General features: G+C 52.3%; 4 protein-coding genes across 4 annotated transcripts; 2 read left to right on the forward strand and 2 right to left on the reverse strand.

Moving 5' to 3' along the window:
• The first annotated feature begins 3,040 nt into the window (after positions 1–3,040).
• LOC147412424 (olfactory receptor 14C36-like) lies at positions 3,041–4,006 on the forward strand. The gene has a single exon (XM_086481413.1). The coding sequence runs from the start codon at positions 3,041–3,043 to the stop codon at positions 4,004–4,006; it is 966 nt and encodes a 321-aa protein (XP_086337539.1).
• A 17,791-nt stretch (positions 4,007–21,797) lies between these two features.
• On the reverse strand, positions 21,798–22,733 carry LOC147412425 (olfactory receptor 14A16-like). The gene has a single exon (XM_086481414.1). The coding sequence runs from the start codon at positions 22,731–22,733 to the stop codon at positions 21,798–21,800; it is 936 nt and encodes a 311-aa protein (XP_086337540.1).
• A 15,745-nt stretch (positions 22,734–38,478) lies between these two features.
• LOC147412426 (olfactory receptor 14C36-like) lies at positions 38,479–39,414 on the forward strand. Its single transcript, XM_086481415.1, has one exon. It carries the CDS (start codon positions 38,479–38,481, stop codon positions 39,412–39,414), a length of 936 nt encoding a protein of 311 aa, XP_086337541.1.
• Positions 39,415–44,475: 5,061 nt separating this feature from the next.
• LOC147412427 (olfactory receptor 14A16-like) lies at positions 44,476–45,411 on the reverse strand. Its single transcript, XM_086481416.1, has one exon. It carries the CDS (start codon positions 45,409–45,411, stop codon positions 44,476–44,478), a length of 936 nt encoding a protein of 311 aa, XP_086337542.1.
• Positions 45,412–69,875: the final 24,464 nt, after the last annotated feature.

Consider the following 69,875-nt stretch of genomic DNA (forward strand, 5'->3'; position numbering starts at 1 on the left):
GACCGGAGTAGTGAGGATGCAAGAGTTTGGGGGGAGACACAACCAGGCCAATGCCCCCAAATGACCATCTCAAACCCCAATTCTTCTTGCTTTTTACTCTTCCTTTACCCCCATCCCACTCAGGTTGGACGAGGGAGGTGATCAAGCTGCAGGGTGGTGCCTAATTTCTTCCTGGGGTTAACTCACAACATCTATAAACAAGGAAGAGGTGATGAGGAATGGAAAAGTCCACCGTGAGAAGATAGAGTTGAGGATCCTGAGAAAAGGGAAGAAGGCAAAAAGAGAAAAGACTCTGGCCTGCTGAGGGATCTCCTTGGAAGAATCTCATTGGCTACAGCCCTGCAGAGAAGACGGGTACAGAGCCTTGTTTGATGCTCAAGGATCTTCTTACCATGATCTACAATGGTCCACCTATGACATGCTGGAGGTCACATAAAGGTGGCAGGAGACTGGCATGTCTGAGAAAGGAGCTGCTGGCTAAAACCAAGCATGAAGGGGAAGCCCAGAAAAGGTGGAGGCTGGCTGCCTTCCAGCCTCCTTGGTTCTGTGATTCTGGGAGGAGTGGGACACTGCAGAGCTCTTGGCAGCACTGCCCTCTTGCCAGGAGCTCCCTTCGTCCCAGGCGGGGAAAGGCAAGGTCAAGGTTGCTCTGATGTTGAGGAAACCTGGGGGTGTTCCATGAAGGATACAGGTCCTGACCTCCAGCCTCTGGGAAGGGACAACATGTCCCTCAGGCGTTGCTCAGGCCTCTCCTGGGGACAGTCTGATCTGCACGGTGCAATGACAGGCACAGGTGTGGGACACTGTAGGACATCCTGTGGTGGAGACGCTCAAGGGCTCTGGCAAAATGAAAAGCCCCCAAGAGAGCTGAGGTCTTTCTGCCCTTGGCTAGGGCTGTTGTCTCAATCCCCAAGGCCTACCAGAAGACACCTCAGCCTTATGGCACCAGCACCTCAGAGCCTCCTCAGCCCACCCAGGACAAACCCAGAAGCAGAGGACCTTGGCCCTGCCCTTGGCACTGCACATCCCCACATCACCCTGCCCCAGGAAGAACCCTGAGGAATGGGTGAGGGACAGGGTCTGCCTTGCAGGGGCTGGGGAGTCAGGGCTTGGTCTTTTAGCTGGACAAAGCACACCAAGGGTTACTCAGCATCAGAGCCACCTTCACCTTGCCTTTGCATGCCTGTCATCACTGAATCCTGTTTTGTCCCTTAACCAGCCCCCAGGGAGGCTTTGTAGATAACGTCCCTCAGTGGAACCCATTAGTGCTTCAAGAAACTTCAGAGTTTGCTTCTGACTTTGAATCCTCAAGAGGTTTCCTCAACTTCCCCTCAGTGTCTGGGTTTCACGGACGTGGCATCAAAACCACCAGAGAGATCATAAAAAAAGTTCTTGGGCTGTTGATGTGCGGCTGATCTGGGCTGGGCTCCTGGGACAGAGAGAGCTCCTAGCAAGCAGGCAGAGCTGCAGGGAGACAGCTCTGCCCAGCAGCAGCTGCTCTGCCAAGCGCAGCAGGGCTGAGGGGGCTGCCTGTGGGCACCAAGGAGAAAGGAGCGGGGCAGAGAGAGGTTCAAGGCAGAGGAGAGTGGGAGGATGGCTGAGAGCTCACTGGAGGAGAACTCTTCCCAGCCTCTGACACAGTAAGTCTCTGAGTGCAGGGCAATGTGATGGTGGCTCCTTGCAGGATCTCCTGAATGTGTCCAACCTCTGGGATCTGTCTGTGATGGAGAAGAGGAAGACGGGCTGCAGAGCAGGGCTTCCCTAGTGCAGTGTGAGAGGGAGAGGGCATGACGGCTGCCTTCTGGTGGGGATGGCTGTGGGGTGTGAAACCCGGTGGGGATGGCTTGAACGTGTGAAGGTGGGTGTGAAGCCAGGGTTGCCCAGGGCTGTCCTTCCAAGCAGTGTCTCTTCACCCAGGGGGCTGTGACCGGGGGCAGGGACTCTGTCATCAGCCAGGTTCAGCAGTCAGCCTGCACAGGGATCTCCTCATAGAGCTGTGGGGAGAAGCTGTGGGTGGAAGGACAGATCCCCAGCAAAGATGCATCTCTACTGACACAGAAAACTCTTCCTTCTGCAGAGAAAAGGGACTGAGAGCAACCAGCATGGGATGTCACCAACGTGGAGGTGCTGTGCTCTGCTGTGTGTGAGAAGGCTTTCCCGAGTGCCAGCTGTCTTCCTCTCCTGTTGCCCATTTGCAGAAGGATCAGGGTATTGCTCTGCATTTTTTTTCTCCAATTCCTGCTGCTCCTTTTCTTCATTGTGGAAGCTCTGGGTTGTGCAGAGTTTTCTGGGAGTGTAACGTATCCCAGATGCATTGGAAATACTGATCCTTGGGGCCTCTGGGCAATTCATTGTGTGGGGCTTGGAAACAAGTGACTTTCCCTTCAGGAGATGCTGGGCACTGTCTTTTGGGAATGTGAGCATCTCCCTGGGGTGAAGAGTTTGAAGTGCCCTTCTCCCCTACTGGTAACTTCAGCAGGGGAGGGTGGGAACCTAGTGACAGCCCCATTCTCCCCCACAGGCACGCTGCTGTTATCATGTGTGGAGAGAGCCTAGAGATGGAAAATGGCTGTGAGAAAGGTTCTGTGTCGGCCGTGAGTGATTCCGACCCAGACTTTGCTGTTCAGGAGAGCAGAGTTGGAAGGGCTGGGTCCCTCCCTGGGCTCTTCCCTCTCAGACACAGCTGGTCTGGGTGCTGACTCCAGCGCACTGCAATAAATAGGGACAATTGTCACACGGTCAGTGAGACAAATACCTCTCACTGGACTGAAGGCACCCATTGCCAGGAACACCTACCGAATGCACGGGCTGTTTGACACCACTGCAATAGCACAGGTCTGACTTCTCTGGAGCCCATGGGCAGAGCCACTGCTCGTCAATCCTGCACCTACAAAAAGGAACCGACCGATGTTCCTCCAAAAAAAGAAGTCATTTTGTGTGTTTTCTCTGAGAAATGCCATAAAACAGGCTCAGAGAAAACTCTCCTCACTTGTCAATATCTTCTCCTCTTTCAACAGTCCCCCATTCCTGCAGTGAAATAATGTCCAATGGCAGCTCCATCACAGAGTTCCTCCTCTTGAGATTTGGAGACACATGGGAGCTGCAGCTCTTGCACTTCTGCCTCTTCCTGGGCATCTACCTGGCTGCCCTCCTGGGCAATGGACTCATCATCACTGCTGTAGCCTGTGACCCCCACCTCCACTCGCCCATGTACTTCTTCCTCCTCAACCTCTCCCTCATCGACCTGGGCTCCCTCTCCACCACTCTCCCCAAAGCCATGGCCAATTCCCTCTGGAACACCAGGGCCATCTCCTACTCGGGATGTGTTGCCCAAGTCTTTCTATTTCTCTTTCTCATTTCAACAGAGCTTTATCTTCTCACCGTCATGGCCTACGACCGCTACGTTGCCATCTGCAAACCCCTGCACTACGGGACCCTCCTGGGCAGCAGAGCTTGTGTCCACATGGCAGCAGCTGCCTGGGGCACTGCTTTTCCCTATGCTGTGCTGCACACGGCCAATACATTTTCACTGCCCCTCTGCCAGGGCAATGCTGTGGACCAGTTCTTCTGTGAAATCCCCCAGATCCTCAAGCTCTCCTGCTCAGACACCTACCTCAGGGAGGTTGGGGTACTTGTGGTCGGTGTCTGTTTAGCTTTTGGGTGTTTTGTGTTCATTGTGGTGTCCTACGTGCAGATCTTCAGGGCCGTGCTGAGGATCCCCTCGGAGCAGGGACGCCACAAAGCCTTTTCCACCTGCCTCCCTCACCTGGCCGTGGTCTCCCTGTTTGTCAGCACTGGCATGTTTGCCTACCTGAAGCTCCCCTCCATCTCCTCCCCATCCCTGAACCTTCTGCTGGCAGTTCTGTACTCGGTGGTTCCTCCAGCAGTGAACCCCCTCATCTACAGCATGAGGAACCAGGAGCTCAAGGATGCCCTCAGGAAACTGATGACCGGTTGCTTTGCAGAAGCACCAATGAACTGCCCATCTTCCCCTGCATATCACTAGTAATGGAACTCATTACAGGCCCAGCCTCTCTTTGGTGGGTTGTTTGATTTGGTTTCTTTGGGGTTTAGCTTGCTCAGGGAGTATTCTGTCCTCAAAAATGTTGCCATCCTTCATCCTATTTCTATGTCAGTCTCTGCCTGCCTTGTGTGCCTCAGAGACATTGTGTAAATCAGGAGCTGTGCTGTCTGCGTGTTTAAACCAAATAAAGGACCCTGCACCGACTTGTTTGTCTGAGTTCCTTTCTCCAAGTTCTTTTCTGGAGCTGCAGGGACAGCATCTGTGTGCAGAGGTGGAGGGGGCAGTAGCCACTGGTATTCCTAATACTGCAAAGGCAGCAGTCCCGTGTCTAAGAACGTCCCTTGCTTTTTTCCCTGGATTCAGCTGTTGCCCATATCACCCCTGAATAGGTATCAACTGAAACACATACCCACTTCTGGCTTCCCAATTCTGAGACGTGTCACATCTGATGGCCATAATTTAAGCGCTTGGAGACCTCGAGGGTTAACTCCAGTTGGGCCTGCGGCCGCAAATTGTTGACAATCAGGACACATACGCACAATTGCACGAGCATCATTGCAGGAAAAACAAAATAGTTTTTGAAGAGCTCGAGCAGATTGGTAGAAAAATTCATGTGATAATTGGGCTTGTTTGAAGATTTGTGGTGTAGGCGCCGCCCAGGCCAGGGCAGTCAATCTGTCTGCTTCCCAATTCCCTTCTGCTATAGCTCCAGGTCAAGTAGTACGGCCTCGTATATGTAGTACGTAAAAATCACTTACCCGGTTGTTGACCAAACTCCATAATTGTTTAAACAGGGAAAATAACTGCTCATTATTGACATGTTTTAGTGAAGCTTTTTCTATTCTTTGAACAAGCCTGCAAACATACTCTGAGTCAGTGACTATGTTCAAAGGTTCACTCCACCTTTGGAACACCTTAATAACAGCAACCAGTTCTACAATTTGGGACGTTCCTGAGACTGTACGAATCTCCCTCTCCCATTTTAATCCTTCTTTCCAAACTATCACTGCTCATCCTGATTTTCCTGAGCCATGGGTAAATACTGTGCGCCCAGGTACGGGAACTGGGCTGCGTCGGGGTCGGGCGATGATGTGCTTGTCTTTAAAAGACACGAATAATTTGTGTGACAGTAAATGAATACTGATATTTCCAGTAAAATTCAGCAGCGCAGTTTGAAGGGGTAGACTATTTGCCATTCTCCATCCCAGACAGTCTTTTGTAAATGGTACATAGAGAATTAATACTTCTTGTCCTTGTAATTGTACTGCCCGTTTCCGCCCTTTACAAATTAACATTGCAAACCTCTCTGCCCTGGTTATAATGGTCTTTGTTGGCTGATGTAGCATGAAGATCCGCTCTATGAGGATGAGGGGGTCTGCTTCAGTCTCCACCCATTGTCCTAATAATGCCAAGGGTTGTGACAATGTATTTATAATAAAAAGTTGAAGGCCAGGACCCTCCCTTAGTCGGCCCGCTTGCCTTGACTGAATTGCAAGTTCAACATGGGCTAGAGCTTGTTGCGCTTCCAGTGTTAGACTACGTCGTGAATCCAAGGCAGGGTCACCCTTCAACAACATGAACAAAGGCTGTAAAGTATCATTATTGATTCCCAGTAATGATTAACCCAATTGACAGCACCTAAGATTTTTGGCAGATCATTTAGCGTTGTGATTTCCCATTTCAAAGCCACCCTCTGGAATTCTATGTTACGTTCCATTATTTTCCACCCCAGGTAGCGCCAAGGGGGTTCCTCTTGTACTTTTTCAGGTGCTACCTGGAGTCCCTAAAACTGTAGGGCCTTCAACGCTTCATTGACCACTTCCTTCTAAATTGTCAACTCAGCCCCCGCAATCAAGATATCGTCCATAGAATGATACACCAGTATCTGCGGGGGCTGTTCACGAACCCCAGAGAGTGCCCCTGCAACACACATTTGACAGATAGTAGGGCTATTCTTCATTCCCTGAGGCAAGACAGTCCAGTGACAGCATTGCGTGGGTGCACTATTGTTAATAGCTGGAACGGAGAAAGCAAAGCGAAAACAATCCTGCTTTGCGAGGGGAATTGTAAAGAAACAATTAGATCCATTACTATTATCGGCCAATTTGATGGAAATATTGTGGGAGAGGGGACTCCGGGTTGTAAGGCTCCCATACTTTCTATCACAGCGTTGATCTGCCTCAGGTCATGTAACAAGTGTCATTTCCCAGTCTTTATCTTAATGACAAAGATTGGCGTGTGGGGGAGGACATTTATGCAATAAGGGACATGTGAACAATCCAGCCTTTCCAGAGAATCCGAGCTGGGACGTACCGGAACTGCTGAAATCATAAACAACTTGCGGTGCAGGGGGCATGAACATCTTACAGGGGCAGGAGAAGAGACAGCCGCCATTAATGACGCAGTTTTAATTCCTGAAGAAGATGGGTGTGAACATCTGTGAACGTGACTTGAACATGACTCGCAATGTGGCCAGTTGGGTTGGACTACGGGCCGTTATTTGCGATGAAGCCAATCAGTATTTATTGGGTGTGGTGGAGGGTTATAAATTGCACTGGAAACACGGAAATAAAGGTTCACTTGTTAGATCACATTGATCGTGTCAGTGTCCTCACGCAGCTCCCGCAGGTGCAGGGAAGGTGTTTTAAGATTTCGTTTTATTTCTCATTACTCCTCTCTGAGTTAATTGGTAATAAATTACATTTCCCTTCAGTCGAGTCTGTTTTGCCCGTGACGGTAAATGCTGAATGATCTCCCTGTCCTTATCTCAACCTTACAAGCCTGTTGTTATTTTTTTTCTCTCCCCTGTCCAGTTAAGGAGGGGAGTGATAGAGTGGCCTTGGTGGGCACCTGGCATTTTGGCCAGGGTCAACCCACCACAGGGGGACACAAAAGCCACAGCTGAGTGCACCAAAGTTATGTTTGCTTTCTTCTGTGGTCATGGGGCACCTGAGAGCTGTCTCTATTGTCATCAAGGGAACACACGTGGTGGGTCATTCATTCATCCTGGAAGGGACCTTGGCAGGTCTCTAGGCCAAGCTAAACCGTACACAGCTGGAGAAAGAAGAAACAAGCGTGGGCTGTAGGCATGCTGGGCTGTGTTACTTTAAGATAGAGACTCAGATAGACAAACAGAGAGCATGGATCCATCCAGGAACTGGTCTTTCCAGAACAGAATCACAGAACCACTGAGGCTGGAAGGCAGCTAGCTTCCACCTTCTCTGTGCTTAGTTCTCATGCCTGATTTTAGTTTGAGAGCTCCTTTCACATCCATTGCTGCCTCTTTCCACCTTGGTGGGAATTCCTATATGTTGGGTTGGACCATTCCGGGTCATGAAGAGGTGATCCTTGAGCATCAAAACAGCTCACTGAGGAATGCACCTGCCCACAGGCATCCACCAGTCCTAGGTTGACAAAATTGTCATCCCTAACTCTTATACTAACAAGTCTTTACAGTATGAAGTTTTATTACTGTCCTGGTTTGGGCTAAACCAGAACTAATTTTGTTTTAGTGCTTTAACTTTTCAGTTAAGTCTCCTCTAACTAGCGGCATTTTCTGAAACAGGAGTATGTTTTTCCAGACAGTGACTACTCCCAGCAGTGATAAGGCTGAGGGGAGTCAGTACCGAGGAATGGGATGCAGAGAGGCCCTTGCTTATACTTGTTCTTGTAGCGACCAAGGTCACTGCTAGATCTTGTACTGCGTGTTGGGGTGTCGGGTGTGAAAAGGGTCACAAGCACGGAAAAGTTCGCACCTGCTGGGAGGAGCAAACTGGACAGGTGACCCAAACCTGACCAACAAAGTGTCCCACCCCGTATACGTCATATTCAGTATAAAGCTGAGAGATCACGAGAGTCAATCTCTCTTCTTCGATGGCCAGTGTCTGAGGAGGACTCCGTCTGTTCTTCTGTCGTCGATCCCTGATCCCTGAATCCAGGGCCTGAGTCCAGCTCCTGCATCCTGTCCCTGTCTGCTGCCCAGTCCAGCCTGGGACTGCCCCAGTGCCAGCCCTGCAGTGTGGTGGTGATGTATCGTCATCAGGGCGGGAGAAGTTGGATTTGGTATTGGTTTTGTACATATTGTATATATTTAATTATTTCCTTATTCTTATTAATATATTTTCTTTTATTGTTATTATTTGATTAAAGCTGTTTTAGTTTTCTTTTCCAAGCCATAAAGTCACTCTCTCTTGTTCTCTCTCCTTTTCACTTTTGGGAGGGGAGAGGGGTTAATAGAAAGCGTCTGTTATTTGTTAGTGGCCGGCCCAGCCTCAAACCTTGACAAGTACCTTTCTTAAGATAGCTGTATGTCGCTCCCGTTGTATACTGATTTACCGTGCCTGAGGAAGCAAACTGAAGGCCACCAGCTCGTCACAAGTACCAGAAGAACAGCCCTGCCATGGACAGAAGGACTTTGTTTCTTGGAATTTGTGAGCCGCCCTTCTCTACAGCAGAAGGACCCTGCCTTGTTGGTGGTCACTCCTACTACCCACAGCATCTCCCCACAGCGCCATGGGAACGTCCCAGGGCAGGCTGAGTGCTGACCCTGGCAGGCAGCAGAGTCCCTGACCTGGCACACAGCCCCTGGGGGGCAGGGACCCTGCTCTGCCCTGGGCACCCCTGCCTGCACACACGGATTCACATCCTGCAGACGTCCCCAGGAGAAAGAAGTCATCATGCCCTGTCCCTCTGAAGGTGCAGCAGGCAAGCCCTGTTCTGGAGCACGTCCTTCTCTGCACCGACCATCGAAGGTGCCAGCTTTAGATCTCTCCAGGAACAGCAGCTGCGTTGTCCTACAGCCAGAAACTTACTGTGTCCAGGGCTGTGAGGATGCCTCCCCCAGTGAACACTCCGCTCTCCCTCCCTGCCCACAGGCAGTGCCCTCAGCCCTGCTGCGCTTCGCAGAGGAGCTGCTCCTGGGCAGAGCTGTCTCTCTGCAGCGCTGCCCACTTGCCAGCAGCTCCCTCCACCCCAGGAGCCCAGCCCAGCTCAGCAGCAGGGGAGCAGCCCAAGGCAGCCCTTTCTCTGCCCCCTCTGGGCTCCCTCCAGCTGTCCCTGGGGCTCCAGGGGAACCTGCTCTCAAACAGGCTGAAGTCAGCACTGAGGTTCCCTCCCTCAGCTGGGCACAGAGACTGACTGCCAGCTGTGTCATTTCTGCTATCGGAAAAAGAATTGGCCTTGACAGCACCTCTTCTTCTCCCATCAACAGCACACACAGGGTCTTGAACACTCAGTACGAGGATTCCTTATGGCAAGTCAAAACTTGCCTGCTTCCACAGCTGGGGTGCTTCAGCCTAAATGTGCAGCAATGTCTCAGCCAGGGCCACAGGCAGGATGAACTGGAGCCGTTCCTGTGGGAGACAGAGCTGTGACACGGTGGCAGCCAGCTGGTCCTCAAGGACAGCATCCTCCAAGCTCAGCAATAGTCCAGATATCAATTCAATATAAACTTGAAAGGCAAATCAGGGGCACCACAGTGAGTGTTTGCTACTTCAGGAACATTTAAAGGAGAATCAAAGTTACTGTGTGGGCACTGCTGAATTTACTAAGAGCAAGGGAAGACAGATCTGAGATACTCCATGTCCTCTTTGCCTCAGTCTTCCCCAGCAACCTCTGCCTGGCCTCTGACATGAGGCAGGACTCTGGAGGAGAACAGCCAGGACTGGGTGGGGATCAAGTCAGGGGTCCCTGAGCAAACACAATCCTTAGCAGGCTATGGGACAGGAGGGACAAGAGCCAAGGGAGCTGAGAGGGCAAACCAATGTCACAGTGAGGTCACTCTCTGTTGTCTTTGAAAGGTCATGGAGATGGGAGGGATTCTCTGATGACTGGCAGCACCCAAAAGCTGCAGGCACCTTTCAAAGATTCCCACAGGAGGAGCAGGGGGAACTAAAGGCTGCGCCCCAGGGCATGTCCACTCAGATCCTATTTCTGGGTATCTGAAAGAGCAGGTGCCTGGATGTACCCAGGGGAGATTGCACCTGGCCATCCTCTTTGCTTTCCATAACGGAAGGACAGGATTGCTGGGTAGAGGGAGAGCGTGGTATCTTTTACCTGGAAGTCAGGAAAGCGTTCAGCATCATCCCCATCTTGTGTCTAAATTGGGATATTATAGTCTGCGCAGGTGGATAAGTAGGTGGGTAAAAAACCAACTGGACTTTTGGGCTCGGAGAGACATGGGCCGTGCGTAGTACTCTACCTGGAGGCATCTAGCTAGTAGGGACCTGCAGGTGTCTGTACCATATCCCGCCCTGTTTAACATGTTATAATGTCCCAGGGGAGAAGAGAGAGTGCTTTTTATAACATTTGTGGGTGATAGAACATTGACGAACACAGACACTACACTGAAGTTGGGGCTGCAATCCCAAAGTTTCCTTAGACAGGCCAGCAGGATGGGCCAGTAGGAACAGAAGCTAAAGACCTATCCTTGAAGTGGACTAAGGCCCTGCAATGACAGAGGCCAGGGACTGCCTGCGTGGGCAGCGGCTCTGCGGAAGGCTCTGGTGGTCCTTGGGTTTCAACAGGCAAAACATGAGCCATCAGCAAAGGTGGCCAACTGCATCCTGGGCTGTGAGCAGGAGCACAGCCAGTGGAAGGGACTATCTCCCTTTGATCAGCACTTTTGAAACCCCATCCAGATTCCTTCTCTACTTTGTTACCCCCGACGATGACAGAGAGAGATTGGTAAACTGGAGGAAGTTCAGTGGAGGGCCACTGAGGCGGTCATGGCTGGAGCACAAGTGCTGTGAGAAGAGCCTGAGAGCTTGGGTTGTTCAGCCTTGAGAAAGGAAGATCTCGGGTGGACACGCAGCGGCGTGGCTGATTGGGGCTCATGTCTGTGATCCAAGGCACAAGGACAAGAGGCAACGGGCTGAAACCACAAAGGGTCAGACTAGACACAGAGAGAAACTTTTCCACCACGAGGACAGTGCAGTGCTGGAAGCTGTTTCCCAGGGAGTCTGCACCAGCTCTGTGCCAGAAAGGGAGCAAGACTTGCTTAGATAAAGCCCTGACTGATCTGGGCTGGCCCTGCTTTGGGCAGGAGGTAGGTCAAGACACCTGCTGAGGTCCCTTCCAGCCTGAATGAGGCTGTCCTTCCTTCCCCTTTATGTTTTCAGATTCGGGAAAGCTCTCAGGTTCTCCCTGACCACAGGAGTAGTTCATATGAGGTGTTGGGCTGCTTCACAGGTGCCCCCAAACATCCCTGACCACATCTTCTCCCCAACTCAAATTCCTCTATTTTGTTATTCTAGTATCCTCCAAAAAGAACCACCTACCCTTTTAATCTAGAAGCCTGTGACACCTCCCTGCACAGATGGTGGTTGAGGCAAATGCTTCTGCTGTGCCAAATGTTACAGCAGTGGCAACAGCTACCAAAATTTTCCCAGAACAGCCTCCTGGAGAAACTGGCTGCTCATGGCTTGGACGACGATATTCTTTACTGTGGAGCCAACTGGCTGGCTGGCCCAACCTCAAGAGTGATGGTGAATGGAGTTCAATCCAGTTTGCGGCCAGTCACAAGCGGTGTTCCCCAGGGCTCAGTATTGGGACCAGTCTTGTTTAACATCTTTATTGATGATCTGGAGGAGGGGATCAAGTGTTCCTTCAGTAAATTTGCAGAGGACATCAAGTTGATCTGCTGGAGGGTAGGAAGGCTCTGCAGAGGGATCTGGACAGGCTGGATCAATGGGGTGAGGCCAATTGTATGAGGTTCAACAAGGCCAAGTGCCCGAGTCCTGCACTTGGGTCACAAGAGCCTCATGCAGCACTACAGCCTTGGGGATGAGTGGCTGGAAAGCTGCCTGGGGAAAATGACCTGAAAGATGTCTGTTCACAGTCGGCTGAATGTGGGCCAGCAGTGTGCCCAGGTGAAGGCCAACAGCATCCTGATTGGTATCAGAAGTGGTGTAGCCAGCCGGAGTAGGGGAGTGATCGTGCCCCTCTACTCGGCACCATTGAGGCTGCATCTTGAATACTGTGTGCAGTTTTGGGCCCCTCACTGCAAGACACTGAGGTGCTGGAGCGTGTCCAAAGAAGGGCAACGAAGCTGGTGAAGAGCCTAGAGCACAAGTCCTGTGAGGAGCAGCTGAGGGAAGTGGCGTTGTTTAGCCTGGAGAAAAAGAAGCTGAGGGGAGACCTTATCCCGCTCTACAACTACCTGAGAGGAGGTTCAAGTGAGACGGGGTTCAGTCTCTTCTGCCAAGTGACAAGTCATAGGAGAAGAGGAAGCAGCCTCAAGTTGTGCCAGGGGAGATTTAGATGAGACATTAGGAGAAATTTCTTCACCGCACACATTGTCATGCACACAGCCCCAAGATGAGCTGATGCTGTGGACGTTGCAGTTAAAGAAGAAAAAAAGACGCTGTGGGGCCACTGTGGAATTTAGCAAGAGAAGGTGTGTCCTGGGTTTGGCTAGGATAGGGTGAATTTTCACATGAAGCTGGGAGGGGGCACAGCCAGGCCAGCCAAACTGAAGTAGCAAAGGGCTATTCGATAGCATGCTGATTGTAGAATCATAGAATCATAGAATCATAGAATTATAGAATCATAGAATCATAGAATCATTTTGGTTGGAAAAGACCTCTAATATCATCAGATCCAGCCATTATCCTAACACTACCAAGCTCAACTCTAAACCATGTACCTAAGCACCACATCTATATGTCTTTTGGACACCTCCAGGGATGGTGACTCCAACACCTCCCTGGGCAGCCTGTTCCAGTGTCCAACCACTCTTTCAGGAAAGAAATTTTTCCGTATATCCAATCTAAATCTCCCCTGGCGCAGCTTGAGGCCATGACCTCTTGTCCTGTCATTAGTTACTTGGGAGAAGAGACCAACACCAGCCTCACTGCAACTTCCTTTTAGGTAGTTGTAGAGAGCAATAAGGTCTCCTCTCAGCCTCCTCTTCACTAGGCTAAACAATCCCATTCCCTCAGGCACTCCTCATAGGACACGTTTTCCAGACCCCTCCCCAGCTCCCTTGCCCTTCTCTGGACCCGCTCCAGGGCCTCAACGACTTTCCTACACTGTGGGGCCCGAAACTGGACACAGTACTCAAGGTGTGACCTCACGGTACTGAGTACAGGGGCACAATTGTTCCCTGCCACCTTCCATGTGTCCTGTCTAGTGATAGGATGGGAAAAGGTTATTGTCATGGTCATTTCTTTTTCTGACAGCAGAAGTGACACAGCTGGCAGTCAGTGTCGGTGCCCAGCTGAGGGAGGGAACATCAGTGAGTCCTTCAGCCTGTTTGACAGCAGGTTCCCCAGGGAAACCACATGGGAGCCCAGAGGGGGCAGAGAAAGGGCTGCCTTGGGCTGCTCCCCTGCTGCTGAGCTGGGCTGGGCTCCTGGGGTGGGGGGAGCTGCTGGCAAGCGGGCAGCGCTGCAGAGAGACAGCTCTGCCCAGGAGCAGCTCCTGTGCAAAGCGCAGCAGGGCTGAGGGCACTGCCTGTGGGCACCAAGAGGAGAGACGTGAGGCTGAGAGAGCTTAATGCCAGTCTGGAGGGGAGGAAGCTGAGAGTTTCCTGGAAAAGAAATCTTTACACTCATCTACACGGTAAGTCTCTGGGATCAGGGCAATGCAGCTGGTGCTTCTGGAGGGCTATCCAAAACCTGGAACACCCCACAGCACAGAGAATCTTTCACGAGGATTCCAACAGTTTCTCTAGTGTAGAGGAGGAGGACGTGCTCCAGGTGAGGGACTCCCTGCTGCCCCACCAGATGCACCGGGCACGATGGCTGCCTTCTCTCAGGGACACCTGCGGGATGTGAAGGTAGGTGTGCAGGCAGGGGTGCCCAGGGCTGCCCTTCAGAGCAGGGTCCCTGCCCCCCAGGGGCTGTGTGCCGGGGCAGGGACTCTGCTGCCTGCCAGGGTCAGCTCTCAGCCTGCCCAGGGAGCTCCCCACGGCGCTGTGGGGCGACGCTGTGGGTGGAAGGAGTGACCCCCAACCAGGGAGGCTCCTTCTGCTGGTGGGAGGGAACTGCGTGGGTCAGGGCTGCTCCCAGCTCCAGATCACCCCCAGAACATTTGCAGAGGCTCCTTCTGGAAACAGCACGTCAAGGAACTGTTCACCTGAAGGGAAGAAACCTGAGCTTTGAGTTTTGTCCTCTTGGTGTGCTGGGTGGGCAGGGAGAAATGGGAATTTATTTCTGCATTGTGCACCAGGCCTTGAGACCCCATTTGTTGTTGGGACTTGTCTGAGCTGCTCATTAGCCCCTGCCCACACAGAGATGCCCCTGGGCAGGGCCCTGCTGCCAGGAGGTGTCTGCAGGGCAGAGCTGTGGACGTGGCAGGTGGGATGGGGTCTGTGAGTGTGAGGAGGGAGGAGATGTGGGGAGAGAAAAACAGGTCCTGGCCCAGACAAGCTCCAGGAAGCAGAGACATGGGCAGGGAGGGGGAGAGAACTGCTCCCAGACATGCTGTGGGAGGGGGATTCAGGCATCTCCCTGCCATGCCCTGCAGTGCAGACGCCTTCCCTGGAGCAACCCCCTGGTCTCCTCACTCACCCAGCAGAGCCTCTGCCCTTAATGTCACGGGGATTTGGTCAGGAGTTGCCTTCCCAGCAACCTGAGCACCACAGAGGAGACACGCTCGAGTGTCCGACTGTGTCTGCCTCTCCTGGCTCCGCTGGCAGGGGGACTTTGGCATCTCCTCTTCTCCCTGCTGCCCTCCTTCTTGCTGTTACACTCACTGGTGTGAGGGGATAAGGACTGAAGTGCAGCTGAGACACCAACGCTGCATGTACTGTCGTTGTCCTGGTTTCGGCTGGGATAGAGCTATTTCTTCTTCATACCACGAAGAACAGTGCTGTGGTTTAGATTCAGTACGGGATTTGGTTCGAGCAGAATGCTGATAGTACACTGATGTTTTAAGCTGTTGCTAAGAAATCGAGGACTTTTCAACTTCCCATGTCTTACTAGCGTGCAGGTGCCCCAGAAGCTGGGAGGGAACATAGCCAGAACAATGGACCCAAACTGGCCAGTGGGGTATTCCACATCGTACAACGTCATGCTCAGGACATGGATGAGGGTTAGCTGGGGGTCTGGCTCTCTCCCTTACCGTGACTGTGGTTTCAGGATTTTCTCCTCTGGGATCACTAACCAGGAATGGGCTGGGCCTCTGTCAGTGGGTGGTGGGCAACTGCATTGTACGTTACTCATATATATGCACTATTATTACCATTATGATTTAAATTTTGTTTTATTTCTGTTATTCCATTGTTTTAATCTCAACCTATGAGTCTCCTTACCTTTACCCCTCAATTCTCTCCTGTTCCCTGAGGCAGGGGAGGGTGTGCGAGCAGCTGTCACTTGCCTTTCAGGACCAAGACAGTGTCAGAAGAAGTGCAGCAGAAATGCCAAGGATTTCTGCCTTAAAAGCACTCCTCAGCTGTGATGGCACAACCAGAACAGAGCACACAAACCACAGTTCCCACTACCCGGCTCTGCTGTTGGGGGAATCGTGTTGGGAGCCCCAATGCTGAAAAGGTCTTTGATACCAGAAGTGGATTTAATCTCAGACCACTCTGTGTTCCTCTTGACCTCTCACTGGTGGTAAGACTCTGACTCCAGCAGAGCTCACAGCAGAATCTCCTGCTCTCTGGGACACCCTCAGCAAGCACCAACCAGAGCTCACAAAGTTCTTCCTGAAGAGGGAAGGGCAGTTTGGGGGATGTTCTATGAGAAATTGAATAGATCACACCCCGAGACGTCTGCCCGAACTTCTCACTGTCTTTACTTTTTGAACAGGTTCCTGTGCACAGAGGGACAAAATGTCCAATGCCAGCTCCATCAACCTGTTCCTCCTCATGGCGTTCACAAAGACACGGGAGCTGCAGCTCTTGACCTTTGGGCTCTTCCTGGGCATCTACCTGGCTGCCCTCCTGGGCAACGGACTCATCATCACCACTGTAGCCTGTGACCACCACCTCCACACCCCCATGTACTTCTTCCTCCTCAACCTCTCCCTTCTTGACCTGGGCTCCCTCTCCACCACTCTCCCCAAAGCCATGGCCAATTCCCTCTGGAACACCAGGGCCATCTCCTACTCAGGATGTGTTGCCCAGGTCTTTCTCTTTGTCTTCTTCATTTCAGCAGAGTTTTATCTTCTCACTGTCATGGCCTACGACCGCTACGTTGCCATCTGCAAACCCCTGCACTACGGGACCCTCCTGGGCAGCAGAGCTTGTGTCCACATGGCAGCAGCTGCCTGGGGCACTGGGTTTCTCAAGGCTGTGCTGCACACGGCCAGTACATTTTCACTGCCCCTCTGCCAAGGCAATTTTCTAAACCAATTCTTCTGTGAAATCCCCCAGATCCTCAAGCTCTCCTGCTCAGATGCCTACCTCAGGGAAGTTGATGTCATTGTTGCAAGTGTTTTTTTGCTTTTTGTTTGTTTTGTGTTCATTGTGGTGTCCTACGTGCAGATCTTCAGGGCCGTGCTGAGGATCCCCTCAGAGCAGGGACGCCACAAAGCCTTTTCCACCTGCCTCCCTCACCTGGCCGTGGTTTCCCTGTTTCTCAGCACAATTTTTTTTGCCTACCTGAAGCCCCCCTCCACCTCTTCCCCATCTCTGGACCTGGTGATGGCAGTTCTGTACTCGGTGGTGCCTCCAGCAGTGAACCCCCTCATCTACAGCATGAGGAACCAGGAGCTCAAAGATGCCATCAGGAAACTGATCCAATGGCCCTTATTTCATCAACAATAATCTGCCTCCTTCTCTGCAGAGTGACCAGGGTTTAGCTCAGAGTTTGGGCCAGGCTCTGGAGTTTTTTTCCCTGGGAGAATCAGACTCCCAGGTAATTGCTTGGTTTCATGCCACTTCTCCCAAGGTGTCTGATCCTTGCTGAAGGCAAGACACTGTGTCACCTCTGACCCTTGTAATAACATCTCTGCAATAAAGGGGTATCTCCCCAGTTCAGTGCCTGAAGCCTGGGCTCTCCTTCTGCAGCTGCCACCAAGAACAATCCAAAGGAATGGGATGGTAAAACCATATTTTCTCCTTTTCTTCTCCCTGTGTTCAGGGGCAGAACCTCCCAGTAACACAGGGATCTTTTAAACACAATAACTTGACTGAAAAGATCTCTTCATGGAGTCCAGGAGCAGTGGAGATGGTAGATGAGCTCCTAGTCACCTTCTTGAGGGTACCACAGCTATGAAAGGGCCGATGGCAGATGTCAGTCCCTCTGGAAAGGAATCCGGAGGGATCAGGGGAGGATGGGGGCTTGCCACATGCCCTCGGGGGAGCAGTGAGTGAAGACTCGGACAGTGAAACACCCTCTAAGTCCCACCAGAGTAAACCACTAAATGCAGGTATCCAGAAACAAGGACTCTGCAGTGTTGTGGAAGCCAGCAGAGATGCAGCAGGCTCAGGGACAGAAGACTGGAGAGATGCATGAGCTGCTGAGGAGCTCAGGGCTCAGGTTTTGGTGCTGCCCTCGGGAGCGGGGCTGGCAAGGAGGCAAAATGGGGCAAAGGCAGTCGGGGCGGGAGATCACCTGCAGGATGAGTGCAGGAGAGCCAGAGACCGGCGCCTGCTTCCTCATGCCAATGGCGCCATCTTCAGCCCTGGTGCTGCTGGGGTTCTTGAGTCCCTTCAGAGAGGCTGTGGCTGTGGGGCAAGTGCCCAAAACTCTGCAGCACCCTGTGGTGGGCACTGCTGTGGGGCCAATGCAATGGGAACAAAGCAGCCCCGTGCATCAGCCATTTCAATCTCTGGCCATAAAGGCAGCCCTGGGGAGGGACCTGTGCTGCACGGCCATCTCCTTCCTCCTGGTGGTCTCCGTGCCTGTATTAGGGCATGGCCAGCCCTGTGCAGTATCTCTTCTGGCCCACACCTTCCAGACCCCACAGCACAGCTCTCTGCCAACACATACATGGGATACAACTGAGGTTGTGCAGGGCCAGGCCGTGATGGTAGGATGCCAAATGGAGGGGTGTGGTGGGTTGACCCTGGCCAAAATGCCAGGTGCCCACCAAAGCCACTCTATCACTCCCCCCTCCTTAATTGGACAGGGGAGAGGAGAGGAAAAAAAATAACAACAGGCTTGTGGGGTTGAGATAAGGACAGGGAGATCACTCAACATTTACCGTCACGGGCAAAACAGACTCGACTAAAGGAAAAATGTAATTTATTATCAATTAACTCAGAGAGGAGTAATGAGAAACAAAAGCAAATCTTAAAACACCTTCTCCCCCACTGCTCCCTCTTTCCTGGGCTTAAATTTGATCCCGATTTTTCTCCCTTCATCCCCCCCAGCGGCACAAGGGGGGAAACAGGGAATGGGGGTTGGGGTCAGTTCATCACTTTTGTTGTTTTCTGCCGCTCCTTCCTCCTCAGGGGGAGGACTCCTCACACGTTTCCCCTGCTCCAATGTGGGGTGCCCCTCACAGGACAAAGTCCTCCATGACTTCTCCAATGTGAGTCTTTCACATGGGTTCAGTTCTTCATGAACTGCTCCAGCGTGGGTCTCCTTCATGGGGTGCAGAACTTCAGGAACCAACTGCTCCAGCGTGAGCCCCCCCCCTACAGGGTCACTAGCAGCAAACCTGCTCCAGCGTGGGCTTCTCTCTCTCCACGGGCCACAGGTCCTGCCAGGAGCCTCCTCCGGTGCAGGCTTCCCACGGATTCACAGCTTCCTTCAGGCATCCACCTACTCCGGCGTGGGGGCCCTCCACGGGGTGTAGGCAGTCATCTGCTCCACCGCCCACGGGCTGCAGGGGGACAGCCTGCCTCACCGTGGTCTTCATCACAGGCCGCAGGGGAATCACTGCTCCGGCGCCTGCAGCATCTCCTCCCCCTCCTTCTTCACTGACCTTGGTGTCTGCAGGATGATTCTCTCCCATATTCTCACTCCTCTCACTCGCTGCAATTCCTGCTGCGCAACAACTATTTCACTCTCTTAAATGAGTTATCACAGAGGTGAAAAATGCTGTTGCTGGTTGGCTCGGCCTTGGCCAGCGGCGGGTCCGTCTTAAAGCCAGGTGGCATTGGCTATATCTGACATAGGGAAACTTCTAACAACTTCATACAGAAGCCACCCCTGTAACCCCCCCGCTACCAAAACCTTGCCATGCAGAACTGTTACATCCAGCTGCAGAAGGGAAGGCCTTGGAAACCTCATAGTGGCCTGCCAGTCCCTGTGGGGAGAGTTTCAGGAAGATGCAGCCACACTTGTAAATTTGGTGCTGTGCAGGAGAGTAATAGGCTAAGGTCAGAGGTTGAAATATTGACATTCTTGGCCAGAGATAAGGAAATAAGGTATCTCCAGAGCATGGGGTGCTTGAGGCTGTAAACAGAACGTAAAGGTCCATGGGCAGGCAAGGCTGTGTCTATGGCTGTGTCTGGAGAGCACGACACTTACAGCAGAGATGAAGCTGGGGCTGAAACTCAGGCCTGGCTTCAATGGCCTCCTGGGCTGATGGAGAGAGGTGTGGGTTGGAGGCCCCAAGGGAGGCTGGTCAGGGACAGGAAGGGCTGTGGATGCTCTCAGGGCTGTGCCCCTGCCCCATGGGATCCTACCTGCCAGTGCCCTCAACAGCCCAGGTTCTCATTCCCTGATACGCAGGGACTATGCTCTGCTCCTCTCCTTCCCCACATCCCTCCAGATCTGAGAGAACACCATTTCCAGTCACTCCAAACAAGGCTGGCACTGGTCTTCCCATCCGTGACCAGCTCTTCCTCTTTTGGGAGTAGCAGGTCCAGGCCAGCATCAGACTGGGTGGCCCATCTGGCATCAAGAACTTCTCCACAAGCCCCCTGAGTCTTTGTGCCCTTGAGAACTGGTCCCGTGAATACCAAGGAGGTTGAGTCCCCCAGTAAGTCACGTTCTGCGATCCACAGACTTCCTCAGGTCATTTGTATGAGCCTTTCTCCATTCCTTACCCTGACGCCATGACCTCTAACTCTGTCCTGGGTCTGTCTGGGATGGAGTTAATTTTCTTCACAGTCACACTTACGGTGCTGTGCTTTGGCTCTGTTACTGACACAGCGCTGATAACACACCAGTGTTCTGGTTACTGCTGAGCAGTCCCAGCAGAGCATTAAGCTTTCTTGTTCTCACCCTCTTCCCCCACAGTAAGTGGGCTCGGGTAGGCAAAAAGCTGGGACAGCTGACCCAAAATGACCAGAAGGATATTGCATACCATAGGACGTCATGCTCACCAATCAATCTCAGGGAAAGGGGGATGAAAAGAGGACATTTGTGGTCCTGGTGTTTGTCTCCCCATGGCACTAATACCTGTGATGAAGCCCCTGCTTTCCTGGAAATGGTTAAACCGCTGCTTGCCCATGGGAAGTAGGGAATAAATTCTTCATCTTGCTTTGCTTGCACACACAGATTTTGCTTCACCTCTTAAGCTGTCTTTGTCTTCACCCAAGAGTTTTACTGATTTGTCACTTCTGATTCTCCCCCATCCTGCTGGGGGTGTAAGGAGGGAGTGAGCAATTGATTCTGGGTGTTTAGCTGAGCATGAACCAGCAGTGCACTTTGATGGCAAAGGCCAACAGTGTCCAGAGGCAGGGCAGAGATTAGGCCCCTCTCTTCTGCACCATTGGTGTCTGCTTCCTTCAGCACAATGCCTGGCTCTGCCCTGGGAGCACCCTTTGGCTGCCCCCACCCTGTCCACACACCACTTAGCTCTACTTGCATTTTCCTCTCCTGGGCTCTTTCCAGCCCACCTCAGCCCCTCCTCACCTCTCCCCACCTGCCCTCACCTTTTCCCTGCCCTGTCCAGCACAGCAGCCCAGTCTGGACTGGCCCCATAAAATTGTCCACCACAGGGTGCTGCAGAGCTCTGGGCACTCCCCCCAACAGCCCCAGCCCCACTGACGGGGACAGGAACTCTTTGGGGACAGACAGGGTGGTTCAGGATTCCCTTCAGCTCCAGGGCTCAGGTGAGACATGAGGAGATGGAGGCCATCATCCCCCTTTGTCTGCTGCTCTTGTCTCCAACAGATCCTTATAGCCCACTGACAGCAGCCCCAGTGGGCCAGCCCTTCTCCTCAGCACAAGACTCCGAGCCCGGCGGCTCCCCAGACTGCTCCTGCAGCCCCAGTGACAGAGCAGCCTGCCCCAACCTGCTGAGTGGAGAAATCAGTCTCTTTTTAACATTTATTGCCCTCATAATTACAGAATTCCTCCTTTTCTCTTGTCCAGGGTTGTCCCTGCCCTCAGAGAGCCTTTCCACAGAGAAGTGTGTCCCTGCTGGCCTGGATGGCTGATCCTGCGCCCTCCACATGCTCCCCACATGGCCTCAATTTGTGGTGCTGCTCTGCAGGGTGAGGGGTTTCAGGGGTCCGAAAGCCATGGGAAGACAGTCCCAGGTCAATCCCTGTCAATCATGGACAATCTCCAGGGTCACTGGGCACCCACAGGTCAAGTTTCAGCACCGGCACTTTCCTAACACATCACCCCGTACACTCCTCCCCTGAGCCCATGAAGAACCCAAGCACAGCAGCGCAGCCTCATGGTGGGTATTTCTTCAGCCTGTTCCTAATTGCAGCTTTGGAAGAAGACCTCCAACCTCTCGACATGAGCACTGAGGAAATGCCCTTTTATTACAGAGATACAGCACAGCAGACCAGCTCTACCGTTGTGCCAATCACAGGTCCAAAGGCCTCTGGGTCAGACAGGCTGGGTTCCTGCTTTTGGAGAAGTGGAGTGGCTTCAGACGTTCCTGAGCAAAGAGAGTTCTCCTGGGTGAAATGCCCAAAGCACAGGAGGTTGCTGAGATAAAGGGAAATCACTTGTGAAAAGCCATGGGCAGCTCATTGCTGCTGACAGACAAGTGATTGAAAATGTTTCCTCAGGGCACCCTTGAGCTCCTGGTTCCTCATGCTGTAGATGAGGGGGTTGACTGCTGGAGGAACCACTGAGTATAGAAATGACACCACAATATCCAGGGATGGGGAGGAGATGGAGGGGGGCTTTAGGTAGGCAAACATGGCGGTGCTGACAAGCAAGGAGACCACGGCCAGGTGAGGGAGGCAGGTGGAAAAGGCTTTGTGGCGTCCCTGCTCTGAGGGGATCCTCAGCACGGCCCTGAAGATCTGCACGTAGGACAGCACAATGAACACAAAACACCCAAAGGCTAAACAGACACTAACCACAAGAAGTCCATCTTCACTCTTGTAGGAGTGCGAGCAGGAGAGCTTGAGGATCTGTGGAACTTCACAGAAGAACTGGTCCACAGCATTGCCCTGGCAGAGGGGCAGTGAAAATGTATTGGCCGTGTGCAGCAGAGCATAGGGAAAAGCAGTGCCCCAGGCAGCTGCTGCCATGTGGACACAAGCTCTGCTGCCCAGGAGGGTCCCGTAGTGCAGGGGTTTGCAGATGGCAACGTAGCGGTCGTAGGCCATGACTGTGAGAAGATAAAGCTCTGTTGAAATGAGAAAGAGAAATAGAAAGACTTGGGCAACGCATCCCGAGTAGGAGATGGCCCTGGTGTTCCAGAGGGAATTGGCCATGGCTTTGGGGAGAGTGGTGGAGAGGGAGCCCAGGTCAAGAAGGGAGAGGTTGAGGAGGAAGAAGTACATGGGGGTGTGGAGGTGGTGGTCACAAACTACAGTGGTGATGATGAGTCCGTTGCCCAGGAGGGCAGCCAGGTAGATGCCCAGGAAGAGCCCGACGGTCAAGACCTGCAGCTCCCGCGTGTCTGCAAATGCCGTGAGGAGGAAGTGGGTGATGCAGCTGCTGTTGGACATTATTTCACTGCAGGAATGAGAGACTGTTGAAAGAGAAGGCATTGACAAACGATGACAGATTTTTCTGAGCCAGTCTCATGACATTTCTCACTGATACCCGCCACAATGACTTCTATTACTTTTGGGGGAACTTCTTTCATTTCCTTTTTGTGAGGTCAGGATTGATGAGCAGAGGCTCTGCCCATGGGCTCCAGAGAAGTCAGACCTGTGCTATTGCAGTGGTGTCAAACAGCCCGTGCATTCGGTAGGTGTTCCTGGCAATGGCTGCCTTCAGTCCAGTGAGAGGTATTTGTCTCAGTGACCGTGTGACAATTGTCCCTATTTATTGCAGTGCGCTGGAGTCAGCACCCAGACCAGCTGTGTCTGAGAGGGAAGAGCCCAGGGAGGGACCCAGCCCTTCCAACTCTGCTGTCCTGAATGACAAATCTGGGTCGGAATCACTCACGGCAGACACAGAAACTTTCTGACAGCCATTTTCCATCTCCAGGCTCTCTCCAGACATGCTAACAGCAGCATGCCTGTGGGGGAGAATGGGGCTGTCACCTGCTCCCATCCTCCCCTGCTAAAGTGCCTCCAGCATGGGGGAAGGGGATTTCAAGCTCCTCACCCTAGGGAGATGCTCAGTTGCTTGAAAGACAGTGCCCAGCATCTCCTGAAGGGAGACTCAACCTGTTTCCAAGTCACACACTGCATTGCCCAGAGGCCCCCAGGAACAGTGTCTCAAATGAATCTGAGATACTTCAACAATCGCCCCAAACCCCGGGGCTTTGAAAAGCAAGAAAAAGAACAGCTGGAATAGGAGAAAAAAATGCAGAGCAGTACCCTGGTCATTCTGCAAATAATGAACAGGAGAGGAAGACAGCTGGCACTCGGGAAAGCCTTCTCCTTACACAGCAAAGCACAGCACCTCCATGTTGGTGACACCTCAGGCCGGTTGCTCTCAGTCCCTTTTCTCAGCTGAAGGAAAAGATTTATGTGTCAGGAGAGACACACCTTTGCTGGCGTTCTGTCCTTCCACCCAGAGCTTCTCCCCACATCTCCAAGAGGAGTTCCTGAAGCAGGATGAGTTCTGACTCTGGCTGATGACAGAGTTCCTGCCCCTGGTCAGAGCCCCCCTGGGTGAAGAGGCACTGCTTGGAAGGACAGCCCTGGGCAACCTATACTGCACAACACATTCACACCCTCAAGCCATCACCACCGGGTTTCACAACCCACAGCCATCCCCACCAGAAGGCAACCGTCACGCCCTGTCCCTCTCACACTGCACTAGGCAAGCCCTGCTCTGCAGCCCGTCTTCCTCTTCTACATCACAGACAGATCCCAGAGGTTGGACACATTCAGGAGATCCTGCAAGGAGCCACCACCACATTGCCCTGCACCCAGAGACTTACTGTGTCAGAGGCTGGGAAGAGTTCTCCTCCAGTGAGCTCTCAGCCATCCTCCCACTTTCTCCTGCCTTTTACCTCCCTCTGCCCCGCTCCTTTCTCCTTGGTGCCCACAGGCAGCCCCCTCAGCCCTGCTGCGCTTGGCAGAGCAGCTGCTGCTGGGCAGAGCTGTCTCCCTGCAGCTCTGCCTGCTTGCTAGGAGCTCTCTCTGTCCCAGGAGCCCAGCCCAGATCAGCAGGAGAGCAACAGCACAAGAACTTTTTAATGATATCTCTGGCTATTTTGGTGCCGAGGCTGTGAAACTCAGACACTGAGGGGAAGCTGAGGAAACCTCTGGAGGAGTCCAAGTCAGATGCAAACTCCAAAGTTTCTTGGAGCACTAATGGGTTCCACTGAGGGACATTACTGACAAAGCCTCCCTGGGGGCTGTTAAAGGAGAAACCTGGAGGCAGTGAGGACAGGTAGGCAAAGGCAAGGTGAAGGTGGCTCTGATGCTGAGTAACCCTTGGTGTGCTTCATCAAGCCAAAAGAATGCTCTGACTCCCCAGCCCCTGCAAGGCAGACCCTGTCCCTCACCCATTCCTCAGGGTTCTTCCTGGGGCAGGGTGATGTGGGGATGTGCAGTGCCAAGGGCAGGGCCAAGGTCCTCTGCTTCTGGGTTTGTCCTGGGTGGGCTGAGGAGGCACTGAGGTGCTGGTGCCATAAGGTGAAGGGGTCTTCTGGTAGGCCTTGGGGGCTGAGACAACAGCCCTAGCCAAGGGGAGAAAGACCTCAGCTCTCTTGGGGGCTTTTTATTTTGCCAGAGCCCTTGAGCGTCTCCACCACAGGATGTCCTACAGTGTCCCACACCTGCGCTTGCCATTGCACCGTGCAGATCAGACTGTCCCCAGGAGATGCCTGAGCAACACCTGAGGGACATGTTCTCCCTTCCCAGAGTCTGGAAGTCACGACCTATAGCCTTCATGGAACACCCCCAGGTTTCCTCAGCATCAGAGCCACCTTTCCCTTGCCTTTGCCTGCCTGGGACGAAGGGAGCTCCTGGCAAGAGGGCAGTGCTGCCAAGAGCTCTGCAGTGTCCCTCTCCTCCCAGAATCACAGAACCAAGGAGGCTGGAAGGCAGTCAGCTGACACATTTTCTGGGCTTCCCCTTCATGCTTGGTTTTAGTCAAGACCTCCTTTCTCACCCATGCCAGCCTCCTGCCATCTTTATGAGATTTCCAGCATATCAAGGTGGACTATTCTGTATTGTGAAGAGGAGATCCTTGAGCATCAAACAGCTCTCTGCTCCCGTCTTTTCTGCAGGGCTGTAGCCCATGGGTTCTTCTAAGAGGGTCTCTCAGCAGGCGAAAGTCTGATATTTTGTAGCCCTGCTCTTTGCCTTCTTCCCCGTTCTCTGGATTGTCCATTCTACCTTCTCACCCTGGATTTTTCCATTCCTCACCAGTTTTTCCTTGTTTGTAAATGTTTTGGATTAACCCCAGCAAGGAATCAGGCACCACCCTGCAGCTTGCACACCTCCCTCCTCCAACCTCAGTGGGACAAGGGAAGAGGAAAAAAGAGAGTAAATGCAAGAATACTTGGGAGATAAAATGGTCATATGAGTTCATTGGCCTGTTTTCTTTTTTCCCCTACCCCTTGAACCCTCACCCCTCTATTTACTGCAGGGGCACAATCAGAAACAGAGAAGGCCTTGACGCTGTGTAAACTCTAGTTGTTCAGAAACAGCTAGAACATTCGTGTTCTCAGCATTGTTTTGGTCACAAATGTGAAACACAGCACCATGGGAGTATTCCTGAAGAGAATTAAGTGCAGCCGAGTGAGACTCAATCCACTCTCCTCGCGTTATTCCATACCGTTTCTGTGACAGTCCGGTCCTACACTATCCAAAAGACCCTCATATACAACCATCCCCCTCCAATCATGCTGTGTACAGACAGCTGTCATTGCTTTAACCATGGGCCACCTGTCACAAATGTTTATGAACTTGTCCATAAAGTGCCCGCTCCTTTGATGTCATCCATGACTTGGGTTCCATTTGGTATGGTGGATACTCAGGACAAGAAAGGTTTATTTTGTGGAGTTACTGGTCATGACAACGAGCTCAGGTTGGGTCAGGGTAACTGGCTGGAGGACTGAGCACAGAGTGGTGGTGAATGGAGTTCAATCCAGATGGTGACTGGTCACAAGCAGTGTCCCCCAGGGCTCAGTATTGGGGCTGGTCTTGTTTAACATCTTTGATGGTCATCTGGATGAGGGGATTGAGTGCTCCCTCAGTGAGTTTGGAGGTGGCACTATATTGGGTGGGAGTGCTGATCTGCTCGAAGGTAGAGAGGTTCTGCAGAGGGATCTGGACAGGCTGGATCAATGGGATGAGGCGAATGCTATGAGGATCAACAAGGCCAAGTGCCCGAGTCCTGCACCTGGGTCACAACAACCCCACACAGCGCTACAGGCTGGGGATGAGTGGCTGGAAAGCTGCCCGGCAGAAAAGGCCCTGGGGGTGCTGGTCGACAGGTGGCTGAACATGAGCCAGCAGTGTGCCCAGGTGGGCAAGAAGGCCAACAGCATCCTGGCCTGTATCAGCAATGGTGTGGCCAGCAGGCGTAGGGAGATCATGGCGCCCCTGTGCTCTGCACTGGTGAGGCCACACCTCAAATCCTGTGTGCAGTTTTGGGCCCCTCACTGCAAGAAAGACGTTTTGGTGCTGGAGCGTGTCCAGAGAAGGGCAACAAATCTGGTGAAGGGTCTGGAGAACAGGTCTTGTTAGGAGCGGCTGAGGGAACTGGGGTTGTTTAGTCTGGAGAAGAGGAGGCTGAGGGGAGACCTTATTGCTCTCTACAACTACCTGAGAGGAGGTTGTAGTGAGGTGGGGGTCAGTCTCTTCTCCCATGTAAGAAGTGATAGGTCAGGGGGAAATGGCCTCAAATTGCACAAGGGCAGGTTTAGATTGGATATGAAGAAATATTTCTTTACTGAAAAAGTGGTCAAACACTGGAACAGGCTGCCCAGGGAAGTGGTGGAGTCACCATCCCTGGAGGTGTTCAAAAACCACGATTCTATGATTCTACGATTGTTGCACCTGCCCAGATATTTGCAACGCTCATTTAGGTGATATCTGCTGCAGTACTTGCTAAAATAGACAACCAAAACTATGCTGTTGATATTAAACTGGGAGGAGGGGCTGACACTCCAGAAGGCTGTGCTGCCATTCAGGGAGACCTGGACGGGCTGGAGAGGTGGACAGAGAGGAACCTCACGAGGTTCAACAAGGGCAAGTGTAGGGACCTGCACCTGGGGTGGAATAACCGCCTGCACCAGTACAGGCTGGGGGTCGGCCTGCTGGAGAGCAGCTCTGCTGAGAAGGACCTGGGAGCTGTGGTGGACAGTGAGTTAACCATGAGCCAGCCATGTGCCCTTGTGGCCAAGAAGGCCAGTGGTATCCTGCGGTGCGTCAAGAAGCGTGTGGCTATCAGGTGGATGGAGGTTCTCCTCCCCCTCTGCTCTGCCCTGGTGAGGCCAAGTATAAAGTACTATGTTCAGTTCTGGGACCTCCAGGTCAAGAGGGACAGGGAACTGCTGGTGAGACTCCAGCAGAGGGCTACAAAGGTGATGAGGGGACTGGAGCATCTCTCTTTTGAGGAAAGGCTAGGAGCCTGGGTCTCTTTAGCCTAGAGAAGAGAAGACTGAGAGGGGACCTTATCAACACTTATAAATATCTAAAGGGTGACTGTCAGGAGGGTGGGGCCAGGCTGTTTTTGCTGGTGCCCAACAATAGGACAAGAGGCAACGGGCACGAACTGTAGCACACAAAGATCCGCCTCCACATGTGGAAAAACTTGCTTATATTGAGGGTGAGAGAGCACTGGAACAGGCTGCCCGGGGACATTGAGGAGTCTCCTTCTCTGGAGATATTCAAAACACACCTGGACGCAGTCCAGTGTAACCCGCTCTAGGTGAACCTGCTTTAGCAGGGGGGTTGGACTAGATGATCTCCAGAGGGCCCTTCCGACCCCCACCCTTCTGTGATTCTGTGATTCTGTGACCTTGAGGAGAGGAGCCCGGGCATGATGAGGGAAGCCGCATTAGCCAGTGGCACATGCTGACCATGAATAAGGCCTGCTGCACACAGGGCTGTATTAGGGGGAATGTGGCCAGCCAGAAAGGAGTTATCATGGCCCTTGACTGAGCACTGATGTGGCCACAACTGGACTAGTGTGTCTGCATGTTGGGTGCTCTGTACTGAACTAAAGAATGGAACTGGAGAGGCTCCAGATGGGATCTGTAAGGACAGAGTTTGGGGCCTGTGTGGAGGGCTGAGAGACCGGGGCTTCTTTAGGCTGATGAAGTGCACGCTCAGGGCTCTATAATAACTGCTTGAAGGGTGGTTCCAGCTTTGATGGAACTTTTCTCGGTAGTGGGAAGAGAAGAAAACCTCCACAAAGTGCCGTTCAGAAGGTTCAGACTGCATGTGAGGAAAAAGAAATCTCCCTCCAAGGGTAGCCTTGTGGTGCAAGAGGCCCCCCGAGGGAGTCTGGATCAGCCCACGGCTTTGTGTTTCAAGGAACAGGCAGTGAGGGAGGAGAGACATCAGTAAAGGTCTAGAAATGCTGAGGGCAGAGCTGTGTGGGAAAGCAAGATGGGTGTGTGCAGCCGGCAAGGGAAGAGGGGCAGGCGTGGCAGAGTGCAGGACAGCCTGCAGCAGAGATGGCCGAGGGCTCTGGCAAGGCTCAAAGGCCCAACAGGAGCAAGGCCTTGGGCCCCTTGGCTATGGCAGTGGCCTCTGCCACCAAGGCCTCCCAGGCAGAACTTTCCGTTTCTCCTTGCCCGTTGCTTGGGGAAGGCGGGAGGGCTTGTCCAGTTTCCCTGCCTTTGGCACTGCTCCCCCTCACACCCCACTGCCCCCGGGAAGAGCCCTGAGCCCCCCGTGAGGGGCAGGATCTGCCTGCCCAGGGCCTGAGGCTCAGGCTTTGGACTTTCTGCTGGGTGAAGCAAAGCCAGGGTTTTCTCAGCACTCCAGCCCCCTGCACAGGGCCTTTGCCTGCCTGCAAGCACAGCCTCCAGTTCTCTGCTCTAAGGAGTCCCTGGGGAGGCTGTGTCAGCAGTGGCCCTCAGTGGGGCCAGTCAGTCCTTCAAGGGACTTTGGGGTTTGCTTCTCACTTGGGTGAATTGAGCAGTTTGCTCAGTCTCTTCTCGGCAGATAAGATTCCTTTACTTAAGGCCAAATACCCCATGGGGCTCATTAAAAGACAGAAAGCCCTAAGGAGCTATTTCTCTTACTTTCATTTTCTTCAAGTCTTTGTGATTTCTACAGCTAATTGGAATCCTTTCAGAGTGCAGTTAAAGAAAATTATTTCAAAAGGCACCTAATTAAAATTAATTCTATATTAAAGGGTATTTTTATTTACTTTTTATTTTAGAGAAGAGTTATAGAAGTTTTCTGCAATTGATATTGATGCACAGTGTCTCCTTAGCAACTCTGGACAGCTAGGAACAGCAGTCCCTTGAGGTCTGACACTGTATGGACAATTTGCTCCTCACCTCCTCTACCTCGCCATTGCTGTCTTTGGCCAACGGGGATTTACATCCTGTCTTACCTCAGACTTCTCCACTCAAGTCTGCAGACAAATGTCACATCTCCATTGCACCAGCTCCCCCCTGCTTTCCTTAGAGAACTGCCTGCACACAGGCACAGAAGGACTTCTCCCATGGGCAAGCAAAGAAAAGGAAAGCAGGACCAAGTCTCATCAACAATAAAACACACTCCTCAACTGTGTGCTAAGTACAAGGTGTTTCTAACGAGGTGCCTTAGACAAGGGATATTCCTATGAGAAATGTGTTAGATCGATAGATACACAAAGGTAGATACAAACATAATGAAAGAGTTGGCGAGAGAAAACTAGACTACTGAAATTCTGTTAGTCCCAGAAGCTCAAAGCAGCTCCGTTGGTGAGAGGTGTTTGAAAGTACAAAGAGTAAAGGAAAGAAAAGCCTGAAGAATGATGAAAAAGGCCTTTGCCTGGGCAGTTGGCTTCTGAAAAGATGACTTTACAAATGGTCGTTTTATCAGGACAGGTGAAAACACATGAAAAGTTAGAGAAATCAAATACAGCTTGTGACAGGCAGAGTAGTGGTAGTGGAGTTCCAGGGGAAGATCAGCATTGCTTTGGCAAAGACCCAGCTGGCCCCTGGCCTCACGCCTCCTCACCCACCATGGCCAGCACCAGCACCAGCACAAGCCAGCTGCCTGCTCCTGCTGGGACTGACACAAAGCTACCAGTCGGCACATGCACAAAGTTTCACTGTAATAAAAAGCATTACAAAAGAAAGCTGACAAATCCTTCATGAAATTGGGATTGGAGAAGGAATATGACACTGACCAAAGCAGAGCTTTCCTCCACTATTTCTCATTCCAAAGATCCATTTCTTCCCAAAAAATGCATGAAGAAAGTGTAAAGAAGTAGCCAGCTCAGTTCAATACAAAGATTAGAGTAGTCATAAAACCAAAAAAAAATCCAACAAAAAAATCCCCCCACACTCAAGGATTTCAGGAAATAGATACTGTCAGCAAGAAATCCATCCCTACAAACAGGAAGGCAGATACAGAAAATGACACTCTGGTTACACAGAACATGACATGACATTTTCTAAAGAAGAAACTTAAACATATTAAACATCAGTCGCTGAGATCAGCTGCTTGGGGTTGGGCGCGGCCAGCAGCGGATCTCGGTGTTCAGGAGCTTTCCTGAGGTTTTCCTGCTGTAGGGAAACACCAGGGGAGCGACGAGACCCGCCCAGAGCCAGCAGCTCTTGCGGGGAGAGGCAGAGGGGCCGTCGGCATGGCCAGAGCAACGGCTGTCCCCGGCTGTCACTGCCTGCCCACAACAGGAGCCTGTGGGGAGCAAAGGAGCGGAGCGAGCAGCTCCCGCGGCATTGTGCGGGGAGGGCGCTGAAGCTCCGCCAGTTGGAGAGGCTGAGGGCGCTCATCCTCCCTGACCCTCGAGGCAGAAGGGTGGGCACTCGTGGCAGAGCCAAGGCTGCAGCTCTGGCTGGACACTCTGCACCACCGGCCCCGGCGGTGACCAGTGCCTCCAGCCAGACGGAGCTGCTGAAGGGAGAGGCTGCGGTTCAGCCCTCAGCCTGGGGGAAGGGCCTAAACCTTCCTCCTGGGGAAGGGGTGGGGAACAAACGCAGCTGCAAAAGCTGTGCTCAGGTGGAGGACCTCCTGCGGCAGGTGGCTGAGCTGCAGGAGAAGGTCACGAGGCTGCGGAGCACCAGGGAGGCAGACAAGGAGAGAGCTAGCTGGATGCAGGGGAACGCAGCAGCGGAACCACAGCCTCTGGCCAAAGAGCCTGAGGTTCTTCCACCAGCACACCCAAAACCGCTCCCTCCGGCCAAAGAGCCAAAACTCTGCCACTGGCACACCCAAAACAAAGGGGGAAGCCAACAATAGTGCGGATTGGGAACTGGTGCAGGGAAGATCCAGAAGGAGGAAGAAGCCTTCCTCAAAGCCTGAGGTGCTCCTGCAGAACCACTTCATGGCTCTGCAGAATGAGGAGGGACAGAGACAATGCCTCAGAGTTGGGGAAGGCGGAGAGATTGGTTCCCTGAATTATAACCAGGGCAACCAAGAAAAAGTGTTGGGTAATAGTAGTGGGGGACTCTTTTTTGAGGGGTACTGAAGTGCTTGTTTGCCGACCCGCTGTCTAGAGAGGTTTGGTGTTTACCGGGGGCTGGGATTAGGGATGTCACAGAGAGACTACCAACCTGGTACCTCCCACAGAGCACTCTCCGTTGCTGCTGTTTCCTGTGGGTACCAGTGACACAACCAGAAGCAATCACAAGAGCATCAAGAGGGATTCCAGAGCCCTGGGAGAGGCAGTGAAGGACTCAGAGGCCCAGGTCTTCTTTTCCTCAGTCCTCCCAGTCACAGGAAAGGCACTTGAAAGAGCCACCAGATTCAGGAAAATCCATGAACGGCTGAAGGAATGCTGCCATAACCAGGGCTTTGGCTACTTGGACCACGGGAGTCCCTGTGAGAAGCCTGGTCTCCTGGCGGCTGATGGGGTATATGTCTCAGAGAAGGCGAGAACATCTTTGGACAAAGGCTAGCCCATCTAGGAAGGAGGATTTATGTTAGATTGGCTGGGGGAGGGGATCCTCAATCCATTCCGCTTCGATGCCAGTGCCAGAAATAGATGCCCTGGCCCTGGAGACGGATCGCACACCAGTGAGAGAGCACATCAAGTGTAAGAGAAGGAATTCCAGCCAGCAAGCACTCCAGCTGGGAAGTCGGCTTCACTGCGGGGAGAGGCCACACATAAATGCCTCTGTGCAACTCATGGAGCGTGGGGAACAAACAAGAGGAGTGAGAGGTGTGTGCACATCCACAAGGCTGTGATGTTACAGGCATCACTGAGACGTGGTGGGACAGCTCCTATGACTGGAGTGTAGGAACAGATGGGTGTAGGCTCCTGAGGAAAGACAGGCAGGGGTCCTGATGGGCAGCAGGATGACCATGAGCCAGCCATGTGCCCTTGTGCGGTACAGAGGGTATGATCTGGTGGCGGTTGCAGAGACATGGTGGGACAGCTCACATGACTGGAATGTGGTCATGGATGGCTGTGTCCTTTTCAGGAAAGACAGGCCAACAAGGCGAGGTGGGGGAGTTGCTCTTTACGTGAGAGAGCAACTAGAATGTGTTGAGTTCTGGCCAGGGGTGGATGAGGAGCGAGCTGAGTTTGTGGGTGAGAATGAAGGGGCAGGCTAGCATGGGAGATATTGTTGTGGGGGTCTGTTACAGGCCACCTGACCAGGATGAGGAAGTGCATGAGGCCTTGTACAGGCAGCTGGCAGCAGCCTCACAATCACAGGCCCTGGTTCTCATGGGAGTTTTTAACTCCCCAGATATCTACTGGAAGGCCTACACAGCCAGCCATTCACAGTCCAGAAGGTTCCTCCAGTGCATCGATGATAACTTCTTGATACAATTGGTGGATGAGCCAACAAGGAGGGGAGCACTGCTGGATCTCCTGCTCACTAACAAGCCAGGTCTAGTTGAAGCAGTGAAGGTCAAGGGCAGCCTTGGCTGCAGCGACCATGAGATGATGGAGTTCAGGATCTGGTGTGATAGGAACAGAATAGCAAGCAAGATCACAGCCTTGGACTTCAGCAGGTCCAACTTTGCCTTTTCAAGCAATTGCTTGTTGAAATCCCATAGAACACGGTACTAGAAGTAAACAGGCCCAAAATAGTCGGTTTATGTTCAAGGACCAGTTCTTCTAAGCTCAAGAGGTGAGCATCCCAGTGGGTAGGAAATCAAGAAAAGGAACAGGAGACCCGCGTGGTTAAACAGGGAACTAATGGTCCAACTCAAGTGGAAGAAGAGAGTCTATAGATCTTGAAAAGGGGAATGGCCACTTGGGAGGACTGTAAGGCTCTTGGAAAGCTAAGGCCTCCTTGGAGTTTAGCCTTGCAAAGAAGGTCAAGGACAGCAGAAAGGGCTTCTTCAAATACACTGCAGATGAAACTAACACCAGAGGCAATGCAGACCCACCTTTGAATGAGGAGGGTGTCCTGGTGACAGAGGTTATAAGGAAGGCGGAGCTACTGAATGCTTCTTTGCCTCTGTCTATACTGCTGGAGACTGTCCTCAGGAGTCCCAGACCCCTGAGGCCCCAGAGGAAGTCAGGAGAATTTGCCTTGGTTGATGAGGACTGGATTAGGGATCAGTTAAGCAAGCTGGACATACATAAATCCATGGGCCCTGAGGGGATGCACCCGCGAGTGCTGAGGGAGCTGGCGGAAGTCATTGCTAGATCACTCTCCATCATCTTTGGTAAGTTGTGGGGAACAGGTGAGGTGCCTCAGGTCTGGAGGAAAGCAAATGTCACTCCAGGCTTCAAAAGGGAAAGAAGGAGGATTTGAGTAAGTACAACTCTGTCAGCCTCACCTCCATCCCTGGAAGTGTTCAAGATGAGGTTGGAACGAGCCTTGAGCAACCTGGTCCCGTGGAAGTAATCCCGGCCATAGCAGGATGGTTGGAACTCGATGATATTTGAGGTCACCTTGAACCCAAACAATTACATGATTCTGTGATTCTGTTTCCATCATTGACTTGTGCAAAGTCATTGGGCATCAGCAACTTGTGTTTCTCTTCAATGTGGATCCATCTGTTACTTTTGGGAGAACAGAGGTGTCCTTTTCTTTGTTGCACACTTGTTCTTCTCAGTAAGGGGAGGTGATAAGTCTTGGGTCTCCAGATAATTGTGCAGAAATTATATGGGAACAGTGTTCCTGTCTCCTAATGCCTGTGCAATCTGATGTGGAATTGTGGCATCAGAGGAGAGAAGTTGATGGTGAGGAGATCCTGAGAGATGCCCTGAGGCAGCCAGTCCCTGGCTGTCAGGGCGTGTGGGCAGGTGCCTAGGGTGGTTATCACCTCCCAGTGCCTGGTCTTTGCAGCCTGAAAAGGCAGGTAATCCTGCTACATGGACACACTACCTAACAGAAGTGTGCCTTGCCTACTCCAGTGAAACCCATGAGCCACTGTTTGGTGCTGTCAGAAGGGCATGGTTGAGATATGGACCCAAGGCACCTCTGAGGATTCCATGATTGTGACACAGACATAACAATGGAGGACACCATGTTTGGGGTGGGAACCCAAACCACACTTGAGGGCACCAGGGATGAGATAGGGACCCAAGCCCCAACTCACTAGAGGAATCACCCCAGCAGATGTCCAGATGGGCTTGAGATCGAGGAGTGGACCTGACCACTGAAGCCATTGCAGGTGTTATTCAGGAGTGTGACACATGCACCATAGTCAAGTGAGCCAAGCGAGCAAAGCCTCTCTGGTGTGAAGGGTGGTGGCTGCGATATCAATCCAGAGAGGCCTCACAGATGGGTTATATCACACTGCCACGAACCTGCCCAGGCAAGCGCCATGTGCTTACTGTGGTGGAAGTGACAACCAGATGGTTGGCAACATGCCCCATGACCCAAACCACCCCCCAAAACACCATCCTGGGCCTTGAAGAGCAAGTGCTGAGGCACCCCAGAAAGACCTGAGGCTGACAGCAGGATTCATTCTGAAACACCCTCAGAAGCCCCTGGGCCAGGGAACGTGGCAATGATTGGGTGTGCCACATCCCCTGTCACGCACCAGCCTCCGGAATGAGTCACCGAGAGAAGGGAATGTTAAGGGCAAGGTGAGAGCAAAGGGGGTTGGGAAATACAAGGGGTGGGATGCAGCCTGGGCAGAAGCTGTTGCTGAAGATTTTTTGCACAGTGTCAAGGACTGCTCTGTTTCTGACTTTGCCCCACCAGTGAATAGACCGGAGTAGCGAGGCTGCAAGAGTTTGGGGGGAGACACAACCAGGCCAATGACCCCAAATGACCATCTCAAACCCCAAGTCTTCTTGCTTTTTACTCTTCCTTTACCCCCATCCCACTCAGGTTGGACGAGGGAGGTGATCAAGCTGCAGGGTGGTGCCTAATTTCTTCCTGGGGTTAACTCACAACATCTATAAACAAGGAAGAGGTGATGAGGAATGGAAAAGTCCACCGTGAGAAGTTAGAGTTGAGGATCCTGAGAAAAGGGAAGAAGGCAAAAAGAGAAAAGACTCTGGCCTGCTGAGGGATCTCCTTGGAAGAATCTCATTGGCTACAGCCCTGCAGAGAAGACGGGTACAGAGCCTTGTTTGATGCTCAAGGATCTTCTTACCATGATCCACAATGGTCCACCTATGACATGCTGGAGGTCACATAAAGGTGGCAGGAGACTGGCATGTCTGAGAAAGGAGCTGCTGGCTAAAACCAAGCATGAAGGCGAAGCCCAGAAAAGGTGGCGGCTGGCTGCCTTCCAGCCTCCTTGGTTCTGTGATTCTGGGAGGAGAGGGACACTGCAGAGCTCTTGGCAGCACTGCCCTCTTGCCAGGAGCTCCCTTCATCCCAGGCGGGCAAAGGCAAGGTCAAGGTGGCTCTGATGCTGAGGAAACCTGGGGGTGTTCCATGAAGGCTACAGGTCCTGACCTCCAGCCTCTGGGAAGGGAGAACATGTCCCTCAGGCGTTGCTCAGGCCTCTCCTGGGGACAGTCTGATCTGCACGGTGCAATGGCAAGCGCAGGTGTGGGACACTGTAGGACATCCTGTGGTGGAGACGCTCAAGGGCTCTGGCAAGACACAAAGCCCCCAAGAGAGCTGAGATCTTTCTCCCCTTGGCTAGGGCTGTTGTCTCACCCCCCAAGGCCTACCAGAAGACACCTCAGCCTTATGGCACCAGCCCCTCAGTGCCTCCTCAGCCCACCCAGGACAAACCCAGAAGCAGAGGACCTTGGCCCTGCCCTTGGCACTGCACATCCCCACATCACCCTGCCCCAGAAGAACCCTGAGGAATGGCTGAGGGACAGGGTCTGCCTTGCAGGGGCTGGGGAGTCAGGGCTTTCTTTTGGCTTGATAAAGCACACCAAGGGTTACTCAGCATCAGAGCCACCTTCACCTTGCCTTTGCCTACCTGTCCTCACTGAATCCAGGTTTCTCCTTTAACAGCCCCCAGGGAGGCTTTGTCAGTAACGTCCCTCAGTGGAACCCATTAGTGCTCCAAGAAAATTTGGAGTTTGCATCTAACTTTGACTCCTCCAGAGGTTTCCTCAGCTTCCCCTCAGTGTCTGAGTTTCACAGCCTCGGCACCAAAATAGCCAGAGATATCATTAAAAAGTTCTTGTGCTGTTGCTGTGCTGCTGATCTGGGCTGGGCTCCTGGGAAAGAGAGAGCTCCTAGCAAGCAGGCAGAGCTGCAGGGAGACAGCTCTGCCCAGCAGCAGCTGCTCTGCCAAGCGCAGCAGGGCTGAGGGGGCTGCCTGTGGGCATCAAGGAGAAAGGAGCGGGGCAGAGAAAGGTTGAAGGCAGGGGAGAGTGGGAGGATGGCTGAGAGCTCACTGGAGGAGAACTCTTCCCAGCCTCTGACACAGTAAGTCTCTGGGTGCAGGGAAATGTGATGGTGGCTCCTTGCAGGATCTCCTGGATGTGTCCAACCTCTGGGATCTGTCTGTGATGTAGAAGAGGAAGACGGGCTGCAGAGCAGGGCTTCCCTAGTGCAGTGTGAGAGGGACAGGGCATGACGGTTGCCTTCTGGTGGGGATGGCTGTGGGTTGTGAAACCCGGTGGTGATGGCTTGAGGGTGTGAATGTGTTGTGCAGTATAGGTTGCCCAGGGCTGTCCTTCCAAGCAGTGCCTCTTCACCCAGGGGGGCTCTGACCAGGGGCAGGAACTCTGTCATCAGCCAGAGTCAGAACTCATCCTGCTTCAGGAACTCCTCTTGGAGATGTGGGGAGAAGCTCTGGGTGGAAGGACAGAACGCCAGCAAAGATGTTTCTCTCCTGACACGTAAATCTTTTCCTTCAGCTGAGAAAAGGGACTGAGAGCAACCGGCCTGAGGTGTCACCAACGTGGAGGTGCTGTGCTCTGCTGTGTAAGGAGAAGGCTTTCCCGAGTGCCAGCTGTCTTCCTCTCCTGTTCATTATTTGCAGAATGACCAGGGTACTGCTCTGCATTTTTTTCTCCTATTCCAGCTGTTCTTTTTCTTGCTTTTCAAAGCCCCGGGGTTTGGGGCGATTGTTGAAGTATCTCAGATTCATTTGAGACACTGTTCCTGGGGGCCTCTGGGCAATGCAGTGTGTGACTTGGAAACAGGTTGAGTCTCCCTTCAGGAGATGCTGGGCACTGTCTTTCAAGCAACTGAGCATCTCCCTAGGGTGAGGAGCTTGAAATCCCCTTCCCCCATGCTGGAGGCACTTTAGCAGGGGAGGATGGGAGCAGGTGACAGCCCCATTCTCCCCCACAGGCATGCTGCTGTTAGCATGTCTGGAGAGAGCCTGGAGATGGAAAATGGCTGTCAGAAAGTTTCTGTGTCTGCCGTGAGTGATTCCGACCCAGATTTGTCATTCAGGACAGCAGAGTTGGAAGGGCTGGGTCCCTCCCTGGGCTCTTCCCTCTCAGACACAGCTGGTCTGGGTGCTGACTCCAGCGCACTGCAATAAATAGGGACAATTGTCACACGGTCACTGAGGCAAATACCTCTCACTGGACTGAAGGCACCCATTGCCAGGAACACCTATCGAATGCACGGGCTGTTTGACACCACTGCAATAGCACAGGTCTGACTTCTCTGGAGCCCATGGGCAGAGCCTCTGCTCATCAATCCTGACCTCACAAAAAGGAAATGAAAGAAGTTCCCCCAAAAGTAATAGAAGTCATTGTGGCGGGTATCAGTGAGAAATGTCATGAGACTGGCTCAGAAAAATCTGTCATCGCTTGTCAATGTCTTCTCCTCTTTCAACAGTCTCTCATTCCTGCAGTGAAATAATGTCCAACAGCAGCTCCATCACCCACTTCCTCCTCACGGCATTTGCAGACACGCGGGAGCTGCAGGTCTTGACCGTCGGGCTCTTCCTGGGCATCTACCTGGCTGCCCTCCTGGGCAACGGACTCATCATCACCACTGTAGTTTGTGACCACCACCTCCACACGCCCATGTACTTCTTCCTCCTCAACCTCTCCCTCCTTGACCTGGGCTCCCTCTCCATCACTCTCCCCAAAGCCATGGCCAATTCCCTCTGGAACACCAGGGCCATCTCCTACTCGGGATGTGTTGCCCAAGTCTTTCTATTTCTCTTTCTCATTTCAACAGAGCTTTATCTTCTCACCGTCATGGCCTACGACCGCTACGTTGCCATCTGCAAACCCCTGCACTACGGGACCCTCCTGGGCAGCAGAGCTTGTGTCCACATGGCAGCAGCTGCCTGTGGCACTGGGTTTCTCAATGCTGTGCTGCACACGGCCAATACATTTTCACTGCCCCTCTGCCAGGGCAATGCTGTGGACCAGTTCTTCTGTGAAGTTCCACAGATCCTCAAGCTCTCCTGCTCGCACTGCTACAAGAGTGAAGATGGACTTCTTGTGGTTAGTGTCTGTTTAGCCTTTGGGTGTTTTGTGTTCATTGTGCTGTCCTACGTGCAGATCTTCAGGGCCGTGCTGAGAATCCCCTCAGAGCAGGGACGCCACAAAGCCTTTTCCACCTGCCTCCCTCACCTGGCCGTGGTCTCCTTGCTTGTCAGCACCGCCATGTTTGCCTACCTAAAGCCCCCCTCCATCTCCTCCCCATCCCTGGATATTGTGGTGTCATTTCTATACTCAGTGGTTCCTCCAGCAGTCAACCCCCTCATCTACAGCATGAGGAACCAGGAGCTCAAGGGTGCCCTGAGGAAACATTTTCAATCACTTGTCTGTCAGCAGCAATGAGCTGCCCATGGCTTTTCACAAGTTATTTCCCATTATCTCAGCAACCTCCTGTGCTTTGGGCATTTCACCCAGGAGAACTCTCTTTACTCAGGAATGTCTGAAGCCACTCCACTTCTCCAAAAGCAGGAACCCAGCCTGTCTGACCCAGAGGCCTTTGGACCTGTGATTGGCACAACGGTAGAGCTGGTCTGCTGTGCTGTATCTCTGTAATAAAAGGGCATTTCCTCAGTGCTCATGTCGAGAGGTTGGAGGTCTTCTTCCAAAGCTGCAATTAGGAACAGGCTGAAGAAATACCCACCATGAGGCTGCGCTGCTGTGCTTGGGTTCTTCATGGGCTCAGGGGAGGAGTGTACGGGGTGATGTGTTAGGAAAGTGCCGGTGCTGAAACTTGACCTGTGGGTGCCCAGTGACCCTGGAGATTGTCCATGATTGACAGGGATTGACCTGGCACTGTCTTCCCATGGCTTTCGGACCCCTGAAACCCCTCACCCTGCAGAGCAGCACCACAAATTGAGGCCATGTGGGGAGCATGTGGAGGGCGCAGGATCAGCCATCCAGGCCAGCAGGGACACACTTCTCTGTGGAAAGGCTCTCTGAGGGCAGGGACAACCCTGGACAAGAGAAAAGGAGGAATTCTGTAATTATGAGGGCAATAAATGTTAAAAAGAGACTGATTTCTCCACTCAGCAGGTTGGGGCAGGCTGCTCTGTCACTGGGGCTGCAGGAGCAGTCTGGGGAGCCGCCGGGCTCGGAGTCTTGTGCTGAGGAGAAGGGCTGGCCCACTGGGGCTGCTGTCAGTGGGCTATAAGGATCTGCTGGAGACAAGAGCAGCAGACAAAGGGGGATGATGGCCTCCATCTCCTCATGTCTCACCTGAGCCCTGGAGCTGACGGGAATCCTGAACCACCCTGTCTGTCCCCAAAGAGTTCCTGTCCCCGTCAGTGGGGCTGGGGCTGTTGGGGGGAGTGCCCAGAGCTCTGCAGCACCCTGTGGTGGACAATTTTATGGGGCCAGTCCAGACTGGGCTGCTGTGCTGGACAGGGCAGGGAAAAGGTGAGGGCAGGTGGGGAGAGGTGAGGAGGGGCTGAGGTGGGCTGGAAAGAGCCCAGGAGAGTAAAATGCAAGTAGAGCTAAGTGGTGTGTGGACAGGGTGGGGGCAGCCAAAGGGTGCTCCCAGGGCAGAGCCAGGCATTGTGCTGAAGGAAGCAGACACCAATGGTGCAGAAGAGAGGGGCCTAATCTCTGCCCTGCCTCTGGACACTGTTGGCCTTTGCCATCAAAGTGCACTGCTGGCTCATGCTCAGCTAAACACCCAGAATCAATTGCTCACTCCCTCCTTACACCCCCAGCAGGATGGGGGAGAATCAGAAGTGACAAATCAGTAAAACTCTTGGGTGAAGACAAAGACAGCTTAAGAGGTGAAGCAAAATCTGTGTGTGCAAGCAAAGCAAGATGAAGAATTCATTCCCTACTTCCCATGGGCAAGCAGCGGTTTAACCATTTCCAGGAAAGCAGGGCTTCATCACAGGTATTAGTGCCATGGGGAGACAAACACCAGGACCACAAATGTCCTCTTTTCATCCCCCTTTCCCTGAGATTGATTGGTGAGCATGATGTCCTATGGTATGCAATATCCTTCTGGTCATTTTGGGTCAGCTGTCCCAGCTTTTTGCCTACCCGAGCCCACTTACTGTGGGGGAAGAGGGTGAGAACAAGAAAGCTTAATGCTCTGCTGGGACTGCTCAGCAGTAACCAGAACACTGGTGTGTTGTCAGCGCTGTGTCATTAACAGAGCCATAGCACAGCACCGTAAGTGTGACTGTGAAGAAAATTAACTCCGTCCCAGACAGACCCAGGACAGAGTTAGAGGTCATGGCGTCAGGGTAAGGAATGGAGAAAGGCTCATACAAATGACCTGAGGAAGTCTGTGGATCGCAGAACGTGACTTACTGGGGGACTCAACCTCCTTGGTATTCACGGGACCAGTTCTCAAGGGCACAAAGACTCAGGGGGCTTGTGGAGAAGTTCTTGATGCCAGATGGGCCACCCAGTCTGATGCTGGCCTGGACCTGTTACTCCCAAAAGAGGAAGAGCTGGTCACGGATGGGAAGACCAGTGCCAGCCTTGTTTGGAGTGACTGGAAATGGTGTTCTCTCAGATCTGGAGGGATGTGGGGAAGGAGAGGAGCAGAGCATAGTCCCTGTGTATCAGGGAATGAGAACCTGGGCTGTTGAGGGCACTGGCAGGTAGGATCCCATGGGGCAGGGGCACAGCCCTGAGAGCATCCACAGCCCTTCCTGTCCCTGACCAGCCTCCCTTGGGGCCTCCAACCCACACCTCTCTCCATCAGCCCAGGAGGCCATTGAAGCCAGGCCTGAGTTTCAGCCCCAGCTTCATCTCTGCTGTAAGTGTCGTGCTCTCCAGACACAGCCATAGACACAGCCTTGCCTGTCCATGGACCTTTACGTTCTGTTTACAGCCTCAAGCACCCCATGCTCTGGAGATACCTTATTTCCTTATCTCTGGCCAAGAATGTCAATATTTCAACCTCTGACCTTAGCCTATTACTCTCCTGCACAGCACCAAATTTACAAGTGTGGCTGCATCTTCCTGAAACTCTCCCCACAGGGACTGGCAGGCCACTATGAGGTTTCCAAGGCCTTCCCTTCTGCAGCTGGATGTAACAGTTCTGCATGGCAAGGTTTTGGTAGCGGGGGGGTTACAGGGGTGGCTTCTGTATGAAGTTGTTAGAAGTTTCCCTATGTCAGATATAGCCAATGCCACCTGGCTTTAAGACGGACCCGCCGCTGGCCAAGGCCGAGCCAACCAGCAACAGCATTTTTCACCTCTGTGATAACTCATTTAAGAGAGTGAAATAGTTGTTGCGCAGCAGGAGTTGCAGCGAGTGAGAGGAGTGAGAATATGGGAGAGAATCATCCTGCAGACACCAAGGTCAGTGAAGAAGGAGGGGGAGGAGATGCTGCAGGCGCCGGAGCAGCGATTCCCCTGCGGCCTGTGGTGAAGACCACGGTGAGGCAGGCTGTCCCCCTGCAGCCCGTGGGCGGTGGAGCAGATGACTGCCTACACCCCGTGGAGGGCCCCCACGCCGGAGTAGGTGGATGCCTGAAGGAAGCTGTGAATCCGTGGGAAGCCTGCACCGGAGGAGGCTCCTGGCAGGACCTGTGGCCCGTGGAGAGAGAGAAGCCCACGCTGGAGCAGGTTTGCTGCTAGTGACCCTGTAGGGGGGGGGGCTCACGCTGGAGCAGTTGGTTCCTGAAGTTCTGCACCCCATGAAGGAGACCCACGCTGGAGCAGTTCATGAAGAACTGAACCCATGTGAAAGACTCACATTGGAGAAGTCATGGAGGACTTTGTCCTGTGAGGGGCACCCCACATTGGAGCAGGGGAAACGTGTGAGGAGTCCTCCCCCTGAGGAGGAAGGAGCGGCAGAAAACAACAAAAGTGATGAACTGACCCCAACCCCCATTCCCTGTTTCCCCCCTTGTGCCGCTGGGGGGGATGAAGGGAGAAAAATCGGGATCAAATTTAAGCCCAGGAAAGAGGGAGCAGTGGGGGGGAAGGTGTTTTAAGATTTGGTTTTGTTTCTCATTACTCCTCTCTGAGTTAATTGATAATAAATTATTTTTTTCCTTTAGTCGAGTCTGTTTTGCCCGTGATGGTAAATGTTGAGTGATCTCCCTGTCCTTATCTCAACCCCACAAGCCTGTTGTTATTTTTTTTCCTCTCCTCTCCCCTGTCCAATTAAGGAGGGGGGAGTGATAGAGTGGCTTTGGTGGGCACCTGGCATTTTGGCCAGGGTCAACCCACCACACCCCTCCATTTGGCATCCTACCATCACGGCCTGGCCCTGCACAACCTCAGTTGTATCCCATGTATGTGTTGGCAGAGAGCTGTGCTGTGGGGTCTGGAAGGTGTGGGCCAGAAGAGATACTGCACAGGGCTGGCCATGCCCTAATACAGGCACGGAGACCACCAGGAGGAAGGAGATGGCCGTGCAGCACAGGTCCCTCCCCAGGGCTGCCTTTATGGCCAGAGATTGAAATGGCTGATGCACGGGGCTGCTTTGTTCCCATTGCATTGGCCCCACAGCAGTGCCCACCACAGGGTGCTGCAGAGTTTTGGGCACTTGCCCCACAGCCACAGCCTCTCTGAAGGGGCTCAAGATCCCCAGCAGCACCAGGGCTGAAGATGGCGCCATTGGCATGAGGAAGCAGGCGCCGGTCTCTGGCTCTCCTGCACTCATCCTGCAGGTGATCTCCCGCCCCGACTGCCTTTGCCCCATTTTGCCTCCTTGCCAGCCCCGCTCCCGAGGGCAGCACCAAAACCTGAGCCCTGAGCTCCTCAGCAGCTCATGCATCTCTCCAGTCTTCTGTCCCTGAGCCTGCTGCATCTCCACTGGCTTCCACAACACTGCAGAGTCCTTGTTTCTGGATACCTGCATTTAGTGGTTTACTCTGGTGGGACTTAGAGGGTGTTTCACTGTCCGAGTCTTCACTCACTGCTCCCCCGAGGGCATGTGGCAAGCCCCCATTCTCCCCTGATCCCTCCGGATTCCTTTCCAGAGGGACTGACATCTGCCATCGGCCCTTTCATAGCTGTGGTACCCTCAAGAAGGTGACTAGGAGCTCATCTACCATCTCCACTGCTCCTGGACTCCATGAAGAGATCTTTTCAGTCAAGTTATTGTGTTTAAAAGATCCCTGTGTTACTGGGAGGTTCTGCCCCTGAACACAGGGAGAAGAAAAGGAGAAAATATGGTTTTACCATCCCATTCCTTTGGATTGTTCTTGGTGGCAGCTGCAGAAGGAGAGCCCAGGCTTCAGGCACTGAACTGGGGAGATACCCCTTTATTGCAGAGATGTTATTACAAGGGTCAGAGGTGACACAGTGTCTTGCCTTCAGCAAGGATCAGACACCTTGGGAGAAGTGGCATGAAACCAAGCAATTACCTGGGAGTCTGATTCTCCCAGGGAAAAAAACTCCAGAGCCTGGCCCAAACTCTGAGCTAAACCCTGGTCACTCTGCAGAGAAGGAGGCAGATTATTGTTGATGAAATAAGGGCCATTGGATCAGTTTCCTGATGGCATCTTTGAGCTCCTGGTTCCTCATGCTGTAGATGAGGGGGTTCACTGCTGGAGGCACCACCGAGTACAGAACTGCCATCACCAGGTCCAGAGATGGGGAAGAGGTGGAGGGGGGCTTCAGGTAGGCAAAAAAAATTGTGCTGAGAAACAGGGAAACCACGGCCAGGTGAGGGAGGCAGGTGGAAAAGGCTTTGTGGCGTCCCTGCTCCGAGGGGATCCTCAGCACGGCCCTGAAGATGTGCATGTAGGACACCACAATGAACACAAAACAAACAAAAAGCAAAAAAACACTTGCAACAATGACATCAACTTCCCTGAGGTAGGCATCTGAGCAGGAGAGCTTGAGGATCTGGGGGATTTCACAGAAGAATTGGTTTAGAAAATTGCCTTGGCAGAGGGGCAGTGAAAATGTACTGGCCGTGTGCAGCACAGCCTTGAGAAACCCACTGCCCCAGGCAGCTGCTGCCATGTGGACACAAGCTCTGCTGCCCAGGAGGGTCCCGTAGTGCAGGGGTTTGCAGATGGCAACGTAGCGGTCGTAGGCCATGACAGTGAGAAGATAAAACTCTGCTGAAATGAAGAAGACAAAGAGAAAGACCTGGGCAACACATCCTGAGTAGGAGATGGCCCTGGTGTTCCAGAGGGAATTGGCCATGGCTTTGGGGAGAGTGGTGGAGAGGGAGCCCAGGTCAAGAAGGGAGAGGTTGAGGAGGAAGAAGTACATGGGGGTGTGGAGGTGGTGGTCACAGGCTACAGCAGTGATGATGAGTCCGTTGCCCAGGAGGGCAGCCAGGTAGATGCCCAGGAAGAGCCCAAAGGTCAAGAGCTGCAGCTCCCGTGTCTTTGTGAACGCCATGAGGAGGAACAGGTTGATGGAGCTGGCATTGGACATTTTGTCCCTCTGGGCACAGGAACCTGTTCAAAAATGTAAAGACAGTGAGAAGTTCGGGCAGACGTCTCTGGGTGTGATCTATTCAATTTCTCATAGAACATCCCCCAAACTGCCCTTCCCTCTTCAGGAAGAACTTTGTGAGCTCTGGTTGGTGCTTGCTGAGGGTGTCCCAGAGAGCAGGAGATTCTGCTGTGAGCTCTGCTGGAGTCAGAGTCTTACCACCAGTGAGAGGTCAAGAGGAACACAGAGTGGTCTGAGATTAAATCCACTTCTGGTATCAAAGATCTTTGTAGCTTTGTGGCTCCCGACATGATTCATCCAACAGCAGAGCCGGGTAGTGGGAACTGTGGTTTGTGTGCTCTGTTCTGGTTGTGCCATCACAGCTGAGGAGTGCTTTTAAGGCAGAAATCCTTGGCATTTCTGCTGCACTTCTTCTGACACTGTCTTGGTCCTGAGAGGCAAGTGACAGCTGCTCGCACACCCTCCCCTGCCTCAGGGAACAGGAGAGAATTGAGGGGTAAAGGTAAGGAGACTCATAGGTTGAGATTAAAACAATGGAATAATAGAAATAAAACAAAATTTAAATCATAATGATAATAATAGTGCATATACATGAGTAACGTACAATGCAGTTGCCCACCACCCACTGACAGAGGCCCGGCCCATTCCTGGTTAGTGATCCCAGAGGAGAAAATCCTGAAACCACAGTCACGGTAAGGGAGAGAGCCAGACCCCCAGCTAACCCTCATCCATGTCCTGAGCATGACGTTGTACGATGTGGAATACCCCACTGGCCAGTTTGGGTCCATTGTTCTGGCTATGTTCCCTCCCAGCTTCTGGGGCACCTGCACGCTAGTAAGACATGGGAAGTTGAAAAGTCCTCGATTTCTTAGCAACAGCTGATAACATCACTGTACTGTCAGCATTCTGCTCATACCAAATCCTGTACTGAATCCAAAACACAGCACTGTTCTTGGTACTATGAAGAAGAAATAGCTCTATCCCAGCCGAAACCAGGACAACGACAGTACATGCAGCCTTGGTGTCTCAGCTGCACTTCAGTCCTTATCCCCTCACACCGGTGAGTGTAACAGGATGAACGAGGGCAGCAGGGAGAAGATGCCAAAGTCCCCCTGCCAGCAGAGCCAGGAGAGGGAGACACAGTCGGACACTTGAGCGTGTCTCCTCTGTGGTGCTCAGGTTGCTGGGAAGGCAACTCCTGACCAAATCCCCGTGACATTAAGGGCAGAGGCTCTGCTGGGTGAGTGAGGAGACCAGGGGGTTGCTCCAGGGAAGGCGTCTGCACTGCAGGGCATGGCAGGGAGATGCCTGAATCCCCCTCCCACAGCATGTCTGGGAGCAGTTCTCTCCCCCTCCCTGCCCATGTCTCTGCTTCCTGGAGCTTGTCTGGGCCAGGACCTGTTTTTCTCTCCCCACATCTCCTCCCTCCTCACACTCACAGACCCCATCCCACCTGCCACGTCCACAGCTCTGCCCTGCAGACACCTCCTGGCAGCAGGGCCCTGCCCAGGGGCATCTCTGTGTGGGCAGGGGCTAATGAGCAGCTCAGACAAGTCCCAACAACAAATGGGGTCTCAAGGCCTGGTGCACAATGCAGAAATAAATTCCCATTTCTCCCTGCCCACCCAGCACACCAAGAGGACAAAACTCAAAGCTCAGGTTTCTTCCCTTCAGGTGAACAGTTCCTTGACGTGCTGTTTCCAGAAGGAGCCTCTGCAAATGTTCTGGGGATGATCTGGAGCTGGGAGCAGCCCTGACCCACGCAGTTCCCTCCCACCAGCAGAAGGAGCCTCCCTGGTTGGGGGTCACTCCTTCCACCCACAGCGTCGCCCCACAGCGCCGTGGGGAGCTCCCTGGGCAGGCTGAGAGCTGACCCTGGCAGGCAGCAGAGTCCCTGCCGCGGCACACAGCCCCTGGGGGGCAGGGACCCTGCTCTGAAGGGCAGCCCTGGGCACCCCTGCCTGCACACCTACCTTCACATCCCGCAGGTGTCCCTGAGAGAAGGCAGCCATCGTGCCCGGTGCATCTGGTGGGGCAGCAGGGAGTCCCTCACCTGGAGCACGTCCTCCTCCTCTACACTAGAGAAACTGTTGGAATCCTCGTGAAAGATTCTCTGTGCTGTGGGGTGTTCCAGGTTTTGGATAGCCCTCCAGAAGCACCAGCTGCATTGCCCTGATCCCAGAGACTTACCGTGTAGATGACTGTAAAGATTTCTTTTCCAGGAAACTCTCAGCTTCCTCCCCTCCAGACTGGCATTAAGCTCTCTCAGCCTCACTTCTCTCCTCTTGGTGCCCACAGGCAGTGCCCTCAGCCCTGCTGCGCTTTGCACAGGAGCTGCTCCTGGGCAGAGCTGTCTCTCTGCAGCGCTGCCTGCTTGCCAGTAACTCCCTCTATCCCAGGAACCCAGCCCACCTCAACAGCACAGCACCAGCCCAAGGCAGCCCTTTCTCTGCCTCCTCTGGGCTCCCATGTGGTTTCCCTGGGGCTCCAGGGGAATCTGCTGTGAAACAGGCTGAATATTCCCTCCCTCAGCTGGGGAGAGAATCTGAGTGCCAGCTGTGTCATTTCTGCTATCAGAAAAAGAGTTGGGCATGAGAATAACCTCTTCTTCTCCTGTTGCTAGGCAGGACACCTGGTAGGAGGTACATGGAACAATCTAGTGTCTTCAAGTTGGGGGCATGTCTTTAGTTGAGTGAATTTAAACATTTCATTCTGGATTTGTTTTCCTAGGGATAGAAAGACATTCAGAATTCTTTTGTCCAAGCCATGTCTTTGCTCTGAAGCAAAGCCTTTGCATACACGGGGTCTCGGACACTTGGTATTCTTTATGGCAAGTCACAGCTTGCCTGGTTCCACAACTGGGGTGCTTCAGCCCAAACGCGCAACAATGCCTCAGCCAGGGGCATAGGCAGGATGAGCTGGAGCCATTAATGATGGAGACAGAGCAGTGACACTGATGGAATAAACTGCCAAGGCATGGTGGCAGAGCTCAGTACAGCTGCTCTTCAAGGACAGCATAGAATCATGGAATCATTTTGGTTGGAAAAGACCTCTAATATCATCAGATCCAGTCATTATCCTAACACTACCATGCCCACCACTAGACCAGGTCCCTAAGCACCACATCTATATGTCTTTTGGACACCTCCAGGGATGGTGACTCCACCACCTCCCTGGGCAGCCTGTTCCAATATCTAACCACTCTTTCAGGAAAGAAATTTTTCCGTATATCCAAGCTAAATCTCCCCTGGCGCAGCTTGAGGCCATTACCTCTTGTCCTGTCATTAATCACTTGGGAGAAGAGACCAACACTAGCCTCACGACTACTTCCTTTTAGGTAGTTGTTGAGAGCAATAAGGTCTCCTCTCAGCCTCCTCTTCACGAGGCTAAACAAACCAATTCCCTCAGGTGCTTCTCATAAGACAAACCCTTCACCAGCTCTGTTGCCCTTCTCTGGGTCCACTACAGGGCCTCAACGTCTTTCCTATACTGTGGGGCCCAAAACTGCACACAGTACTCGAGGTGTGACCTCACCAGTGCTGAGTACAGGGGCACCATCACCTCCCTGCTCCTGCTGGCCACACCATTGCTGATACAGGCCAGGATGCTGTTGGCCTTCTTAGTCACCTGAGCACACTGCTGGCTCATGTTCAGCCACCTGTCGACTAGCACCCCCAGGGCCTTTTCTACCGGGCAGCTTTCCAGCCACTCATCCCCAGCCTGTAGCGCTGTGTGGGGTTGTTGTGACCCAGGTGCAGGACTCGGGCACTTGGCCTTGTTGAACTTCATACAATTGACCTCATCCCATTGATCCAGCCTGTCCAGGTCCCTCTGCAGAGCCTCCTCTCTTGCAACAGACATTCCGAAAAACTGCTCCACATCTGGAAACACACTTCAAATCTGCACCTACAGTTGGGCTGAAAAAGGAAAATGCCTTGCTGGGCTAGTTTTTCAGAGGCACAGTTTCAAAGTGGCAAAGCAGCCTCAATGCATTAATTCTGAGAGCCAAGTTACAAAGAAAGAGGAAAAAATAGGGGAAGTTGTATCGTCCAGACTTACAACTTCTCAATCAGTAGAGAAGGTCCCACAGCCTGTGGAGTGTTTTCCTTAGCAGGCCCGATGGGAAATGGGTTTCTTGGGCCTCTTGGCTCAAGCCTGCTGCATTCTTATTTCCAACAAGAATAAAAGCTCCAGTCCAGTAGTTAAAGTCTCCTGCCCATCCTGCCTTGAGATCCAGGACAGTTGTGTCACACAGTAGCCTGTCAGGGGGAAGACGAAGGTAGTGTGAGTTAAAATCCTTTGGCCTCAAATGGAAGCTCAGATCCCGAGTGGGCAGGACATCATTGGCTACACTTAGACATAACTTTCCTGACACAGCTATGCGTTCAGACCTAGTTGGTGGAGTTCCTCACACGTCTCAATGAGGAGGGCAGGGTGTCAGGAGACAGGGAGAAAAGAGCAGGCTTCAGTTTCCCAAATCCCATGACAGTGCTCAAATCATCCTTTCGCTCACCTGCAACCCCATTTCTTGAGGTGCAAACCTGGTGGGTCTTCTGTTGATAATGCATCAATAATCCTTCAGGTGTTTCTGCTTCTGTGCTTTCCCTAAGAGTGGCAGTATCTATGGAAATAAGTAAAAAAATAAAGTAGTAGTCTGCTTCTGTAGTAGCAACTCTGGGCAATGCTAATTACATCAGTATTTATCATGTAAGGCCTGAGATCCCATCCTGCAGTACACCTCCAAAGCCATTCAGATGAACGGGGGGGTCTTGCAGAAGTGAACTTTTGTGTCTCCAGGTGGCATGCACACTACTCATCTGCCTCTGCAGAGAGCAGATCCCCTTCTCAGGACAGACTCCTTGCCAGGACACAGCCGTGGGGGTAGCTCATGAGGTTCTTACAGAATTTCACTTGGCATCCATCCTCTTTCTACACAGACGATCATGAAAAGGGAACTGTTTCTGAACAGGAGGTCCTAAAGACCCTTTCATGGACAAGCAAGCTCACCGTGAGCACTGGAGGGAACCAGGACATTTATAATAAGCACCAGGAAGATCCAGGAAGCTCCAGGCCTCTTCTGAAGAGTGAGTGGCCCAGAGCAGCAGTGATTTGTCATGTGTAGGTGTGCGATAGAGGGTTGGGGGATGTCAGGGAGAAACAAGGGGATGGCGAATGGCTTTAGCACATCCTTAAAACCATGTCTGAGCCCACAAATAGAAAGCAGTTGCTGTCTGTGGGTGGACAAGGAGAAGAAGAGCATTGTCCTGGAAATACAGCAGGAAGGAAGGCCCCTCTTGTGTATTTTAGGGATGATAGGGACACCTCCGTCTTGTGTGCGTGTGTCAGCCTGGCTGATGGGCAATGCCCGCTGCTGGGTGTGGCTGTGCTCAGTCATGCCCCACGAGCTGACTTTTCTCTCTTCTTGTTCACTCCCCACACTTGGGTGGACCCCAGGAAAAATCCTGGAGCGTGGAGGACACACAAACCTCCTGGGCTGAGGCCTCATCACTGCAGGGGAAGAGGGAAGGGTTTGGGAGAGACATGGGAGTGTGGGGAGAGAGAGATGTATGTGTGGCAGTGTGGGTGTTAAAGAAAGGAAGATGATGTGGGGTGGTAGGGCCCGGGAGGGTGTCCTAGTGGAGTGAAAGAGGTTGAGTTTTGATTTTGAGGCAGAGGACAGAGAAGGACGTGCAGTTCAGTGCTAGGACATGGAGCTACATAGAGATTTCAAGTGAGTCTGGGGGTTGGGACATCTTTGATGACTGAGGAGCATTAGCAGGGCTTTGGAAGAAGCTGCACAGGTTATGGGGAACTCACAGCCATGAGCAAAACCTCAGAAAATCAGAGCTTTGTGTTTGAAGAAATAGTCAGCAAAGAGGCATCAGTAAAGCCTGGGACAGCATGGGGTCAGAGTGAGGTGGGGAAGCAGGGGTGGTGGTTATAATCTGTGGAGAAACAGGCACCAGAAAACAGAGTAAAGCCTGTGGTGGAGATGGCCCCTTTGTTGAACTTGGGACCCCCCAACAGAACTGAAATCCTTGTCCTTTCCACTATGGCTGTGGTCTCTTCTACTGAGGCCTCTGACAGGACACCAGTTCCTTACCACCTCAGAGCTTTGTTGCCTTCTCCCCGACCCTCCAGAGTGCCCAGGAGGAGTCCTGCCACTGTCCTGAATTTGACATCACCCACCCCTACACCTCACTGGCCCCAGGAAGGGCCTTGAGCATCCTGCGAGAGAAAGGATCCCCATTCTCTGGGTATGGGGGTCAGGGCGTGAACACCCTGCTTGATGGAACACAACAAGGGGATTCACAGTCACCTGAACATTCCATTTTCCACCTGTAAGCAGTGCCTCTGACTTCCTGCTTCATCAGCCCCCAGGGACAGTGCCTTTTCTGCTCGTTCCCTCCATGGTCTGTTCAGTTATGGCCCTCAGTGGGCATCACTAGCACCCGCAGAAACTTGGAGGTTTGCTGCCAACTGTCACTCCTCTAGAGGCCAGTTCAATCCACTGTCAGGATCTGCAGGGCAGGAACTTGGCACCACAGGGCTCATTGACATCCAAAATGCCCTAACCAACCCAATCCTCTGGGCATAACTTAATTCCTCACTTCTTACGTGGTTGTTTAGAGAGATTTCAGAAGTGAAAAGTTTTCGGTAGAAAATAACAGTAAGAAAGAATTTATTTTTCCTCCAATTTCTTCATTTGCCTGCTTACACATTACGTGAATTCAGCTATTCCCAAATTGATATTGATACTGAACATCTCAAAGGGAGTCTGACTATGCAGGACAGTCAAGACCCTGTATCTCAGACACTCGATGTGCCGTCTTCATCCCTACCTCCAATGCCACATTTCTCTCATCAGCCACTTGGGAATTACAGCACCTTTGTTCAAAGCTGAGCTCTCTCCACTACAGCCTGCAGCTGCACGTTCAGCCCACGGCCACCAGTTTCCACTTGTTTTACCTGGGGAACGAACTGCATCCAGACTCAGGAGGGTGTTCCTTCATTGCCAAAAAAAAAGAAACAAAGGAAGACATGGTTCAATAAAAAATAAAATGCAGTCCTCTGCTGTATCTTAAGTCCACCTTACCTCCTCTGGAGTCCACTCTCCATTGACCTCACACCAATAGAAAACACATTTTTCTGTCAAGCACCGATTGTAAGAAGCCCCAAAGCACCCCCTGCCCTGGACTCTATCCATACTCACTCACAGCGAGTCACGCCCCGAAGTCACGAGCTCCCTCCATTCGCTGAGGGAAGCAAAGAGACAAAGTGGATGAGATGCTCTCTTTTGAAGAGCCTGCACGAATCCCAACATATTGGCCTTACAGGAGCATGTTCTTTGTAGACTCTGCAGCATCTAGACCCACTTATTTCTTGTTCTCCTCCAACGCTGGACAGCTTGGGTGCAATTGTCCAGGCTTAGCTTTCTACTCAAGGGAGAGAAATCAGTTGTCCCAACGTAGATGCTTTGGCCCACCCTGCCTGTCCACCAGCTCCTGCTCCAGAAATGCTCCCGCCAGCCCTGGGGGGTCACATTTCCTAGTACCATGTTCAGGCTTCAGCTGCCCCCGTGTATCTTGGAGGCAGTGGTCACCTCTGTGTGGGCAGCTGTATCAACCCTTGAATGAAGATGTTAAGCAGAAGTTGAACCACGTGCAGAAAAGACCTCGGTGTAATAAGTGTGTGAGAAGTCCTCTTTTTTTTTGAACTTTGACGCTGGTCTGTAAACGTCACAATTTTCTCACAGGCCATGGATACTACCAGGAAGCTGATGACCCTTTCTCTCCCTCTGTGTGTGCACACAAATTTGTACATCCGGGCCCTTCTGACCGGTAACATTTGAGTTCATCCAGTAGCTCCCCATTAGATCCCTACTCACCGTTGGCTGTTTTCCTCCAGAGTCCTGCCTTGAGGCACAAAGGCCTGGGACACCTTGCTGGTGAGAACTGAGTCAAAGAGCACACTAAATATCGCAGATCTCTCTACACCTCCTCTTACTAAATTTAGGAGTGATTTCATGTTGTCTTTGCTGCTTCTTTAACTCTCTCTGAAGCAGAAACAGCTCGTTATGATGCCCTTGCATTTACTTTCATGTTTAAACTGAGATTTGTCATAGACCATTTCTGTGCTTGGAGGATGCTCTTCTTGAAGACCAGCTGTACTGAGCTCTGCTGCCCATCAGTGCTGCTGAGCATTGGATCCCCCTGAAACTCCCCAGAATAGGCCAAATTCTGCTCTTCTAATGTTTGGCATCCACACTCTCCTATTTTCCTCCCTCACTACCCTCAGGAGCAGGGACCCTGATATTTCAGGGTGACGACGGCCAAGATTTACAATGCACTTCATATCTCTGACTGGCTCTTCCTTGCTGGCAAGGATCAGATCCAGGTTTGCATGACCTCTGTTGACCCATCTGTCAGCTGTTCCAAGAAGTTGTCCCAAGAAGCTCCAGAAACTGCCTGGACTGTTCACAGGCTGCTGTGTTCCCCTTCCAGAAATGCCAGGGTCATTAAACTCCCCAGTGAGGCCCAGGCTTCTGCGTCCAGAGACCTCCTTGGGCTGCTTCGAAAAGGCCAAGCCCACTTCTCCACCCTGACTGTGCGTTCTTCATTTCCCACCACAAGAGTCACCTCCTCTGATCCTCACTCACAAGGGCTCACCAAAGTTTTCACTTGCCCCACAGCGGAGCTCCGTACATCCAAGCAGCTTCTTCACTTTGAGTGAAACCGCACTCCTGATCCTCCCAGCCTGCCTGTCCTGAAAAGCCTGTCCCCACCCATGGCAGCACCCCAAGCTACGTCACTAGTTCTACCACGCATGGCATTTATGCCATCGATGTCAAAAAGCACAGGCTGCAGCTCGTCCTGGCTGTGCCCCTGGCTGAGGACATCAGTGCACATTTGGGCTGTAGCACCTCAGCTGTGGCTCCCGGCCAAGCCCTGACTTGTCTTAGGGATACCTGGTGCAGAGGGTCCAAGTCCTCGTGTGTGCAAAGGCTTTGCTTCAGAGCACAGACACGGCCAAGTGGGCAGCAGATGGACAAAGAAAGCTGCACCTGGATGCCAAGGGAGGAGCAAATCCCGCTGTCCCTAAGGGCAGAGAGAAAGAGGGCTGGGAAGTGCAGCCCTGGCAAGTCATGGGTTTGCTGTCAGTGGGGTCTCTGCTGCCCCTGAGGGCCTTTGGTGGAGGTGGAGGTGGACTCCAGGAAAGAGGAGCTGCTGCTGCCAGGCCCACTGGGAAAAGTGTTTCTCTGTTCCTTCACTGTATTATCACGAGGGTGAGGAAAGTTTGATGGAACTTAAAAAGAGAATTTTGAGAGTGCAGGCGCACGAGTGGAGACGCGGGTGTGATGTGCCGTGTGTTCCTGCACTGCTCTGCATCTCCTGGCTAGAGAAGGGCCAGACCTTGCTGCACTGCAGTGGTGGCAATCCGTCACTTGGGTTGTGAGAATTTGCACCTGACCCGTGCTGACCGAGGAGAGAGGCTGGGACACAAAGTACAGAGTTACAGAGGGTGAATGTTTATTAATGTGCTTGAGGTGTCTGAGCTAAATTGGGGTACCCCAAACGTGGTTTTACAGGGGGTTCTTCTACTGTTCAAGCAATCAGGCGCAACACAGCTTGATTAATAGCTAATTAACACATACACTACCAATTACAAGTCCTAATAAAAATTCACAAGCAACTCTATTTCTTTAGCAGAAACATCCATCAGCATTCTCCTGCTTGTCTCTGGATGGTGACGTCCTTGGAGTTGGTCTTGGGATAGTTATTTCTGTCTGATGGCAGACACTGGGAGGGTTTCACAGATGCATTAGAGAGGCTGGGATGCCAGCGTTGTCTTGGTTCTCCAGGGGTATCCCTTATCGTTCATGGACGGCTCTAAGATTCCAAGAAACAAAGGCCTTATTCCCATGGCAGGGCTGTTCTTCAGGTCCTCGTGATGAGCAGGTGTCCTTTAGCTTGCTTCCTCAAGCATGATTAATCAGTATACAATGGGAGCTACACAGAGCTATCTTAAGAAAGGCAATACATCTTCATGCTGTAAAGATTGATTGGCATAAGATTTAGGGAGGGATATTCTGATAACCTTGGACCAGGTGGATTCCTGAGGGCAGGTGGATTCTGCAGTGAGCTCTTTTCATGGTCAAGGCCAGCTGCTCATGACATGGAATTGTCCACCACAACACACAGGAATTCACATCAATAAGGGAGAAGGCAGCAATGGATGAGAAAGAAACTCCTGAACAAAAATCAGGCATGAGAAGTAAGCACAGAGAAGGTGGAAGCTGGCTGCCTTCCAACCTGAATGATTCAGTGATTCTATGCTGGAAAGACAAACTCCTGGAGGGATCAATGCTGCCTGTTTGTCTGTCTGGATTTACATCTTAGAGTGGCACAGCCCAGCATGCGTATAGCCCAGTCCTCACGTCTCCTTTCTCCAACTGTCCCTGGTTTAGCTTGACCTAGAGACCTGCCAAGGTCCCTTCCAGGGATGAGTGAATGACCCACCACGGGTCTCCCCTTGATGATGATACAGAGAGATCTCAGGTGCCCCATGACCACAGAAGTAAGCAGACAGAACTTTGGTGCACTCAGCTGTGGCTTTTTCGTCCCCCTCAGTCATTGACTCATGGCTGGCAGGCAGGTAGCCCCAAACAGGCCTCATCACATCCTGAGCGGAAACTTCGCGTTTCCTTTTTCCTCTTTCCCACTCCCAGGTTCTTCCCTTTCATCATCCTCATACAGATCCCTCTACAAACAGCCCAGCTCTGTTCTTTCCCCTCTGGCCCAGTTTGCTTCCTTTGTGCCCTCATAGAGCGTTCCTCAGATCATTGTCGTGCTGATTCTGACCTTACCCAGTACAAACTAGTAACTCCTCTTCTTGTCTGTAGTGTCTTGCAACTCCTTATGCTGTCATCTTGTGGGGATGGCTCTCCACATCCAGGGTGAGCCACCTGCACACAAACATTAAGTGCTGACCAAGTGGAGCTTCAGGCAGACCTTCAGGAGCTCTGTGATTCAGCCAACAGGAACCTCTGAAGTATTATAAGGAGAAGTGGCAATGGTGGGGAAGAATAAGCCCATAAATCAGGGCCAGCTGGGACATGACTGGCTGATCAGTGACCCAGGGGAGAATGGCCTGGGCACCACGAGGGACACCATACAAACAGCAGTGAGTACTCACCATGAACAAGGCCAGCTGCACAGGGGGATGCATTAGGGGCGTGTGGCCACCCAGACATCTTAAGTTTTCATCCCCCTCCAGTGAGGTATGGTGTGGCCACGCCTGGTCTGGTGTGTCCCTCTCTGGGAACTCCTGCTGTAGACAAGGGAGGAGGCACTGGAGAGTGTCCAGAGGAGGTCTGCACATACCCTAGACTCTCAGCCTCAAACCCCATCTTTGCAGCCCTCTTCCATCTCCACACATCCCCAGGAACATGCTGTCCCTGCAATACTGCCCAGCTCTCCCAGAAGTTCCACATTCCCCTCCTAGAGGATGGGTGACTTTAGTGTCTCCTGTGGGAAAGACCTGGGTACATCCCTCAATTACACTCACCACCTTACATGTCACCAGACACCCACTGGTGACTCCTAAGTCCGATCCTATGTCTCTAAAATGCTGTGAATCTGGAGCTTTTTATTCCCAATACCATGGAGGAAGAGAAACTTCAGAGGTGCAGCTCCTCAGGCTGCTTTGGAGAAAGAGCCCAGCCTGAAAGCACTGCACTGAGAAAATCTACTTTTATTACTGAGCTGCTGCGAAAGAGGCGACTCTGAGCCAGTGTCAGACCCACTTTTATAAAGGCACCAGGTGACCCAAAGTAGCTCCAGGCCTCAGATGAAGTGACACAAATGCAAACATTTGTGTGATTAAACTTATAACCATGAATGACAACAACAGCAATAATAATAATAACAACAATAATAATAACAATGACAACAAAGAGAATCCCCAAAACAAAAATCAAACAACCAACAAAATCCAACACCAAATAACCAAACATAACCAAAAAAAAGCCAAGGCAGTCTGGAACAGATACTTCGTGAATCACTTGCAAAGAGAGGTAGTAATTATTTCACTATTGGAAAACGTGCAAGGAAATAAATTCTTAACAGCATCCTTGAGCTCCTGGTTCCTCATGCTGTAGATGAGGGGGTTCACTGCTGGAGGCACCACCGAGTACAGAACTGTCATCACCAGGTCCAGAGATGGAGAGGAGATGGAGGGGGGCTTCAGGTAGGCAAACATGACTGTACTAAGAAACAGGGAGACCACGGCCAGGTGAGGGATCCAGGTGGAAAAGGCTTTGTGGCGTCCCTGCTCCGAGGGGATCCTCAGCACGGCCCTGAGAATCTGCACATAGGACACCACAATGAACACAAAACAAACAAAGCCTAAACAGACACCAACCACAAGTACCCCAGCCTCCCTGAGGTAGGTGTCTGAGCAGGAGAGCTCGAGGATCTGGGGGATTTCACAGAAGAATTGGTCCACAGCATTGCCTTGGCAGAGGGACAGTGAAAATGTATTGGCCGTGTGCAGCACAGCATAGGGAAAAGCAGTGCCCCAAGCAGCTGCTGCCATGTGGACACAAGCTCTGCTGCCCAGGAGGGTCCCGTAGTGCAGGGGTTTGCAGATGGCCACGTAGCGGTCGTAGGCCATGACGGTGAGAAGAAAATGCTCTGCTGGTATAAAAAAGACAAAGAGAAAATCCTGTGTAACACACCCCGTGTAGGAGATGGCCCTGGTGTTCCAGAGGGAATTGGCCATGGCTTTGGGGAGAGTGGTGGAGATGGATCCCAGGTCAAGGAGGGAGAGGTTGAAGAGGAAGAAGTACATGGGGGTGTGGAGGTGGTGGTCAAACGCTATAGCAGTGATGATGAGTCCGTTGCCCAGGAGGGCAGCCAGGTAGATGCCCAGGAAGAGCCCGAAGGTCAAGAGCTGCAGCTCCCATGTGTCTGCAAAAGCCAAGAGAAGGAACTCTGCGATGGAGCTGCCATTGGACATTATTTCAATGCAGGAATAGGAGACTGTTGAAAGAGGAGAAGACATTGACAAGTGAGGGCAAATTTCTCTGAGCCAGTCTTACGTCATTTCTCACAGATACAATGGCTTTTTTTTTGAGGGGGGAACTTCGGTCTGTTCTTTTTTGTGAGGCCAGGATTGATTAGCAAGGGCTCTGCCCATGGGCTCCAGAGAAGTCAGACCTGTGCTATTGCAGTTGTTTCAAAGAACCCTTGCATTCAGTAGGTGTTTCTGGCAATGGATGCTTCAGTCGAGTGACAGGCATTTGCCTCAGTGACCGTGTGACAATTGTCCCTATTTATTGCAGTGCGCTGGAGTCAGCACCCAGACCAGCTGTGTCTGAGAGGGAAGAGCCCAGGGAGGGACCCAGCCCTTCCAACTCTGCTCTTTTGAACAGCAAAGTCTAGGTTGGAATCATTCATGGCCGACACAGAACCTTCCTTACACCCATTTTCCATTGGCTCTCTCCAAACACGCTAACAGCAGCATACCTGTGGGGGAGAATGGGGCTGTCGCTATGTTCCCATCTTCAACCCATGGAGATGCTCAGGTCCCCGAAAGAGGCTCCCAGTGTCTCCTGAAGGGAGAGTCACCTCATTTCCTTGTCATACACGCTGCATTGCCCATAGTCCCCCATGATCAGTGTTTCAAGTGGATCTGAGTTACCTTATACTCCCCCTAACCCCAGAGCTTCTACAAGCAAATAAGCAGCAGCAGGAAAAGGAGAAAAAAGTGCAGAGCAATACCCTGATACTTCTGCAAATGGGGACCAGAAGAGGAAGACAGCTGGCACTCAGGAAAGCCTTCTCCTTACACAGCAGAGCACAGCACCTCCATGTTGGTGACATCCCAGGCCGGTTGCTCTCAGTCCCTTTTCTCTGCACTAGGAAGAGGTTTATATGTCAGGAGAGATGCACTTTTGCAGGGGATCTGTCCTTCCACCCACAGCTTCTCCCCACAGCTCCATGAGGAGCTCCCTGGGCAGTCTGAGTGCTGATGCTGGTTGGTGACAGAGTTCCTGCCACAGCAAACAGCCCCCTGGGTTGAAGACACCCTGCTTGGAAGGACAGCCCTGGGCACCCCTACCTACACACCCACCTTCACACCCTCAAGCCATCCCTACCGGGCTTCACACCCCACAGCCATCCCCACCAGAAGGCAGCCGTCATGCCCTGTCCCTCTCACACTGCACTAGGGAAGCCCTGCTCTGCAGCCCATCTTCCTCTTCTCCATCACAGACAGATCCCAGAGGTTGGACACATTCAGGAGATCCTGCAAGGAGCCACCACCACATCGCCCTGCACCCAGAGACTTACTGTGTCAGAGGCTGGGAAGAGTTCTCCTCCAGTGAGCTCTCAGCCATCCTCCCACTCTCCTCTGCCTTCAACCTCTCTCTGGCCCGCTCCTTACTCCTTGGTGCCCACAGGCAGCCCCCTCAGCCCTGCTGCGCTTGGCAGAGCAGCTGCTGCTGGGCAGAGCTGTCTCCCTGCAGCTCTGCCTGCTTGCTAGGAGCTCTCTCTGTCCCAGGAGCCCAGCCCAGATCAGCAGCACAGCAACAGCCCAAGAACTTTTCAATTATCTCTCCGGTGGTTTAGTGTGAAGTTCATGGATCACAGAGACTGAGAGGAAGATGAGGAAACCTCTGGAGGAGTCAAAGTCAGATGCAAACTCCAAAGTTTCTTGGAGCACTAATGGGTTCCACTGAGGAACGTTACTGACAAAGCCTCCCTGGGGGCTGGTTAAAGGAGAAACCTGGAGGCAGTGAGGACAAGTAGACAAAAGCATGGTGAAGGTGTCTCTGATCCTGAGTAAACCTTGATTTCTCTTGTCAAGCCAAAAGACCAAGCCCTGACCCCCAGCCCCTGCAAGGCAGACCCTGTCCCTCACCCATTCCTCGGGGTTCTTCCTGGGGCAGGGTGATGTGGGGATGTGCAGTGCCAAGGGCAGGGCCAAGATCCTCTGCTTCTGGGTTTGTCCTGGGTGGGCTGAGGAGGCACTGACGTGCTGGTGCTGTACAGTTAAAATGTGTTCTGGTAGGCCTTGGGGGGTGAGACAACAGCCCTAGCCGAGGGGAGAAAGACCTCGGCTCTCCTGGGGGCTGTCCTGGTTTGGGCTAAACCAGAACTAATCTTATTTTAATAATTTAACTTTTCAGTTAAGTCTCCTCTAACCAATGTCAATTTCTGAAACAGCAGCATGTTTTTCCAAACAGTGACTGCTCCCAGCAGTGACAAGGTCTGATGTTTATAGTTCATACCAAGGAATGGGATGCAGAGAGGCCCTGGCTTATAGTTGTTCTTGTAGCGACCAAGGTCACTGCTAAATCTTGTACTGCGTGTTGGGGTGTCAGGAGTTAAAATGGTTGCAAGCATGAAAATGGTCGCACCTGCAGGGAGGAGCGAACTGGACAGGTGACCCAAACCTGACTCACAGAGTATTACATCCCATAGATGTCATATTCAGCTGAAAGATCACGAGGGTCCAAATCTCTCTTCTTCGATGGCCGACATCTGAGGAGGACTCTGTCTGTTCTTCTGTCGTCGATTCTGACCTGTGTGTCCATGAATCCAGTGCCTGAGTCCAGCTCCTGCGTCCCATCCCTGTCTGCTGCCGTGTCCAGCCTGGGACTGCCCCAGTGCCAGCCCTGAAGTATGGTGGTGACGTATCGTCATCAGGCTGGGGGGAGTTGGATTCGGTATCGGTTTTGTATGAATTTGTACATATTGTATGTATTTCATTATTTGCTTCTTCTTATTATTTTCTTTTCTTTTAATGTTATTGTTTCATTAAAGCTGTTTCACTTTTCTTTTCCAAACCACCAAGTCTCTCTCCCTTGTCCTCTCTCCATTTCCCTTTTGAGAGGAGAGATGGGTTAATAGAGAGCGTCTGTCATTTGTTAGTAGCTAGCCCAGCCTCAAGCTGTGACAGGGGGTTTTTGTCTTGCCAGAGCCCTTGACCATCTCCACCACAGGATGTCCTACAGTGTCCCACACCTGCGCTTGCCATTGCACCGTGCAGATCAGACTGTCCCCAGGAGAGGCCACAGCAAGACCTGAGGGACATGTTCTCCCTTCCCAGAGGCTGGAGGTCAGGACCTGTAGCCTTCATGGAACACCCCCAGGTTTCCTCAGCATCAGAGCCACCTTGACCTTGCCTTTGCCTTCCTGGGACGAAGGGAGCTCCTGGCAAGAGGGCAGTGCTGCCAAGAGCTCTGCAGTGTCCCTCTCTTCCCAGAATCAGAGAACCAAGGAGGCTGGAAGGCAGCCAGCTGCCACCTTTTATGGACTTCCCCTTTATGCTTGGTTTTAGCCAGGAGCTCCTTTCTCAGCCATGCCAGCCTCCTGCTACTTTTTTGTGACCTCGAATATGTCAAAGCGGACCATTCTGGATCATGAAGAGAAGATCTTTGAGCATCAAACAGCTCTCTGCACCTGTCTTCTCTGCAGGGCTGTAGACCTTGGGATTCTTCCAAGGAGGCACCTCAGCAGGCCAAAGTCTGTTCTGTCTTTGCCTTCTTCACTTTTCTCTGGATCCTCAGCTCTAACTTCTCACCCTGGACTTTTCCATTCCTAATCAGTTCTTCCTTGTTTGGAAATGTTGTGGGTTAGCCCCATCAAGAAATTAGTCACTACCCTGCAGCTTGCTCACCTCTCTCCTCTAACCTCACTATGACGAGGGAAAAGAAAAGGAAGAGTAAAAGCAAGAAAAGTTGGGGGTTAGATGGTCATCTGTGGTAATGCCTGGTTGTGTCCTCTCCCTATGTCTTGCACCCTCACCCTCCCAGTCTGTTCTCTGCATGTGCGCAGTCAGAAACAGAGCAGGCCTTGATGCTGTGCAAACATTCTTGAGCAACAGCTACAACATTTGTGTGTTCTCCGTATTGTTTTGGTCACAAATCAAACACAGCACCATGAGAGCTTCCCTGAAGGAAAGTAACTCCAGCCCAGCCAGGCCCAGTCCAATCTCCACCCCTTATTCCATCCCATTTCTGTCATAGTCAGGTCCCACACTGTGCAAAAGCACCTCACCTGCCACCACCCCTTCCCATCATGTGATAGACAGACAGCTATCATTGCCTTATCTATGGGTCACCCCTCTCAAATATCCATAAAAGTTTCCATAAATTGTCCACTCAGTTCATGTATTTCATGACTCTGGTTCCATTTAGTATTGTGGTTACTCAGGACAAGAGAGTGTTTTGTGCGGTGTAACTGGTCATGAACCCAGCTCAGGTTGGGTCATTGCTGCACTTTGCCAGCTTTTTGAAAGGTCCATTTAGGTGATATCTCCTGCAGTACTTCCTAAAATATACAACACAAGTCATGAGTTATTTTCCACCAGGGTTAAATCTACTGCAGGTACACGTCAGATTTTCCAGACAGCAATGCAGTGTACCCTCGTCCTTGAGCAAAAACAATCCCACAATCAGGCTGGCCTTTTCCTGAGGAAGGAGCCACCCATGCTGTCTTTCCAAAACAGTTCTCTACATGCACTCTGGGTACTTACCTCCTTCTACAATAGGCAGGTTTTTGTTTGGGAAGGGCCAGGTCGGTCAGTCGATCCTCTGGTACTAACTAGGCAGGTGCCTTCTGCGCAGGCTGCAGACCACCGCTTGTATTTTCCAGCCCACTTTGCTCTCACTCTTGTCCTTAACAGTCCCTTCTCTTGGTCAATCATTCCGGAGGCTGATGTGTAACAGGGGATGTGGCACACCCAATCATTGCCACGTTCCCTGGCCCAGGGGCTTCTGAGAGTGTTTCGGAAAGGAATCCTACTGTCTGCCTCAGGTCTTTCTGGGGTGCCACAGCACTTGCTTTTCAAGGCCCAGGATGGTGTTTTGGGGGGTGGTTTGGGTCATGGGGCATGTTGCCAACCATCTGGTTGTCACTTCCACCACAGTAAGCACATGGGGCTTGCCTGGGCAGGTTCGTGGCAGTGTGATATAACCCATCTGTGAGGCCTCTCTGGATTGATATCGCAGCCACCATCCTTCACACCACAGAGGCTTTGCTCACTTGGCTCACTTGACTATGATGCGTGTGTCACACTCCTGAATAACACCTGCAATAGCTTCAGTGGTCAAGTGCACCCCTCCATCTCAAGCCCATCTGGACATTGAAGCTCTCCCTAGATGTCCTGACCCTACAGGATTCCACCAAGTTATGACTAGTTCTGTTGTGTTCCCAGTCTAGGTCCACCTCAGCCACTTCCATTGTTGTACCTGGTCTACTTGCTTGTTGTGTTGATGTTCCTCAGGGATTTCTCTGTCACTTCCCTTGCCCCTGGTGAGCGACTCCAGCTGTTGAACTACCTCACCCTCTAACTCCTGACTGGTGGCCCCACCATTCCAGCAGTGGAGCAGCCAGGCACCGCTCTGCTTGCCTCTCTGGCACCTGTTATATTGCTGCATTTCTCCAAGGTCTCTCAAGTTCAGTGACCTCGTAGTTTTGGTCTATTTTGGTGATTTTTATCAATTCTTCCTTCTATATCCATGCCAAAGAACAGCTTCATACTTCAACTTGTTCTCCTGCCTTACTAATAGATGGTACAGACCTGTCCACCTCTGTGTCTAGTGCTGCTTCTTTACTGCTGGGGTGATTCCTCTAGTGAGTTTGGGCTTGGGTTCCTATCTCATCCCAGGTGCCCTCAGGTGTGGTTTGGGTTCCCATCCCAACCATGGTGTCCTCCAGTGTTATGTCCATGTCATAGTCATGGCATCCTCAGTGGTGGCTTGGGTCCATATCTCAGCCAGGCTCTTCTGATAGCACTGAACCGATAGACACAGGCCAAGCCCCAGTACAGCCACAGGAGCTGCTGGGTTTCACTGGGGTAGGTAAGGCACCCTTCTGCTAGATAGTGTGTCCGTGTAGCCAGATTACCTGCTATTACAGGCTTCAAAGCACAGGCACTGCGAGGTGATAACCACCCGAGGCACCTGCCCAAACACCCTGACACCCAGGGACTGGCTGCCTCAGGGCATCTCTCAGAATCTCCTCACCATCAACTTCTCTCCTCTGCTGCCACAATTCCACACCAGATTGCACAGGCGTTAGGAGACAGGAACACTCTTAGCATGTAATTGCTGCATCATTATATCGAGACCCAAGACTTATCACCTCCCCTTCCTGAGAAGAACAAGTCTTCAATCAAGATAAGGACACCTCTGTTCTCCCAAAAGTAACAGATGGATCTACATTGAAGAGAAACACAAGTTGCTCAAGCCCAATGACTTTGCACTAGTCAATGATGGAAACATAGATCATAGAATCATGCAATAGTTTGGGTTCCAAGGGACCTCAAATTTCACCTAGTTTCAACCATCCTGCCATGACAGAGACACCCCCCACTAGACTAGGTTGCTCAAGGTTCCGTCCAACCTGGTCTTGAACACTGCCAGAGATGGAGCATCATCACCTTCATCAGGGATCCTGTTCCAGTGCCTCACCACCCTCAGGGTGAACAGCTTCTTCCTTGTACCTAGTGTAAATCTGCCCTTTCCCAACTTCTAACCATTACCCCTCGTCCTACCACTGCAGACCCTTGTAAAAAGTTCCTTCCCAGCCTTCTTGCAGGCCCCGTTTTGGTACTGGAAGGTATCAAATGTCTCCCCAGAGCCTTCTCTTTCCCAGGCTGAACAAGTCCAACTCTCTCAGCCTGTCCGCATAGGAACGCTGTTCCAACCCTCTGACCATCTTGGTAGCCCTCCTCTGGACTCGCTCCAGCTCATCCGTGTCTTTCTTCTGTTGGGGGCTCCAGAACTGGATGCAGTATTCCAGGTGGGGTTTCACGAGGTGTGGTAGTTTGATGTCTGGCAGGGTTTTGGTGTGATTTTAGTAGCGGGGAAGAGGGCTACAGAGATGGCTCCTTTAAGAGGCTTGGAGAAGCTCCCCCAGCTCCAATTTTGGACACTCCTCTAGCAAAGGCCAGACCAATGGCGCCTCTGCAAGTAACTATTTAAGAGTGAAAGAAGCGTTTGATTGCTCTCTTTGTTTTGTCTGTTTGTTTTGGTGAGCAGGTTAGAGACAACCATGTGGACACTCAGGTCAGTGAGGAAGGAGAGGGGGAGGTGTGCCTGGGCAAAGATTCCCCTGCAGCCTGTGGTGGGGTGGCGGGCTGAGCCCCTGCTGAGCATGGAGACCAGCGTTGGCCCAGAGGTTGGCCTGCAGCCTGTGGAGGAGCCCAGGCCGGAGTGGGGACTGGGCCTGAAGCAGACCATGACTCCAGCTGCACTGGAGCAGCCCGTCACTGGGAGGGCGGCAGCCCCGGGAGGGACCCACGCTGGGGTGATTCATGGCGAGCTGCGGCCCCACGGGAAAGGACTGACGTTGCAGCAGTTGGTGGAGGAATGTCTGCCATGAAAGGGACCCCACGGTGGGGTAGGGGTGGGCCACGAGGAGCTCTCTCTCTGAGGATGAAGGAGCAGTGGAAACATCTTGTGCCAGACTGACTGCAACCCCCATTCCCTGCCACCCCCCTGCACTGCTGGGGGGGGGTGGGAAGAGAGCTGAGCCCGTCAAGACCAGAGGGGTGGTGGTGGGGAAGGTGTGTTGTATTTAAGAACTGGTTGTAGCTCTCATTATCCTTGATCACAGAATCACAGAATCACAGAATGTTAGGGGTTGGGAGGGACCCTGAAAGATCACCTAGTACAACCCCCCTGCCAAAGCAGGACCAATTACAGTTGGTCACACAGGAACATACCCAGTTGGGTTTTGGATGTCTCCAGGAAGGAGACTCCACAACCTCCCTGGGCAGCCTGTTCCAGTGCTCTGTCTCCCTCACAGTGAAAAAGTTTTTCGTTATGTTAATGTGAAACTTCCTAATATCCAGCTTGCACCCATTGCCCCTTGTCCTATGATTGACCATCACTGTAATTCTGGAGGAATATATTAAAGACCTGCTTTGCCACCTGCACATCCACAAGTCTAGAGACTAGAAGGGATCCACCCAAGAGTGCTGAGTGAGATGGTCAAACGACTCTCCATGGGTAAGCATGAGGGAGAAGCCAGAGGAGGCAGATATCCTGCTGGGGTAGATCACCCAACCAGGATGAAGAGGCAGATGAAGCATTCTACAAGTGACTGGGAGAAGTCTCACAATCGCTAGGCCATGTTCTTGTGGGAGAGTTCAACTTACCAGATGTCTGCTGGAAATAAAACACAGCAGGGCAGAAACAGACTGGAAGGCTCCTGGAGTGTGTGGGAGGTAACTTCCTGACACAGCCGGTAAGGGAGCCTAACGGGGAGGTGCCTCGCTTGACCTACTGTTTACGAACAGAGAAGGACTGGTGGGAGATGTGGTAGTCAGAGGCTGTCTTAGGCTTAGCAACCATGAAATGATAGAGTTCTCGATTCTTGGTGAAATAAGGGGGGGGGGGGGCAGCAAAATCACTGCCATGGACTTCCAGAGGGCTGACTTTGGGCTGTTCAGGTCACTGGTCGAGAGAGTCCCTTGGGAGACAGTCCTGAAGGGCAACGGGGTCCAGGAAGGCTGGACATTCTTCAAGGAGCAACTGTTAAAAACACAGGAGCAGGCTGTCCCCGTGTGCTGGAAGATGAACCGGTGGGAAAGATGACCGGTCTGGCTGAACAGGGAGATTTTGCTGGAACTCAGGGAGAAAAGGAGAGTTTACCACTTTTGGTAGAAAGGGAAGACAACTCGAGAAGAGGACAGGGATATTGTTCAGTCATGCAGAGGGAAAATTAGAGGGGTAAAACCCCAAATAGGCCTCAACTAGAACTCAAGCTGGCCACAGTCATGAGAGACAACAACAAATGTTTTTGCAAATACAATAACAACAGAAAGAGAGCCTAGGAGAATCTCCATCCTCTATTGGATGTGGGGGGGAACTTTGCCTCCAAGGATGAGGAAAAGGCTGAAGTACTTAATGCCTTCTTTGCCTCAGTCTTTAATAGTCAGACAAGCAATCTGCAAGGTAATCAACCCCTTGAGCTGGAAGATAGGGACCAAGAGCAGAATACATGCCCTGTAATTCAGAAGAAAGTAGTTAATGCCCTGCTTTGCCACCTGGACATTCACAAGTCTATGGGGCCAGATGGGATCTGCCCAAGAGGACTGAGGGAGCTGGCGGAGGAGCTGTCCGAAGCACTACCCATCATTATCACCAGTCCTGGACAATAGCGGAGGTCCCGGATGACTGGAGGCTTGCCAATGTGACACCCATCTCCAAGAAGGGCCGGAAGGAGGTTCTGGGGAACTACAGGCCTGTCGACCTGACCTCGGTACCGGGGAAGATTATGGAACTCACATGGCATGTGCAGGACAACCAGAGGATAAGGCCCAGTCTACAGGGGTTCTTGAAGGGCAGGTTCTGCTTGACCAACATGATCTCCTTCTATGACCAGGGAGCCCAAGTAGTTGATAAGGGAAAGGCTGTGGATGTTGTCTATCTGGACTTGAGTAAAGCCTTTGACACCGTCTCCCACAGCATTCTCCTAGGAAAGCTGGTGGCTCATGGCCTAGACTGGTCCACTCTACACTGGGTTAAAAACTGTCTGAACAGCAGAATACGGACAGGTGTGGTGAATGAAATTCAATCCAGATGGTGACTGGTCACAAGCAGTGTCCCCCAGGGCTCAGTGTTGGGGCCGATCTTAACATCTTTATCAATGATCTGGATGAAGGGATTGAGTGTTGCCTCAGTGAGTTTGCAGATGGCGCTAAATTGAGTGGGAGTTTGATCTCCTTGAGAGCAGGAAGGCTCTGCAGATGGATATGGCAAGGTTGGATCGATAGGCTGAGGCCAATTGTATGAGGTTCAACAAGGCCAAGTGCTGGGTCCTACACCTGAGGCACAACAACCCCACGCAACGCTACAGGCTTGGAGATGAGTGGCTGGGAAGCTGCCTGGCAGAAAATGTCCTGGGGGTGCTGGTCGACAGGCGGCTGAACATGAGCCGGTAGTGTGCCCAGGTGGTCAAGAAGGCCAACAGTATCTTGGTCTGTATCAGCAATGGTGTGGCCACCAGGGGTAGGGAGGTGATCGTGTCCCAGTATTCAGCACTGGTGGGACCTCTACTGCTGTGTACAGTTTTGGGCCCTTACTCCAAGAAAGACACTGAGGTGCTGGAGTGTCTCCAGGGATCGGCAACAAAGGTGGTGAACGTCCTGGAGAACAGCTCTTACGAGGAGTGGCTGAGGGAACTGGAGTTGTTTAGTCTGGAGAAGAGGAGGCTGAGGGCAGACCTCATCGCTCTCTACAACTGAGATGAGGTTGTGGTGAGGTGGGGATCAGTCTCTTCTCCCAAGTAACGAGCAATAGGACAAGAGGAAATGGCCTCAAGTTGCACCAGGGGAAGTTCTAGATTGGACATGAGGAAAAATTTCTTTACTGAAAGAGTGATCAAACGTTGGAACAGGCTGCCCAGGGAGGTGGTGGAGGTGTTCAAAACACGAGTTGATGTAGAACACAGATCCACGCCTGATGTCTGAGCCTGCTCAGGGGGGGAAGACAGGGTGGAAAAAAGGGAAAGGATAGAAAGGAGGAGAGGGGAGGGGAGCTGCCATGGCTTTGCCCCAGATCAGCAAGGCTTTCTCAAAATCTGAATCTGTCTGTGCTCCATCCACAGCCCTGGGCAGGAAGAGCCTCCTGACGGGAGCTATTCACATCAGCCAGGCCGGAACCTGGCAGGAGACAGGGCTCAGCCACCTAGGACGTTACAGGCACCTGCATAAACCATGAGCTTGCTCCTACCCTAATAGCTACAGTGCCACCACGGTCATTACAAGGAGATGCACATGCCAGGGGACACCTCTGGGCCTGTACCCTGCTTGGGATCATGTGAAACCACAAGCAGCTTGTTGACAACTGAAGGAATCTTAAGAGCTCCTCAGCCACAAGTGACATCACAAGCTCCTGCACAACCCAGCTGCCTCCTCCCGCCCACTCACATCTCCATGGAAATAGGACAACACAAGCACCTTTACAAGCCACATGGCCTTTCATCCACTATCCCATACTCAGACAGCAGTTGTCTCAAAAGCACCTTTGCAGGCCAGGGCGCTACTTCTGATCTTGGTTCAAGGAAGCCCATCCCAGGGCTGCATTCAGGTGTTTCCCAGGGGAAGTTACTCTCAATGAGAAGTGACCTCAAGACACTGTCTGTCTCACAGGCCTTCATGGCACCCCTAAGAATAGCTGATGGCCCTTATGCTTGCTCAGGATGACCTCCCTACACATACACGATGGGCATGCTTATGTCTGCTCTGTACAATGCGAACATGGACTCCTGACCCAGTCCTTTGGTGTCCCTCTGTGGAGGAACAAGCAACCTCTGTGAGCCGGGGTGAGAGGCCAGTGCTGGACATGGTGATTGTTACTGGCCGCTCTGTGAGGATGGCCCTGGGACAGCTCCTCTGGGGTGTGCAGGGAGCACAGGCACAGC

The sequence above is a fragment of the Leptosomus discolor genome, unplaced genomic scaffold, assembly GCF_034619465.1.
Source record: "Leptosomus discolor isolate bLepDis1 unplaced genomic scaffold, bLepDis1.hap2 HAP2_SCAFFOLD_41, whole genome shotgun sequence".
Classification (NCBI taxonomy): domain Eukaryota; kingdom Metazoa; phylum Chordata; class Aves; order Leptosomiformes; family Leptosomidae; genus Leptosomus; species Leptosomus discolor.

Coding starts and splice junctions, on each gene's coding strand:
- LOC147412424 (XM_086481413.1), top strand. CDS start 3,041: ATGTCCAATGGCAGCTCCATCACAGAGTTCCTCCTCTTGAGATTTGGA.
- LOC147412425 (XM_086481414.1), bottom strand. CDS start 22,733: ATGTCCAACAGCAGCTGCATCACCCACTTCCTCCTCACGGCATTTGCA.
- LOC147412426 (XM_086481415.1), top strand. CDS start 38,479: ATGTCCAACAGCAGCTCCATCACCCACTTCCTCCTCACGGCATTTGCA.
- LOC147412427 (XM_086481416.1), bottom strand. CDS start 45,411: ATGTCCAATGCCAGCTCCATCAACCTGTTCCTCCTCATGGCGTTCACA.